Here is a 72,089-nt window from a genome sequence, read left to right as displayed (position 1 = left end):
AAAAAAGCCAAGGTGTCGATTGCCAGCGGTCACTCTTCCAACTTTTAGCGGCAAGCATTCTGAATTTAAAAATTTCATGAGTCTTTTTGAAACTTTTGTTCACAATGATGACACACTGCATGATATTGAAAAATTCAATCACTTAATATCATGTTTGGCTGGTGACGCTTTAGGCACAGTTCGCGCCTTCCAAGTGACGGAAGACAATTATAGCAAAGCCATTGAAAGTCTAAAGCGGGTGTACGATAATGACTGCCTAATATTTTCAAAAAGTCAAAAATGCTAGCAGGATAAATCATTCGTTCGTTGCTGCCAAAAACGAACAGAATATCCTTTGTCAGTTTTGCAATTCAGCTGACCATTCGATTGGCAATTGCCAGGCATATATTGCCTTGTCAGTGCAGCAAAGGTTTGACTTCGCTAAAGGTGCGCCTTTGTGCATAAACTGTCTTCGACGAGGCCACACAGTAGCGAAGTGTAAGGCAAAGAAATGTAGCGTGTGCCAACGTTCTCATCACACACTGCTACATATTTATACTGCTAGCACAAATCTTGCGTTACCACCACCCTCTCAGCCACCCCATCTTCAAGATAGCTCTTCCACTTCGCATGCCATGCATGCGACTGCTTCGGATAGAGTGGTTCTTGCAACAGCAGTCGTGAGCGTTAAAACGAAAAGTGGCGATTTCGTTTTAGCAAGAGCATTGTTAGATTCTGGGTCACAAGTCAACTTTGTGACTGAGGATCTAGCTCAAAAGCTACAGCTCAGACGAGAGGATACGTGTATGGTCTTGCGCGGCATTGGAGACACCAATGCGCGTGCCAAGAAAAGAATGTATACAGTGGTGAAGTCGCGTGTCAATTGTAGCGAGTTTTCCGCAGATTTTTGGATCTTGGGATCGATTTCTGGTTATCATCCCGATCAAGCGGGGAACACCAGCGGGTGGAGGGTCCCCAAAAATATTCAATTGGCTGATCCTCAATTCCATAAACCGCAAAAAATTGATATGCTAATTGGAGCAGAGTCATTCTTCGACTTATTGTCGGTAGGCCAAATAAAGCAATGCCCTGAGTCTCCCACATTACAAAAAACGCTTCTCGGCTGGATAGTGTCAGGCAGATGCTCTACTCAACCTACAAAGAGTATAGAAGGAGCAGTGAATTTAAGTTGCCAAGAAGAACAATTACTTTCGATAGACTCAACGATACAAAAGTTTTGGTCCATTGAGGACTTGCCTAATAATTCGAAAGTTCTCTCACCTGAGCAACAGCTTTGTGAACAACACTTTGTTGATAATACAAAAATCTTGTCGTCTGGTCGATTTCAGGTACGGTTACCTTTTAAATCTGACCCAAAAAATCTTGGCTCGTCGTATGAAATTGCGAAACGTCGTTTTTTGTCGCTTGAAAGGAGGTTGTCAAAAGACCCTCAAATGAAAAGCATGTATCTGGAATTTATGGACGAGTATGTTTCGCTAGGTCACATGTCCTCAACGGACAACAAAATTCCAGATACTCCACACTATTTTATTCCGCATCAGTGTGTCCTGCGGCCTCAAAGCACGTCGACCAAGTTGCGTGTCGTTTTCGATGCCTCTTGCCGCACGTCCACTCAGATTGCGTTGAATGATACCTTAATGGTCGGTCCAACAATTCAGGAGGAGCTTTATTCTACGCTGCTTCGTTTTCGTTTGCGAAAGTTCGCCTTAGCGGCAGACATTAAAAAAATGTACCGTCAGGTGATGGTGCACGAAGCAGATAGAAACTATCAGCTCATAGTGTGGCGAAGAGATCCGTCTGAGTCTTTGAAAATCTTCAGGTTAAACACTGTAACATATGGCACGTCGCCAGCTCCGTTCTTGGCGGTGCGGTGTTTAACAAGGCTGAGTGAAATGGTCCGTTCCTCACATCCAACAGCTGCTGAAGTTATTCGGAGCAACTTTTATGACGACGATATGTTAACTGGTGCTGAAAGCGTTGAACAGCTAAAAAAGCTTCGAGCGGAAGTGTCGCACGTTCTTCAAAGTGCAGGCTTCGAATTGGCAAAGTGGTTTTCGAACTGCTCGGAACTGTCCGCATTTGATAGCACAGTTATTCCAGTAGCCACAGTCGACTCAGACCCAACCAAAACGCTCGGCGTTATGTGGTGCCGAAGGAAGATGTATTTCAGTTCCAGTTGGAAAATTCCTTCCTAGATCTCCGCTCGACAAAACGGAACATATTATCGGTGACTGCTAGGCTTTTCGATCCTCTGGGCCTTCTTTGCCCGCTGATCACCAAAGCAAAAATGTTGCTGCAAGATTTGTGGCTACAAAAACGAGATTGGGACGAATCCATCCCTGAGAATCTTCATACAGTTTGGGACTCATTTAAGCAGAATTTGTTGAACCTCAGCGGTATTCAAGTCCCTAGATTCGTCCATACAGATACGCAGTCACCCATTCAAATACATGCGTTCGCCGATGCCTCAATGCGAGCTTATGGCGCCTGTATTTATGTTCGTGTTTCGACTGTGAATGGTTGGAAAGTGTCACTTTTGACCTCAAAATCCAAAGTAGCTCCACTCAAGACGAAAACTTTGCCTCGTCTTGAGCTGTGTGCAGCTCACCTTCTCGCAGATCTTTTTCGTCAAGTCCGCCCGTTGCTTAATTTTCCAATAGACAAGATAGTTATGTGGACTGACTCGGAAATAACGCTCCACTGGATCAAGTCACATTCGTCGGCATGGTCAGTTTTCGTTTCAAACAGGGTTTCTCAAATCCAACCCAGCAGACATCGTGTCCAGAGGATGTAATGTAGACGAGTTGCGTAGCTCCATTTGGTTTACAGGGCCAGCCTTCCTCATGGAATCGGAAGAAAATTGGCCTGTGAATGCTCACTTCGAGCCGCCTAAAAATTCAGCTGCCCTAGAAATTCGTAAGTCTGCTGTAGTTTTACTCGCAGATCGGCAAGCCAATTATATTCTCGAAGTTATCGAAAGCTACTCGTCACATTCAAAATTGCTGAGGGTGTTCGTTTGGGTTTTTCGATTTATAAAAAGGTGCAGAAAGGTCTCGAAGCCCTTTGATCCTATAGCCAAGCCAAGCGAACTCAATTTGGTATTCAACAAAATTGTTCAAGTCATCCAGGACAATGAGTTCGGTGACGAAATCGACAAGGTTCGAAAAAAGAGAACACTTAACGCTAACTTACAGCGTCTGAGTCCATTTCTACATGAGTTTAGAGAAGACGGTTTCTTGTTTTCCTTGCTGAGAGTGGGGGGAAGATTATTAAATGCTCCTATCCCGTACGAAGCCAAGTTTCCGTTGTTGATTTCTAAAAAGTCGCAATTCATAAGATCGTACGTATCTTATTTGCATGTGTCAAATTGCCATGCTGGCCCTAGATCGCTGGTGAGCCTGCTTCGTGAGCGAGTTTGGCTGGTTAACGCTCAGGAAGTGTGTCGCCGAACAGTACGTTCGTGCATCCTCTGCTTCAAATGGAAGCCTCGGTTGGCCTCCCAAGTAATGGGAAATCTTCCGGCAGACAGGCTCCAGCCGTTCCACCCGTTCGAAGTATGTGGTGTTGATTTTTGTGGCCCTATAAGCACAACGCTTCGCATCCGTGGCAAGCCACCGTACAAGTCGTACGTGACTCTTTTCGTTTGTTTTGCCTCGAAAGCGGTTCACTTAGAGCTTGTGTCAGATCTAACCACTGATGCTTTTCTCTTGGCTTTTGAAAGGTTCGTCGGCAGGAGAGGCGTCCCTCGCAAAGTTTACTGCGACAACGCAACGAACTTCGTGGGAGCCGACAGGAAGCTGCAGGAGAAAAGGATGCGAGTTTGCGTACATACCACCCAGAGCGCCTCACTTCGGCGGTCTATGGGAGGCAGGTGTCAAGTCTGCAAAGCACCTGTTCCTACGGACGGTGGGCAATGCGCTCCTGACCGCAGAAGAGCTCGGAACACTCCTGGCGAGCGTCGAGGCGATGCTGAACTCTCGGCCACTGGGACCACTCAGCGCGGACCCCAGCGACGGCGAGGCGCTAACCCCGGGCCACTTTCTAATCGGGCGGCCTCTTCTGGCGACTCCAGCTCCACCGCTCCCGGACATCGACAGCCAAACCTGCTTAAGGCGATGGCGCAATGCCTCGTGTCTCAAGCACAGGTTTTGGCAGCGATGGTCCCGGGAGTACACTTCGAGCCTCCAGGTGCGAGCGAAGTGGTTCCAGGAGGAACCCAACGTCGTTGTGGGACAACTCGTCGTGGTGGCCGAAGACAACGTGCCGCCACAAAAGTGGGTACTTGGCAGGGTCACCACAACTCACGCCGGAACAGACGGGAAGGTGCGGGTGGCCGACATCGCCACGAGTAGCGGCAATCTCCGAAGGGCGATTCACCGGCTGGCGCCATTGCCCGTTGAAGGACGATGTCCCTCCAAGGGGGCCCGTGTTGGCGCAGATACTGTTTTAGATTAGGATAGTTTAAGAGAAATATTTGAATTTTAATTTAGGGTGAAAAGAGAGCGCGAGAGCGGCCGTTTGACGTCGCCTCGCGCCCTTTTTTCGCCGCCTTAGGCTTAGTTTAGCATGTAAGCCGAATTTTGAAGTTAGTTGTAAAATAGAACTAAATAGAAGCACAATCGCCACCGCATCGTTTCGTACTTTTCTATATTAAAGTTAAAGTTAAAACCAAGCGTCCCATTTTTCTTTGTTTTTAATAATTTATATAAAATAATATAAATTTTCATATACTTTGTGGGGTCTGCTACGCCTCCTTCTGTGTGTTACATACATGAGCACAAAACTAATATAGCCTTTCACCCTTTGGGTACAGGCTATAAAAATGCACTGAAACACACACACAAACTTATTGAAACAAGACGGCAGGCAGAAAAGCAAAATAAAGAAAACACAGCAACAGATGACAAAAATATTAAATTATAGATTTGATACTTAACTCTGCACAAGTTATCACACCAAGCACAACACAGTGTAGATCATATAAAAAACAAGATTTTTATGCAACAATTATAAATTTAAGTTCAAAAAGAACAACCAAAAATAAATACAAAAGCGGAGCACAAAAAAACGCGTCTGATAGAACACAAGAGAAAACTCTCTCTCCAATGGAGGAATCACTAAGACTTTGGAGGGACCATTTCTCTAAGCTATTAGCAGGTGAAGATGACCAAAATTCCATTGGCAGAGAAATAGTCCTAGCACCACCTGACTATGATAAAGTTTATTCAGCCATTTCCAGCCTGAAGAATGTCAAGGCTGCGGGACCGGATGGACTGCCAGCCGAGCTGTTTAAAATTGGCGGCAAAGAGCTGATCGGGTGCATGCATCAGCTCTCATGCAAATATGATGGGAAGAAAGTATGCCCACCGATTGGAGTCTTAGTGTTTTACAAGGGTGTAGGCAGCTTTGTGCAAGGTGGGGGGGAGAGGCAAATTCCTGTTCAACTTTTTTCCAATTAATAAACAATTTTATATACATAGATTTATATACATAAGTAAAATTAAATTATAGTATTAATTTTCTTGGGTTTTTAGAAAACTCATCCACAATTGAATCTTCTAGTTCCGCCTTTTTTCGGCAACTAACTTCCTGTGTACGCTTAACATGCATAATCCTTAAAAAAAAACAGATATAAATATATACATATATATTAATAGGGCTGTTACGTTTAATTTATCTCATTTAAATTACAATTTAAGCGAGATTCGGTCATTGTAGTTCGAAGCCATGTTTTGACTCTTCTCAGCGTTCTCAACGACCGTTCCACCGTGGCCGTTGTGCATGGCATAGCGAGCACAATTGTCAAAGCCTGTCTGATTTTTGGATAAAACTCCGATTTTTCGTAGGCACCCACCAAATCTACATGTGTTACCTTTTGAAAAGCATTAAACCGTAATTCTAGCTCATGCTCTATGCCTTTTATGCCGTAAAAAGCGGTAGCAGAATCTATTTTTACTTTTGTTTCATCTGAAGATATATTTTTAATTTGTTTTGGGTGCAAAGTAGTTAAAAACAAGATAGAACGCTACAGTCGAGCAAGCCCGACAGTAAAATAGCCTGTACTCTCCACAAAAAGGAAAAATTAGAAAAAAAAAATTTTTTTTTTAAATTATATTATTAAAAAAAATGAATGAATGAATTAATTAAAATTAATTAATTAAATTAAATTGTTTATGTTCAGTTTTAATAGCATACATTTACATCACTTACCTATGCGTGTATGTATGCAGCACAAAGTTGAACCAAAGCAGCAACAACAACAACAGCTGCGGACAGCGCTGCCGATAGAGCTGCAGGCAGCGCATGAGCAGCGATTTTACTTATGGCTATAACTTTCTTCAGAATTGACCTATCATGATGATGGCACACGGACACATTAGTACTAACTGGATGTACCTACCAAAATTGATTTTAAAATTCCGAGAATTACGGAAGTTATAAGAAAAAACACGGGGGAGTGGTGGGGTGTATCAGAAAAAATAAATAAACTTGATCTGCCTAGGGCTTATAGGAACCTTGATACCAATTTTAGTTATCCTAGCTCTTGTACTTACTGAGATCCTTTCGCTCATACAGACAGACGGACAGACAGACAGACAGACGGACATGGCTATATCGACTCGTCTTCTCATCCTGATCAAGAATATATATACTTTGTGGGGTCTGCCACGCCTCCTTCTGTGTGTTACATACATGCGCACAAAACTAGTATAGCCTTTCACCCTTTGGGTACAGGCTATAAAAAAAACTGGGCTATTTTCTTCCGAAAATCTTTGCGAAATCGCGGATATTAAGGAATCAAGGTACGGGACAAAAATGGCTCTTTGGTAAAATAGAAGCGCTGATGTAAATGGTGGACTTGGTCTATTTTTTTGTTTTTGGACTATCCTTGGCGTAGTTATTTCAACTGATGCCTTATTGCGTTTTTATAAATATCATTGAAAACTACATCTGCGGTGGATCTGTGCATTTTAAAGCATTCCAATAAATGGCGCATATGTTCGGCGCATTTAAATATATCATTATTTTTTGATTGTATTATATTTACCACCGGTTCAAGAATGCCGTAGTATTTTGATATAATGCATAGGCAGATTATAAAAACACTTTTACACGGAGCAGTATGTAGCAGAAATGCTTGATTTCTTGTAGATCCATTTCCTTCCATGCTCAGTTTTTCGAGTGCAACAATAATTTCGTTAAAATATTTTGTAAAATCGCGTATACTAGCATATTTTTCAGACCAGCGCGTTTCACAAAATGAGTGAACATTGGGTACATATTGGCGACGAATGACCGATTCCTTAAAAAAGTTTATAACGTCCTTAAGTGTTTCCGGAACCGAATTTAAATACCTAATTTAACCTGTGACTGGCGCAGTGAAAATATAGGCTCTTAGTGAACGTTTTCTTTAAAATATTTTGAACACCGCCAATTTTCCCAGCCATTGCAGCGCATCCATCAAAACCTGGTCCCACACATTTCTCAGGTTGAAGATTTATTTCAGTAATGAAATGTTTTATATTGGCAGCTATAGTTTCAGCATTCATAGCCTTAAGCTCCACAAATCCGATGAACTCTTCCCGAATAAGCAGTTTTCCTTCATCAAAAAATCGGATTCCAATAGATAACTGCTCTTTTCCAGACAAATCTGCTGTCTCGTCTGCCAGTATACTATAAGCTGCAGCTTTTCTTATGTCTTCACATATAAATGACTTTAAAACTTTTGAACATATATCAATAAGCTCGTTTTGAATACTTGGAGACATTCATTAGATTTTCAAAATTGTCTATTCTTTTTAATTTCCAGTTTTATTTTATAATTTATCCAGTTTGCATTTTGACATCCACTGCTATCTGTTCCAAAAATAATTTGACAGACTCTGCAGCTTCCTTGTGCACATTTGATTCACTGTGCGACTTGCAGTACTTATGAATATTTTTAAACTTCGTAAACGGTCGTATCACAAAAGAAGAAACCACTCCACGTATTTTGTGTGGTTTAAACAAAACGCAGTATATGCAAAAAACTCCTTTTAGTCTGCCTGAATTGTTGGCGGAGTCGCGCCAATGTAATCAGATATAAAGACATAAGTGAGTATACTAAAGTGAATAATGTTTTATTACTGCGCGATGCGTGTTTGCTTAGGTCGAAGTTTACAGGATGAAGGTGTAAGGCGAACTGGACTTAAGAATAAGGCAACTAGTAGACAAAGAGAGTAAGTTGCCAGATCGCTACTTTGATATAAACATATGGTATGAATGGCCATATTTCAACACGCCCCCTCAAAGTAGCTGTTCTGCAGATTAAATACAAGTGACGCCCAAGGATGAAATGCACTCTCGATGCTTAGTGCTATTGAGACCCTTCGTTAGGACGTCTGCTGCCATCAGTTCCGTCTGCAGGTATTCAACATTGATGTCGCCGCTCTTATGCTTCTCCTGTATGAAGTGGTGGCGAACATCAATATGCTTAGTGCGAGGATGAAAGCCGAACCCGTTGACCAATTTCTGTGCGCTCTGATTGTCGTTTAAGAGCGTCACCTGCTCACATTTTCGGCCGATCCTTTTAAGAAGCGCCTTCAAGTATAAGGCCTCCTTAACTGCGTCAGACATTGCCAAATATTCTGCCTCTGTACTTGACAATGCCACCGTGCGCTGTTTTCGCGCTTCCCAGCTTATAGCTCCACCAGCTAGGATGAATGCCAGACCTGAATAGGAGCGCCTGTCGGTAAGGTTTGCGCCCCAGTCTGCATCTACCATGCCATATAAGTCGTCGCCTGTCTTCTTGTATAACAGGCCGTGCTGTTTTGTACCGTTTAGGTACCGTAGTAATCGTTTCGCTGCCTTCCAATGTTCACCGTTGTAACTTGTATTAAACTGACTCAGGAAGTTCACAGCGTAAGCGATGTCTGGTCGTGTTGTCACTGAAAGAAACATTAAAGCACCGATTAAGTTTTGATAAGGATACTTCCTCATTTCGATCTCGTCAGCCTCTGTAGGTCGCTTTAATGTACATTTCGCTTCAATTGGAGTTAATGCCGGTTTGCATTCTGCCATTTCAAATCTTCTCAAAATTGCTTCAGTGTACTGCTCCTGACTAATAAAGATTTGGTGCTCGTCCAAGTTTTGTTGAAACTCTATGCCAAGACAAGTTTTAACTGGACCGATGTCTTTCATTTCAAATGATCGTCCGAGGGATGCCTTGGTTTGTTGTAGCTATTCCGCATAATTTGATGCCAATAACAAATCATCGACGTAAATCGCGACCAAAAGAATTTTCTTCCCTTGCCGCTTAACAAACATACATGGGTCTTCCTTGGTTGCCTCAAGACCTATTTCTTGTAACTTTTCGGTTAATTTGCAGTACCAACGTAGGCCAGATTGACGTAATCCATACAACGCCTTCTCGAGTAAACAAACTGGATTCTTCATCCCGTTCAATGACTTTCGCCATGCCTTTGCTGCTTCGATGTGTTTATCCTTACATGAAGACTCTACTGCGCCTACTGCTGCCCTCGATTCCAACTTTTTCATGAAATCGGTAAATCCCTCTGGTATGTCCATGTATACATTTTCTTCCAGCTCTCCGTTTAAGTATGCTGTTACTACATCCATTTGGTGGACTTCCATATCAAGCTCTGCTGATAAAGCTGATAACATTCTTATCGATGTGAAACGCACTACTGGTGAGTACGTCTCATGAAAATCTTCGCCAGGTTTTTGCGAGAAGCCTTTCGCAACTAATCGCGGTTTCTTCTTTCCGGTAGTGCTGCCGTCGTCCTTTGTACGGAATACCATTTTGTTCCCAATCACTTTTCGATCTTTAGGACGTTCTACCATTTTCCATGTGTTGCTGCGAACATGTGCCATGAACTCGTCTTCGATTGCTTTGGCCCAATTTTCCGAGTCGTTGGAGCTTTTCGCTTCCTCTATTGAAATTGGATCTCCCACTGCTGCAAATGCCATTTCGCAGTCTTCATACATATCTCCTTGTGATGAGTCTGAATGCATCTCATCATCATTGCCGTCGTTAGCCTTTTCGGTTGCTGGCTGATAGACCTTTCGAGGTCTTCCACGTTGACCACTTCTCACTAGCTTGGGTCGTCCTCTACCATGTCGTTGCTGCACCTCTTCGGAATCTTCTTCGCTGGATGAGCTTTCACTTATTTGCGGCTGGTTAGATAAATTAATGCTGATACCATTCTCTGTGAGTTCTTCAGTGTTATAGAACTCTCTGTATTCGCTATTAAAGCCTGGAATATTCAAAAATTTGACATCATTACTGATTATTACTTTGCGCCTTTTCGGCACGTATAATCTATATGCTTTCGATTCTGATGAGTAGCCAACCAGTATGCATTTCTCTGATTTTGATTCGAATTTTCCACGATTACTTCCTTTGACGAGAGCGTATGCTTTTGTACCAAATATGCGTAAATGTGCCACTGTAGGAATTTTCTTCGTCCAGTATGTGTGTGGTATCTCTCCAGATAGCCCTTTCGTGATACATCGGTTTCGGATATAACACGCCGTATTTACTGCTTCTGCCCAAAACGATGGTGGTGCGCCAGACTGTTTCATCATGCACCTAGCCATTTCAATTAGGGTACGATTCTGCCTTTCTGCTGTTCCATTTTGCTGTGGTGTATGCGGTGCCGAAAGTCTACGCAGAATCCCTTGCTTTCTCATGTACTCGTCGAACTCTTTGTTGCGATACTCAGTGCCATTGTCAGATTGCAAAGCCTTTATCTTTTTACCTGTGAAGTTTTCTACTTTAGTTTTATATGTTTTAAATGCTTCAAATACTTGCGATTTCTGTTTAAGGAAATAAACTTCACAATATCGGGAGTGGTCACCTATAAACGTTACAAAATACTTAGAACCACTCAATGATGTCGTTCTCATTGGTCCGCATACGTCGCTGTGTATAATTTCGAGCAATTCGCTCGTTCGTTTTTCATTTACGCTTTTATAACTCTTTGCAGTCTGCTTTTCGCTTATGCAAATTTCACATTTTGATAATTTCGCATTTTTATCAATTTTCAATCCGTAAGCTTTTCCATCCGATGCCAATTTCTTTAGATCATTTTCATTTACGTGTCCCATACGATAGTGCCACATGTCAATATCATTCGCTTCATCATTCACATTATTCGCCTGATGCTCTTCGCATTCCAAATAATACAAGTTGCCATACCTTTTTGCATGAAGCCAAATATGATTATTTTTCATAATAACCGCATCATATTTACGAAAATGCACCTCGTAGCCGTTGTCTGTAATTTTTGATACTGACAATAAATTGTTGCGTAAATCAGATACATAAAACACATCTTTTAGAGTTATGTTTTCTTTCTCTTTCTTTTTCTTTGCTGTTACATGTATTTCACCAATGCCTTTTATACTCGTTGTGTTGTTGTTCGCCAAATGCAAAGTCTTTTCGACTGTTGCCATTCTACTAAACGCACTTCTGTTAGAACTCAAATGTGCTGAACAACCGCTGTCTAGGCACCATAAGCCGTTATTGGATTCCGCGGCGAAAACATTTTCTATTGCGCTTAGCATGCTGTTTTCTGCACCCGCTTTTCCCGCTTGCTTACCGTTTACTTCATTTGTTGCGTAATTCTTCGCCTTACTTTTACAGTATCGGGCAATGTGTCCCATTTTGCCGCACGCGAAACATTTTCTGTCTCCTTTTGTCACATTGCTGTTTCTCTCCGCTTTGCTATTGTCTTTCCGACGGTTAGCATACATTACATTTTGCTCTTCACGATCATCCTTCGCTTTTCGCGCTTCTGACTCTTCTAGAATTTTCACTCGCAATACATCGGGAAGCGGCAAATCGTCCCGTGTTTCCATAGCACATCTAAACGTTTCATATGAGTCAGGCAAACTATATAATAACAAGATCGCTAGCAAATCGTCACCAATTGCGACGCCAATTTCCTTTAGTTTTTTCACTGCATCGAAAAAATCGTGATAATGCAACTCGTTTCAATAGGCTCGCTTTTCGCACGGGGCCTTTCGATTGAAATGTTTCCATTAATTTCGACCAACATTCACTTGCTGTTCCACAATTTTCTATAATAGCCAACTCTGATGGGCTCACCGACAACAAGATATCTGCACGTGCCTTTTCGTCACGTGTTTCCCACTCGCTCCGTTCGTATTCAGTCGATGGGCAACTTTTCGTTCCATCGACATATTTCCACAGTTCGTTCTTCACAAGAACTGCACGCATTTGTAGTTTCCACGTGTCATAGTTCTCCGCGTTTAACGGTTCTATCTTAATGAAAGCACTAGCCATTTTTCACGGCGGACAGCTTTCGACTTTTCACTTTTAGTAATTCACTTTATGCGTAATCTGGGCCCATAACCTGTTGGCGGAGTCGCGCCAATGTAATCAGATATAAAGACATAAGTGAGTATACTAAAGTGAATAATGTTTTATTACTGCGCGATGCGTGTTTGCTTAGGTCGAAGTTTACAGGATGAAGGTGTAAGGCGAACTGGACTTAAGAATAAGGCAACTAGTAGACAAAGAGAGTAAGTTGCCAGATCGCTACTTTGATATAAACATATGGTATGAATGGCCATATTTCAACATGAATACACCAACCAAGGCTTATACATTTCAAGCCAATTATAATTAAATTTGCGCTTTAGGTGAGTGGCATCAGCAGCGAAATCATAATTGGGCGGTGGCACCCAGCAGTTGGCGAGTAACTCACGCTTTTGTGCGGAAGTAACCTCACTAGGTGTTTTTATCGACATTCATATATCATATAAATGATAGTCATCTTCACAATTGTCAACGGTAGCTATAGTTGGGCCTGAATAATCAGGGTTTTTTTGGCTGCCGTCGGAGTCGCTAGGGCTATGTTTTATTTTTGATGGTACAACGTGTCCAAGCTCTAAGATTTACCATGTTACAATGTAATATATCACGTTTACATGAATTACTAGTAAAAAACTTTCTAATATCCATGTTTTTTTCTTTTCCTTCTATTTAGCACACAATCGAAATTACACTTTTTATGCACCAACAATTTCACAGAAAAAAAGCGTGATTAATAGCGTTCTTCTTCTCTGACTAAGATTGCCAGATCGCATATTATAGACGCCGTTACTATAAAGTACGCGGTATAGCACTGCCAACTCGATTATACTTAACCTTTTATTTCCACATGGGAAGTTATTTTTATACTCTGTACATGAAATGTACAAGAGTATATTAGGTTTGCGGGAGCTGAAAAATGTAACAGGCAGAAGGAGGCGTGGCAGACCCCACAAAGTATATATATTCTTGATCAGGATGAGAAGACGAGTCGATATAGCCATGTCCGTCTGTCCGTCCGTCTGTATGAACACCTGGATCTCAGAGAATATAAAAGATAGAGGCACCAAATTTGGCACAAAGATGCCTTATGTGTGTACGCTGTACAAGTTTGTTTTATTATACTCTGTACATGAAATGTTCAAGAGTATATTAGGTTTGCGGGAGCTGAAAAATGTAACAGGCAGAAGGAGGCGTGGCAGACCCCACAAAGTATATATATTCTTGATCAGCATGACGAGACGAGTCGATCTAGCCCTGTCTGTCTGTCCGTCTGTCCGTATGAACACCTGGATCTCAGAGACTATAAGAGCTAGAGACACCAAATTTTGCACAAAGATGCGTTATGTATGTACGCTGTGCAAGTTTGTTTTATTTTTTTGATTTTCCCCCCTATGGGGTATTCCCGATTTTCCATTCGTATAATCGTCTATATCTAAAAGACTATAAGACCTACGAACACCAAATTTTAGTTCCAGATGCCTTATGAGAATACGCAGAAAATGTGTATTTTGGAATAATTATTCTAAACATATGTACAGAGTATTTCAAAGTCGGGACACCCGACTTTAGCTTTTTTACTTGTTTATTATATATAATATTATAAATATATAATATCATTTTTGTTGTTGGATATAACTAATTATATTTTTATTATAGATAATATTATAAATATATCACGCGGCGTATAGATAGATAGGACTTTCAAGTTGCAGAAGGTTTTGTCTACTTAGTTTGGTAATTTTCTCGCTCTTGTGACTTCGTTCATACAGACGGATATGGCATTATTGACTCGTATTGTTATACTGATCAATAATATATATACTTTTGTGTAGTCTGCCACGCCTCTTTCTGTGTGTTACATACATTCGCACAAAACTAATATAGTCTTTTACCCTTTGGGTACAGGCTATAATAACGGTTCATACGAGGAAGATATAAGAAAAAGAAGTGATGCATATAAGTTCAAAAGTATTTACACACATTTTATTTGCGTCAAAAGTAATTACATAAAACTTCAGTTGAATTTTTTTAATTTTTTTTTTTATATATAACAAGATTACAAATAAATTTATAACCTAGTTTAGTATGGAATAGCCCTGGCTACAGAAGGCCTTTGGCTATGTTTGTGGTATAGGTACCTAGTCTAATTACAATATTTACAGAACTATAACAGTATAATAATTTCTTTTCTTAATTTTATTATTTATTAATTTTATTTTTTTTTTAATTAAATGGTATAAGCTTGCTTCTTTTAGGAACTTTATTAAATTCGTTAGATTGGTATTGGTAGGGTTGGTTAGTGATGAGAGTGGATTGGTATTTTTGAAAAATTATTGACGTAAATTCCTTAGGGTTGGGGATGGACAGTCTAAAAGGGTATGTTGGACAGAGATCGGAGTGCTATTTTGGCAGTGTGTACAGTTGTTACTTTTAGTGTGGTCTAAAAGGTGCTCTTGAGAAAATTTTGTATGGCCTAGTCTAAGTCGAATTATTTTTATTTGATTTTGTCTGGAAATAATATTATGATCAATTAGTTTACTAAATTGCTCGAGGGTAGTTTGGTTTTGGTTTAAAGATTGATACCAGTTGGATGTTTGACTGATTCTCCTCAGTTTTAAGTTTGCCAGATTATTTTTTAATACCCTGTTATGGTCATCCGTATTCAGGTTTTGAGTGTAGGTCAGGACAAATTTAAAAGCCTCTTTGGCTTTCTGATCAGCAAGCTCGTTACCCTTGATACCTTTGTGTCCAGGGACCCATAGTAGTCGTATTTTAGGATATAGTTGCATAAGTTGTGATCTAATCCTAGCTTCGTAATAGTTGTGGTTACTGATATTGTTGATTGCTTTTAAAGAAGACACTGAATCTGAGCAGACTATAAATTTTCCGCGTTTAGTTTTTGCTATTTTAATTGCTTTATAGATTGCTATAATTTCAGTGGAATAAATTGATGCGTCATTTGTTAGTAGTCCAATTTTAAATGGTTCGGTTTCTGATGTAATTGCATGTGTGGTTGCATTATGTGTTTTTAATCCGTCGGTGTATAGGAATGTGTGTTTATTAAATTTGTTTTTTATATTGAGAAAGTGTTGGACAAACATGAATTTATTGGTGTTATGCATGTCTAATTTAGAAAGTTCAGTGTTTATTGTGTCTTGTCGAAATTTCCATGGAGGTTGGTTTGACTTGACTTCAGGGATGGGATGAAGATTAATGTTATGTTGCTGGCATAGTTTTACTGAATTTATAACTGCGGAGGGAATTTTTGTTTTACAGTTAAGTTTTTTATTTGTTGTTTTTGAGATTTTGTTCAAAGGTGAGTCATTTGAAAAGGTAAGGTTTTTTATTAATTTAGCTTGTAGGAAATCCCGTCGTTCTATGATTGTGTTTATATTGGCTTCTGATAATAAATGAAAGGTTTGGGTTGTTCTGAAAGCTCCCAGAGCTGATCTTGTTGCACAGTTTAGAATAGTTTGTATGGGTTTTAAGTGTGTTTTTGGGCAGTTACCATAAAACATTAGACCATAATCCACTTTTGAGATGATGAGTGCTTTAGTTAGTAGTATTAGAGTGTGTGTATTGCAGTTGAATTTAGGGTTTGAGAGGCATTTGATTATACTAAGTTTTTTTGTTAAAGATGAAAGTAAAGTATCAATATGTTTTGTCCATCTATATTTTGAGTCTATTGTGAGACCTAAAATCTTCATATAGCTTACTTTTGGCATTATAAAATTGCTTGTTGATATATTGGATATACATTCGTGCTTTCTACAAATTGGTAGGTGTTTGCATTTGGAAGGAGATAATGATGAGCCGAAAAAAGCACACCATTGGTTGATACTGACGAATAAATTATCAAGATTTTTTGTCTCCTGTCTTTGTTTTTGATTGAATCTTATTATAATGTGGAAGTCGTCAGCATAGGCTACGAATGAAAGGTCTCGTTTTATGGTAATTAAATTGCAAAGCTTGTTGTAGGCGATAAGGAATAATATTACGGAAATGGGTGAGCCTTGTGGGATGCCGTTATGGAGTGGAAAGGTTTCAGATATATTCTTGTGAATACGACACTTAATTTTTCTGTTTTTCATGAAATTAATAATATATTTTACGATCCTGGGTCCTATATTCCATTCTTGTTATTGAGTAATTATTGCATGGATGCCGATTTTGTCAAATGCTTTGCTAAAGTCCAAGGAAAGGATTGAGATATGTTGTTTGTGTGAAAGGGAGTCTGTTATTAGATGATCTAAATATGCTAGATTGTCTACAACTGATTTCCTTTGTTTAAAACCGACTTGGTTGGTATGTATCAGTTTCTTTGTTCGGACAAACCACCATAGTCTTTTGGCAATAATCTTATCCAGAACTTTAGCCAAACAAGAGTTTAGAGATATTGGTCGATAGGAGTCTATTGTTGTTTTACTAGAGTGTGGCTTTAATATAGGAATGGTAAGACTAGTTTTGTAAGTTTGAGGTATAAACTGGTTGAATATATTATTGTAGTGATTAAGTATTCTATTTTTAACTATTGAAGAGAGATTGGAGATCATAGGATAAGTGATACGGTCAATGCCAGGCGTATGTCCCTTTAAGCTAGTGAGTGCTGAGTGTAGTTCTACAGCAGATATGTCGGATTCTATTTGATGTGCCGTCCGAGACGGGCAAGCAATGTACGGAAAAGTATTCGCGTATTTGTTGTTTATAAAAGTGTCGGGAAAGTTGGAATCATTGGATTGATCAGACCAAAATTTTGCAAAGCAATTAGCTATTTCGAAATTATCGGAGGTTGGGATATCAGATATGGGGCTATTTATTATATGGATTTGCTTTGTTGTTGTGAGGCCACAAAAGCGCCTAATATTAGACCAGATTTTGCTTGTGGGAGTAAGGGGTTGAATTTCGGAGCTGAAATTTTAGAGAGATTCTTTTTTAGCTATTTTGAGCTCTCTTCTGAATTTTGCTGCAGCTTTACGAAAATTTATTATGTTATCGTTTGTTATATATTTTTTAAGTTTGTTGGCAGCACTTTTTATACCCTGTGCCCGTAGGGTAAAAAGGGTATATTAGGTTTGTGCAAAGTATGTAACATACAGAAGGAAGCATCTCCGACCCCATAAAGTATATATATTCTTGATCAGCATGACGAGAGAAATCGATCTAGACATGTCCGTCCGTCCGTCCGTCTGTCCGTCTGTCCGTCCGTCCGTCTGTCCGTCCGTCTGGATGAACGCAAGGATCTCAGAAACTATAAAAGCTAGAATAACCAAAGTTAGCATCCAGATTCTCCTAGGTCCGAGAAAGGACGAGTTTAGTTTATTTTTTGGAATTTTCCCCCCCTTCCCCCGCTACAGAATTTCGTCAATAGCGTCCACATTTCAAATGCTACCTAAACCAAACTTTGCACACATAATTTATATATAATTGTCTACTGTTGTTCATAATTTTATTCAATTCGGTCAATTCTAAGAAAAGTAATTAGCAAAACGAATTCTCGCCAGTACAACCCCCACAAACTGCAGCAACAAGTTCGCTCTTCTTCTTCCTCTTTCTGCTGCTGCTATGGGCGCATATAACTCAGTGACGGAAGTTTACCTGGGTACAGGGTATTACACTGTCGGGCTTGCTCGACTGTAGCGTTCTCTCTTGTTTTTATACTCTGTACATGAAATGTACAAGAGTATATTAGGTTTGCGGGAGCTGAAAAATGTAACAGGCAGAAGGAGGCGTGGCAGACCCCACAAAGTATATATATTCTTGATCAGCATGACGAGACGAGTCGATCTAGCCCTGTCTGTCTGTCTGTCCGTCTGTCCGTCCGTATGAACACCTGGATCTCAGAGACTATAAGAGATAGAGACACCAAATTTTGCACAAAGATGCGTTATGTGTGTATTCTATACGAGTTTGTTTTATTTTTTTGATTTTCCCCCCCACTTCCCCCCTATGGGGGTTTTCCCGATTTTCCATTCGTATAATCGCCTATATCTCGGAGACTATAAGACCTAGGAACACCAAATTTTAGTCCCAGATGCCTTATGTGAATTCGCAGAAAATGTATATTTTGGAATTCCCCTCCCTCCCCCCTCTACCCCGCAAATGCGATTTTCTCTAACTCCCGTAATTCTTGGAATTTCGAACTAAAATTTTGGAAATACCCCCAGTTGGTTATTATGTGTCCGTATGCCAAATTTCATTATGATAGACCGATTTAACAAGAAGTTATAGCCATAAATATAATTGCTGCTGCAGCGCTGCCCGCGACTGTTATTGATACTGGTGCTTTGGTTGACTGCACACATGTTTACACAGACACGAATAGATGCGCATAGGCATACATACACTCACACAGACGCAATTGCTATGTAAATGTGCAATTATACACCCTTTACGTGAGTTCGAATACCGAGAGAGGTAAAATCGATCAAATTTCTTTTTTTTATTTTCTTAATTTTTTTATTTTTATACCCTGTACCCGTAGGGTAAAAAGGGTATATTAGGTTTGTGCAAAGTATGTAACATGCAGAAGGAAGCATCTCCGACCCCATAAAGTATATATATTCTGAATCAGCATGACGAGAGAAATCGATCTAGACATGTCCGTCCGTCCGTCTGTCCGTCTGTCCGTCCGTCTGGATGAACGCAAGGATCTCAGAAACTATAAAAGCTAGAATAACCAAAGTTGGCATCCAGATTCTCCTAGGTCCGAGAAAGGACGAGTTGATTTTATTTTTTGGAATTTCCCCCCCCCTTCCCCCGCTACAGAATTTCGTTAATAGCGTCCACATTTCAAATGCTACCTAAACCAAACTTTGCACACATTATTTATATATAATTGTCTACTGTTCTTTAAAGTTTTATTTAATTCGGTCAATTCTAAGAAAAGTTATTAGCAAAACAAATTCTCGCCAGTACAACCCCACCAAACTGCAGCAACAAGTTCGCTCTTCTTCTTCCTCTTTTTGCTGCTGCTATGGGCGCATATAACTCAGTTTACCTGGGTACAGGGTATTACACTGTCGGGCTTGCTCGACTGTAGCGTTCTCTCTTGTTTTATTTTCTATAATTATTGTAAACATATGTACAGAGTATTTCAAAGTCGGGACACCCGACTTTAGCTTTTTTACTTGTTTCATTATTCAGGTTTTGTAGTTTCTGGTTCCACCATGGTACATTTTTGCTCGGTCTGTTTGTAGAGGTCTGTGGGATAGCAAGGTGTGCGCCTTGTAGTATAATTTTATTAAGGTTGGATGCTTCTTTATTTATATTGTTAGAGTAGGGATTGAGAAAATGAAATGAGTCAGTTTTTATTTGATATTTTGACCAGTCAGCCTGATTTAGTTTGAAAATTGGTTTAATTTGTGTAGTAGTCTGTTTATTGTTGTGAAAGAGGGCTATAACTATTGGGTAGTGGTCGCTGCCATGTAGATCATCTAGGATATGCCAATGGGCATCATTAAATAAGTCTGGAGTACAAAAGGAGATATCAATGTGTGTGTATGTGTTATGTGTCGAGAAATGTGTAGCTGATTTATCATTTAATAATATGTAGTTAGTGTTGTTTAAAAAGTTTGTGATAGTTTTGCCTCTTGAGTTGTTTTTTGGAGAGCCCCATAGCGTACCCCAACTGTTAAAGTCCCCCAAAATTAGTGCGCTGGTATTGTTGTTGAAATTCAGTACATTATGTAAGTTGGTTTCATTAAAGGTTTGGTGGGGAGGAATATAGGCTGATATTAGATTGAATTTTTTATTTGATTTAATTTCAATGGCTGTTGCATCAAAGTCCTGGGGAAGTAATATTTCTTTGTTTTGTATTGAATTGTGTATTAAACAAGAAAGGAATGCTAAAGTCGAGAAGGCTCAACTCTTAAATACCCTGTACCACCCCACAAAAAAGTAATTAAATTAATTAAGTAATTTAATTAAATTAATTAACTAAATTAATTTAATTAATTAACTAAATATTAACTAATTAAATATAAAATATTCCATGCATGCATACATACATTTACAATTACATCAGAATCGTGTCTATGCGTGTTTGTGTACTTGTACATATGTATGTATGTGTGCATTGAGCCTGGTTATATGGCTATAACTTTCTTTCCGATCATTCTATCATAATGAGACTTGGTATACGGTTATATAATTACTAACCTAATGTGACTACCAAATTTTAGTTCAAAATTCCAAGAATTACGGGAGTTATAGAAAATCGTTAATAGGGGGGGAGTGGGGGGGTGGATCAGAAAAAATGAACAAACTCGTCCTTTCTCGGTCTCAGGAGAATCTGTATACCAAGTTTGGTTATTCTAGCTCTTATACTTTCGGAGATCCTTCATACAGACAGACAGACGGACAGACAGACGGACAGACAGACGGACAGACAGACGGACAGACGGACATGGCTATATCGACTCGGCTTGTCATGCTGATCAAGAATATATATACTTTGTGGGGTCTACCAAGCCTCCTTCTGTGTGTTCCATGTGCACTCGCACTAAACTAATATACCCTTGTACCCTTTGGGTACAGGGTATAAATAGCGGTACCTCCAAAACTGGGCGAGTAGTTAATAGAATAAAGTGAGTAGTTAGCAGGAATTGGAATGTTATTTGGGTTATGTAGGTGAGTTTCTTGTAATGCTATTATGTGTGGGTGTTCATTTTTATACCCTGTACCCGTAGGGTAAAAAGGGTATATTAGGTTTGTGCAAAGTATGTAACATACAGAAGGAAGCATCTCCGACCCCATAAAGTATATATATTCTTGATCAGCATGACGAGAGAAATCGATCTAGACATGTCCGTCCGTCCGTCCGTCTGTCCGTCTGTCCGTCCGTCTGGATGAACGCGAGGATCTCAGAAACTATAAAAGCTAGAATAACCAAAGTTGGCATCCAGATTCTCCTAGGTCCGAGAAAGGACGAGTTTATTTTATTTTTTGGAATTTTCCCCCCCTTCCCCCGCTACAGAATTTCGTCAATAGCGTCCACATTTCAAATGCTACCTAAACCAAACTTTACACACATAATTTATATATAATTGTCTACTGTTGTTCAAAATTTTATTCAATTCGGTCAATTCTAAGAAAAGTTATTAGCGAAACAAATTCTCGCCAGTACAACCCCCACAAACTGCAGCAACAAGTTCGCTCTTCTTCTTCCTCCTCTTTTTGCTGCTGCTTTGGGCGCATATAACTCAGTGACGGAAGTTTACCTGGGTACAGGGTATTACACTGTCGGGCTTGCTCGACTGTAGCGTTCTCTCTTGTTTATAATTATTTGTAGTTCACTGTAGTTGTTAATGTTCGCGTATATTCCATTGTAAAATAATAATGGTCATGGGGAATACAAAAGGATTTTATTTTCTTAATATTAAAGTATTAATTGATATTTGCTACAGTGATAAGCGGTGCTGTATGGGGTATTAAGATTCCATTGCATCAGAGTTGTCGTCAGTTTCGGGGTGTGGCTTGGATTTATTAGTAGACTTGCATTTTAGTTTTTGAAGTGCTCGTTTTGATGTTGAGCGTGGTATGATTGATGATGATTCTATGATTCTTTTTTTATTGGAAAGGATGTACTTCAAGGGTACTTTGATAAAAGTTTGGTTAGGTTCTGCAAACGAGGACGTTCTCAATTCGACTGTATTGTTCATTGTTACCTCAGAACTTTAGACAGTGTAAACCGATTTAAATGATTCCTTTTGTATTTAAAAGCTGATGATTTCCATGTGGTCCCATTGCAATTTGGTCGAGCTCTGACAATGGCATCCATGAGAAAACAGCATAAGTCTTAAATTTGTATTAAGTATGTGCAAGGCAAATGAACGAATAACTTTATATCACGATAACCGATTTCTATGATTCTTTTTTTATTGGAAAGGATGTACTTCAAGGGTACTTTGATAAAAGTTTGGTTAGGTTCTGCAAACGAGGACGTTCTCAATTCGACTGTATTTTTCATTGCTACCTCAGAACTTTCGACTGTGTAAACCGATTTTGATGATTCCTTTTGAAAGCTGATGATTCCCATGTGGTCCCATTTCAATTTAGTCCAATTCTGACAATGGCATCCATGAGAAATCCATATAATTCTTAAAACATACAAAATGTTCATGGGTTTTAGATATCATGCGAAGGCACCCGGTAGATGAGTGTCAAATTTAAATGAGATATCATGTGAAATAGTATTTCGATTTCAGTATAATGCCGTCGAAAAAATCTAACCGTAACAATGCGTGTAGCAAAAATACACGACCCCAGCGTTCTAAAAGCTCAAAAGTCAGAAGAACAAACTGCAACAAGAGCCGTAACTCAACAAATCAGAACAGAAGATATTCGCAGACGACAGACAGGCAGTGTGATGAACGTTTTCGACAAATTATATTGAGAACAAGAGTGCTCGATTCAGTCTTTGTATATCCACGACGAATTCCTTAGAACATGAAAAGTTCGCAAGACTCCTCTGTTGAAAGAGGAGTTTCTCCATGACTTCTTTTGCTTCATTTAAGCGGCGCTGTCTCATATGAGAAACACGTTTATTAGGTCTACCCATATTCATACACATTAGTTAGTGTACTTCACATTCACTAAAAATCCAAAAACAAACAACAATTTAAACAAAAAAAAAACCGATTTCGAACTATTAACAGGCACTAAAAAGTAAAAAATAATTGCGTATTCTTCTACAACTTAATATTCAATATATAATGTATATACAATTATGTTATTTTTGGAGTCGGTGTCAGCCAAGGAAACACAATATATCAATCAATCTACCAGTAATAAGAGAATACTTTAAGAAATACTTTTTTTACAAATTAACTTTTATACGAACGACAACATTAAACACAAGTAATTACCGTAAGAATGACGTAGTAGATATAGAAAGAGAAAATAATCTGAAATGGTTCGTAATGAAGTGGCTCTTTCTCTTGACTGGCGCGGCGCGCGACCGCTGACACCGACTCCAAAAAGAACAATTAACAGTCGATGATCGTTACACGGGAATACACAAGCGTTGTCCAGCGAAGCCCTAACCAGTCTGCGTGGTTAGTGAGGCTCTGGTATTTAACAGTCCAGATCGTTACAGTCGATGATCGCTACATGGGAATATACAAGTGTACATTCATTTCTGCTACAGCTGTACAAAAAGCTATGAAATGGACGAACTCCTAGGGGTGCTTATGAGTAATTAATAATGTGGCCAGAAAGTTCACATTTTTAACGGCCAATGTAAAACTTAAATTAAAACTAAATGTTTAAGCTAATATGTTCGATTCTCCTCCAACAATATGTATTTGGTGATTTGGTTCCTATTGAGGACACTAAATGAGCATGCTTTTACTTCGGGCAAACCTTTTTTCCAACCAAATTATACAACAAGACAATGCTTCATATCAATAAACATCAATTTAAACAAAAAAAAAAAACCGATTTCGAACTATTAACAGGCACTAAAAAGTAAAAAATAATTGCGTATTCTTCTACAACTTAATATTCAATATATAATGTATATACAATTATGTTATTTTTGGAGTCGCTGTCAGCCAAGGAAACACAATATATCAATCAATCTACCAGTAATAAGAGAATACTTTAAGAAATACTTTTTTTACAAATTAACTTTTATACGAACGACAACATTAAACACAAGTAATTACCGTAAGAATGACGTAGTAGATATAGAAAGAGAAAAGAATCTGAAATGGTTCGTAATGAAGTGGCTCTTTCTCTTGACTGGCGCGGCGCGCGACCGCTGACACCGACTCCAAAAAGAACAATTAACTGTCGATGATCGTTACACGGGAATACACAAGCGTTGTCCAGCGAAGCCCTAACCAGTCTGCGTGGTTAGTGAGGCTCTGGTATTTAACAGTCCAGATCGTTACAGTCGATGATCGCTACATGGGAATATACAAGTGTACATTCATTTCTGCTACAGCTGTACAAAAAGCTATGAAATGGACGAACTCCTAGGGGTGCTTATGAGTAATTAATAATGTGGCCAGAAAGTTCACATTTTTAACGGCCAATGTAAAAATTAAATTAAAACTAAATGTTTAAGCTAATATGTTCGATTCTCCTCCAACAATATGTATTTGGTGATTTGGTTCCTATTGAGGACACTAAATGAGCAAATTCTACAACAAGACAATGCTTCATATCAATAAACAACAATTTAAACAAAAAAAAAAAACCGATTTCAAACTATTAACAGGCACTAAAAAGTAAAAAATAATTGCGTATTCTTCTACAACTTAATATTCAATATATAATGTATATACAATTATTGTTTGGAGTCGGTGTCAGCGGTCGCGCGCCGCGCCAGTCAAGAGAAAGAGCCACTTCATTACGAACCATTTCAGATTCTTTTCTCTTTCTATATCTACTACGTCATTCTTACGGTAATTACTTGTGTTTAATGTTGTCGTTCGTATAAAAGTTAATTTGTAAAAAAAGTATTTCTTAAAGTATTCTCTTATTACTGGTAGATTGATTGATATATTGTGTTTCCTTGGCTGACAGCGACTCCAAAAATAACATAATTGTATATACATTATATATTGAATATTAAGTTGTAGAAGAATACGCAATTATTTTTTACTTTTTAGTGCCTGTTAATAGTTCGAAATCGGTTTTTTTTTTGTTTAAATTGTTGTTTATTGATATGAAGCATTGTCTTGTTGTATAATTTGGTTGGAAAAAAGGTTTGCCCGAAGTAAAAGCATGCTCATTTAGTGTCCTCAATAGGAACCAAATCACCAAATACATATTGTTGGAGGAGAATCGAACATATTAGCTTAAACATTTAGTTTTAATTTAAGTTTTACATTGGCCGTTAAAAATGTGAACTTTCTGGCCACATTATTAATTACTCATAAGCACCCCTAGGAGTTCGTCCATTTCATAGCTTTTTGTACAGCTGTAGCAGAAATGAATGTACACTTGTATATTCCCATGTAGCGATCATCGACTGTAACGATCTGGACTGTTAAATACCAGAGCCTCACTAACCACGCAGACTGGTTAGGGCTTCGCTGGACAACGCTTGTGTATTCCCGTGTAACGATCATCGACAGTTAATTGTTCTTTTTGGAGTCGGTGTCAGCGGTCGCGCGCCGCGCCAGTCAAGAGAAAGAGCCACTTCATTACGAACCATTTCAGATTCTTTTCTCTTTCTATATCTACTACGTCATTCTTACGGTAATTACTTGTGTTTAATGTTGTCGTTCGTATAAAAGTTAATTTGTAAAAAAAGTATTTCTTAAAGTATTCTCTTATTACTGGTAGATTGATTGATATATTGTGTTTCCTTGGCTGACAGCGACTCCAAAAATAACATAATTGTATATACATTATATATTGAATATTAAGTTGTAGAAGAATACGCAATTATTTTTTACTTTTTAGTGCCTGTTAATAGTTCGAAATCGGTTTTTTTTTTGTTTAAATTGTTGTTTATTGATATGAAGCATTGTCTTGTTGTATAATTTGGTTGGAAAAAAGGTTTGCCCGAAGTAAAAGCATGCTCATTTAGTGTCCTCAATAGGAACCAAATCACCAAATACATATTGTTGGAGGAGAATCGAACATATTAGCTTAAACATTTAGTTTTAATTTAAGTTTTACATTGGCCGTTAAAAATGTGAACTTTCTGGCCACATTATTAATTACTCATAAGCCCCCCTAGGAGTTCGTTCATTTCATAGCTTTTTGTACAGCTGTAGCAGAAATGAATGTACACTTGTATATTCCCATGTAGCGATCATCGACTGTAACGATCTGGACTGTTAAATACCAGAGCCTCACTAACCACGCAGACTGGTTAGGGCTTCGCTGGACAACGCTTGTGTATTCCCGTGTAACGATCATCGACTGTTAAATGCCGGAGCCTCGCTAACCATGCAGACTGGTTAGGGCTTTGCTGGACAACGCTTGTGTGTTTCCGTGTAACGATGTCGACTATTAAGTGCCGGAGCCTTGCTTCGCCGGAGAACGCCATTTCCAGAGCAACGCTGCCGCCAGAACTTCGCTAGCCACGTACAAATCGGCTAGGTCTTCGCTGGGACACATATTGAGCTTCGGTAGTCACACACTGACTAGAGCTCATTTATTTATATACATACATACAACATCTACTCAATAATGGTTCATATTATTTCATCAAAGGTGGATGATGATACCAAGCTACAGTATGATGAAAGGCAACTTTTTGAGACTCTTCCATCTTAGGAAGACTACGGCAAGTTTATTATGCATCCATGCCAATTCTTGCAGAGTCGTGCAAAAGGCGCAACATTCGGAAAACTACAGGAAACTAGACTCTAGTTAGACTAGTTAGACTCTTGCTCTGAAGTCAATCTATTCACAGAGGAGACGGCCAAGCGCTTACCGTGAGCGGTATCTCAAATGATGTTCAGCGTATACACTATCACGTGTCAACGACGATAAGGAAGCTGAAGGAAGCTGAAGGAAGCTGAAGGAAGCTGTACATGCTGATCCACTGTTTTATGAATCAAACAAGATAAATATTCTTATAAACACCGACGGATTTTTTGACGCTATCCGAATTGGAAAAATCTCTTTAGGGCTAGGCAACCCGTGTCTGTTAAATACCGCATTTGGTTGGATAGTGGGAGGAAATACAGCTGCGTCTTCACCATTAAACCAGCATTACCAACGTCTGCTAGTACAGGAGTCTCCTACACTCGCTAGGATAATGGAACGATTTTGGAAACTTGAAGAGTTCCGCACACCAGCATCCAAACTTACCACAGAGGAACAACTCTGCTAGGATCACTATAGTAACACTATAGTAACTACTTGTATAGTATCTATTTTCAACGATGGTCGTATGCAAGTGCGCTTACTATTCAAAGAAGCACGAACGAATTTGGGAAATTCTTACGATACCGCCTACCAACGCTTTATGGCGCTCGAGCGACGATTTAACAGAAACGATGAGTTGAAGAGTGCATATGCAAGCTTCATAAATGAGTATTTAACTTTAGGGCATATGTCACTACTTCAGAATCGAGATGAAAGTCAACCGCATTTTTATACTCTGTACATAAAATGTACAGAAGTATATTAGGTTTGCGGGAGCTGAAAATGTAACAGGCAGAAGAAGGCGTGGCAGACCCCACAAAGTATATATATTCTTGATCAGCATGACGAGACGAGTCGATCTAGCCCTGTCTGTCCGTCCGTATGTACACCTGGATCTCAGAGACTATAAGAAACAGAGACACAAAATTTTGCACAAAGATGCCTTATGAGTGTATTCTATACGAGTTTTTTTTTATTTTTTTGATTTTCCCCCCACTTCCCCCCTATTGGGGTTTTCCCGATTTTCCATTCGTATAATCGCCTACAAGTATATATCGGAGACTATAAGACCTAGGAACACCAAATTTTAGTCCAAGGTGCCTTGTGTGAATACGCAGAAAATGTATATTTTGGAATTTCCCTCTGTCTCCCTTCTCCACCGAAAATTGCGATTTTCTCTAACTCCCGTAATTCTTGGAATTTCAAACTAAAATTTTGAAAATACCCCCAGTTGGTTATTATGTGGCCGTATGCTAAGTTTTACTATGATAGACCAATTTAACAAGAAGTTATAGCCATAAATATATTTGCTGCTGCAGCGCTGCCTTTTACGTGAGTTCGAATACCGAGAAAGGTAAAATCGATCAAAAATTTTTTGTTTTAATTTTCTGAATTTTTATAGCCTGTACCCAAAGGGTGAAAGGCTATACTAGTTTTGTGCGCATGTATGTAACACACAGAAGGAGGCGTGGCAGACCCCACAAAGTATATATATTCTTGATCAGGATGAGAAGACGAGTCGATATAGCCATGTCCGTCTGTCTGTATGAGCGCAAGGTTCTCAGTAAGTACAAAAGCTAGGATAACCAAAATTGGTATCAAGGTTCCTATAAGCCCTAGGCAGAACGAGTTTGTTTATTTTTTCTGATACACCCCCCACTCCCCCGCAATTCGTGTTTTTTCTTATAACTTCCGTAATTCTCGGAATTTTGAAATCAATTTTGGTAGGTACATCCAGTTAGTACTAATGTGTCCGTGTGCCAAATTTCATCATGATAGGTCAATTCTGAAGAAAGTTATAGCCATAAGTAAAATCGCTGCTCATGCGCTGGCTGCAGCTCTGTCGGCAGCGCTGCCCGCAGCTGTTGTTGTTGTTGCTGCTTTTGTTCAACTTTGTGCTGCATACATACACGCATATAAACACGCATAGGTACGTGATGTAAATGTATGCTGTTTAAACTGAACATAAACATGTATTCTAATTTAATTTAATTAATTAATTCATTCATTTTTTTTAATAATTTAATTTTTTTTTACATTTTTTTTTTTTTACATTTTTTCTTTTTGTGGAGAGTACAGGCTATTTTACTGTCGGGCTTGCTCGACTGTAGCGTTCTATCTTGTTTTTATTATCTATAATTATTGTAAACATATGTACAGAGTATTTCAAAGTCGGGACACCCGACCTTAGCTTTTTTGCTTGTTTTATACTCCAAAGCTTGACTACGAAATTACGTGTCTTTTTTTACGGTTGACCCAAATCATTCTCCGGCTAATCTTTGAATGATATATTAATGGTGGGCCCAACAATACAACAGGATCTAGTTACAACTCGGTTAAAGTTCCGGTTAAATGAGTTTGTTCTTACTGGTGACATTACGAAGATGGTGGACCAGCTTATACTTTGGAGGGGTTACTTCTCCAGACAGACAAAATTCAAATGTACCAATTAAGGACAAGAACATACGATCTATCATCAGAACCATTCTTAGCGATTTGAAGTCTGCATCATCTCGCAAGTATATTCGAATCAGAATTTCCTGTTGGCGCATCGGTTCTTCGCACAGATTTATACGTTGACGATCAAATTACAGGTGCAGACACCGTGAAGGAACTACAAGAGAAGAAAGATCAGATCACGGCATTATTGGGTAAAGCATATTTACCGATAACAGCAACACAAAGCAGTTCATTAATCCATCCACGAATGAAATTCCTATTAAGGTTGAGGAAATAGATACAGCAAAGACTCTTGGCATATCTGAAGGCCAAAGCAAAACTGCATTGTTTATCTGTACAATCTGCAACCTAAACAACAAATGTTTGACGCTCTTGGCTTGATCCAATCACAATAAGATGCAAAATACTCTTGCAGGATCTATACATTTTAGGGCGAAGTACACGGCTTTGCTGATGCCTCAGCGCGCGCTTATGGCTGTTGTATTTACATTCGAGTGCAAATTGACTCTCAAGTACACACAAATTTGTTGATAGCAAAATTTAGAGTCACGTCCATTAAGGTCCAGTCTCTACCGAGGATAGATTTATGTGCAGCTGTACTACTTAGCAAAACATTTCGAAAATTTCATCACATAATTCTTCCCTATATAAGCGATATCTCCTTTTGGAAAGACTTAAGGACAATGGTTGACAATGCATTCCTCTAAGTTAAAGTGCTTCGTTGCCAATCGAATTTCTGAATTACAAGAACACGTAGGCAATATACAGTGGCGACACGTCCCATCCGCTAAGAATCCTGCTGACATGTATCAAGATGATGCCACACATTTGAATTGGAAACCAATATGTGGCAAAGAATCAGAATCGATCATTGACAATATTATCGACAACATTATCTTCACACATGCGCACTCTACGTATTTTATCATTTATTTACAGAGCATTTAATAAAATTCAACCAAATCATATACTCAAAGCTAGCGATGTCGTAAACGTACAAGTTACTGAGCTAAAAGTTACATTTTGGCGTCTAATAGGGCATATACAGCAGTCAGCATATTGTGACGAGATTAACGTATTAAGCACAGCATGCAGAGCAGAATAGAAATACCTTGTGTTGGAGGGTGGCTAGCCAGATCAGAGTTACCATTCGATGCCAAGTTTCTAGCCAATATACCCTCATCTCATCGTTTTACTCGTACCTACATAAAGTTTTTACATCATCAGCACTTACATGCCCACCCCAAGGTTCTCATTTCCATGCTAAGGGAGAAATTATGGGTCATAAATGCAAGAACAGTCGTTCGCCAGGTCGTTCGCTCTTGTATTCACTGTTTCCATTACAAACCTCTTTTAATGGGGCAGTTGATGGGAGATCTACCGGCAAACCACCTTTGAGGTGAACGTCCATTTTTGATAACAGTCATCGATTTTTGTGGTCTCTTGACAACTCATCGACTACGTGGACGATCAACGTATAAAACATACCCAGCTATTTTTGTATGTTTCGCAACAAAGTCGATTCATATTCATATAAGAGAGTTTTCAGGGAAGGCTAGCGAATTCAGCTCATAGGGTCAGTAGATAGAATTCTAAAAATGTACGAAGGTCAGAAAAATTTACCAAAATATTTTGCTATTTTACATACAATTAGTCATAAAATCGTCGGCGATACTGCGCTGGAGTCATATCGTACACCTCATAACTGGGTGAGAACTAGGCGTTGTCTGATGCAACATTGCGCAGATAAGAGAGATATTGGTACTCTAGAATACCAATTAATCACATTAGTTCAAGGCAGAGATAACATAACATGCTATTATCAAAATATCTATGAAATTATTTCACTGTTTGATACTCTAATTGATTGTTTAGAGTATCAGGAAGAAGCGTTGTTGGCAAACTCTTATAGAGATAAGGCATTAGACACGTTTATAAGAGGATTAAACGGTAACGTGCCAAGTTCGTTGAGTGTTAAAAGCCATACAAGCTTGCAAGAGGCCTTGCATATTTGCCTTAAGCTAAAAAATTTGAATTACTGTTCGAGTCAGGCTAAAACCATGCAACTTGTCGGAGTATGCTAGACGTGCTCAGCTTAACTATTTTAATGGTGGAGGTAGACAATTATTGGACTAGTTCGTAACTTTTTTCCACAAATAGCACATTTTGGTCAGGGTAATCCTACGTTTGCACAACAGCAACCACAATTTCCACCCGCACTACCGCCAAGACGGCAACCTCCACCTACACCAATGAAGGTAGATAATTCAATCCAAATGCGTCAAGTAAATTATCAGAACAGACCACAACAGAATTGTTCAAATTCAGCAAGGCCACATCATTTTTTCAGTCAACAAGCACCACAACATTCACACAGATGGAAACCTGGCCAATAATGAAGCTCAAATAGAGAGATGGTGTCAACACTTCATGGAGATCAGCAACACTGCCACACTAAGCAGTAATGATGACTACAGAGGTATTGCACCGACAAATGGGAGAATCTCGTCCACACCACTATCAACCAGAGAAATCGGTAACGCAATAATGAAACTGAAGAACAATAGGGCAGCTGGAGAAGACGGCATACCAGCCGAACTCCTCCAAGCTGACACCCAGCTGATGGCGGAAATATAATATATACCACACTTCGGTGGTATATGGGAGAGCCAACAGATTCCAACTACCTGGAATAGCGGAACCATTGTAAAACAAGAAGAAAAGCTAAAGTCGGGTTTCCCTACTTTGAAATGCTCTGTACATATGTTTACAATAATTATATAAATTAAAAAAATTACGAGAGTTAAAAAAAAATTTTAATGCATTTTACCTCTCTAGGTATTCAAACTCACGTGAAGGGTGTATAATTGCACATTTACTTAGCAATTGCGTCTATGAATGTCTATACGCGCCTCTTCGTGTCTGTGTGAACATGTTTGCAGTCAATCAAAGCACCAGCATCAACAACATCTGCGCTTGAGCAGCATATATATTTATGGCTATAACTTCTTGTTAAATCGGTCTATAATAATGAAACTTGTCATACGGAGTTCGATGGATAAACACGTGCACATTTCCAGACAAACACTGGCTCTTCAACGTTGTGGTAGACGAGCTCATGAGGGAAATATGCAAATCCAAGCGTGGCACCACGTGGAGCTTCAACAGACATCTTGAAGACCTGGACTATGCGGACGACATCTGTATGATCTCTCACAGACGATGTGATATTCAATCCAAAGCTGATGACCTCGTGGACTCAGCCAGTCGAGTCGGGCTAGAAATAAACACGGCTAAAACAAAAGCGATGCGCTTCAATCACGCCAGCCAAGGAAACATCATCATATGTGGGAACCCAATCGAGTTTGTCGATAACTTCCCATACCTCGGCACCATTATCTCCAACAATGGTTGCGTGAACAAATATGTATCGAGGCGTCTTACCAAAGCCCGATCAGCATTCGAAAGACTGTATCGCATATGGAGAAGCGGACAGTTAGCAGAAAAACTAAACGGCGAATTTCAGGAATCAGGAATCAGGAATTATCCCATAAGAACATCACATGGGACACAGCTTGACAGACGGCCAGAAATAAAGTTAGATGGAAAATAATTGTAGAAGCCCTAAGCTTATCTGTGCAAAGCAGTAACAACAACAGCGGCGGGCACTGCTTGGTCATATATACATTAATGGCTATAACTTCCTGTTAAATCGGCCTATCATTATGAAACTTAGCATACGGACTCATAATCGCTAACTGGTCAGATTTTCAGAGTTTCAATAAAAAATTCCAAGAAATGCAGGAGTTATGGACAATCAGTGATTTTGGTGGAGAGGGGGGAGGGATATACAAGTGTATACATTTTCTGCGTATTCACATAAGGCATGTGGGACTAAAATTTGGTGTCCCTAGGTCTTATAGTCTCCGAGATATATGTGATTATACAAACGGAAATTCCCCCATAGGTGGGAAGTGGTGGGGAAAATAAAAAAAAAAAAAACAAGTAAAAAAGCTAAAGTCGGGTGTCCCGACTTTGAAATACTCTGTACATATGTTTACAATAATTATAGAAAATAAAAAAATTACGAAAATAAAAAAAAATTCAATGATCGATTTTACCTTTCTCGGTATTCGAACTCACGTAAAGGGTTTATAATTGCACATTTACATAGCAATTGCGTCTGTGTGAGTGTATGTATGCCTATGCGCATCTACACGAATAGATGCGTAAGCATTTTCGCAGTCAACCAACCAGCAACATCAACAACAGCCGCGGGCAGCGCTTGAGCAGCGCTGCAGCAGCAAATATATTTATGGCTATAACTTCTCGTTAAATCGGTCTATCATAGTGAAACTTGGCATACGGACACATAATAACAAACTGGGGGTATTTTCAAAATTTTAGTTCAAAATTCCAAGAATTACGGGAGTTAGAGAAAATCGCATTTTCGGGGTAGAGGGGGGAGGGAGAGAAATTCCAAAATATACATTTTCTGCGTATTCACACAAAGCATCTTGGACTAAAATTTGGTGTGCCTAGGTCTTATAGTCTCCGAGATATAGGCGATTATACGAATGGAAAATCGGGAAAACCCCCATAGGGGGGAAGTGGGGAGGGAAATCAAAAAAATAAAACAAACTCGTATAGAATACACACATAACGCATCTTTGTGCAAAATTTGGTGTCTCTATCTCTTATAGTCTCTGAGATCCAGGTGTTCATACGGACGGACAGACGGACAGACAGACAGACAGGGCTAGATCGACTCGTCTTGTCATGCTGATCAAGAATATATATACTTTGTGGGGTCTGCCACGCCTCCTTCTGCCTGTTACATTTTTCAGCTCCCGCAAACCTAATATACAAACTTGTACAGCGTACACACATAAGGCATATTTGTGCCAAATTTGGTGCCTCTATCTTTTATATTCTCTGAGATCCAGGTGTTCATACGGACAAACAGACAGGCATAGATCAACTCGTCTTGTCACGCTGGTGGAGAATATATGTACTTTGTTGGGTCCGCCAATTTTTGATTCAAATTTAGCAAATACCTCCAGTTTATGATTATGTATCCGTATGCCAAGTTTCATCATGATAGGTCAAACCCGAAGAAAGTTATAGCCATAAATAAAAAAAAGCTGCCCATGCTCTGCTTGCAACTCTGGCCGCAGCGCTGCCCACAGCTGTTGCTGCTTTGGTTCAACTTTGTGCTGCATATCAAATGAAAACAAGAAAGGATCGCTAAAGTCGAGCAGGCTGAACTCTTAAATACCCTGTACCACCCCACAAAAAAATAAATTAATTTAATTTTATTAATTTAATTAAATTAATTTAATTAATTAATTAAATTAAATTAATTTAATTAATTAACTAAATTATATATAAAATATTCCATACATGCATACATACATTTAATTAAATTAATTTAATTAATTAACTAAATTAAATATAAAATATTCCATACATGCATACATACATTTACATTTACATCAGAATCGTGTCTATGCGTGTTTGTGTACTTGTACATATGTATGTATGTGTGCATTGGGCATGGTTATATGGCTATAACTTTCTTTCTGATCAACCTATCATAACGCAACTTGGTATTCGGATATATAATTACTAACTGGATGTGTCTACCAAATTAGGAGGCGTGGCAGACCCCACAAAGTATATATATTCTTGATCAGGATGAGAAGACGAGTCGATATAGCCATGTCCGTCTGTCCGTCCGTCTGTATGAACACCTGGATCTCAGAGAATATAAAAGATAGAGGCACCAAATTTGGCACAAAGATGCCTTATGTGTGTACGCTGTACAAGTTTGTTTTATTATACTCTGTACATGAAATGTTCAAGAGTATATTAGGTTTGCGGGAGCTGAAAAATGTAACAGACAGAAGGAGGCGTGGCAGACCCCACAAAGTATATATATTCTTGATCGGCGTGACAAGACGAGTCCATCTAGCCCTGTCTGTCTGTCTGTCCGTCCGTATGAACATCTGGATCTTAGAGACTATAAGAGGTAGAGACACCAAACTTAACACACACATGCCATTCGTATAATCGCCTATATCTCGGAAACTATAAGACCTAGGAACCCCAGGATCGCATTTGCGGGGTAGAGGGGGGAGGGAGGGAAATTCCAAAATATACATTTTCTGCGTATTCACATAAGGCATCTTGGACTAAAATTTGGTGTGCCTAGGTCTTATAGTCTCCGAGATATAGGCGATTATACGAATGGAAAATCGGGAAAACCCCCATAGGGGGGAAGTGGGGAGGGAAATCAAAAAAATAAAACAAACTCGTATAGAATACACACATAACGCATCTTTGTGCAAAATTTGGTGTCTCTATCTCTTATAGTCTCTGAGATCCAGGTGTTCATACGGACGGACAGACGGACAGACAGACAGACAGGGCTAGATCGACTCGTCTTGTCACGCTGATCAAGAATATATATACTTTGTGGGGTCTGCCACGCCTCCTTCTGCCTGTTACATTTTTCAGCTCCCGCAAACCTAATATACTCTTGTACATTTCATGTACAGAGTATAATAAAACAAACTTGTACAGCGTACACACATAAGGCATCTTTGTGCCAAATTTGGTGCCTCTATCTTTTATATTCTCTGAGATCCAGGTGTTCATACAGACGGACGGACAGACGGACATGGCTATATCGACTCGTCTTCTCATCCTGATCAAGAATATATATACTTTGTGGGGTCTGCCACGCCTCCTTCTGCCTGTTACATTTTTCAGCTCCCGCAAACCTAATATACTCTTGTACATTTCATGTACAGAGTATAATAAAACAAACTTGTACAGCGTACACACATAAGGCATCTTTGTGCCAAATTTGGTGCCTCTATCTTTTATATTCTCTGAGATCCAGGTGTTCATACAGACGGACATGGCTATATCGACTCGTCTTGTCACGCTGATCAAGAATATATATACTTTGTGGGGTCTGCCACGCCTCCTTCTGCCTGTTACATTTTTCAGCTCCCGCAAACCTAATATACTCTTGTACATTTCATGTACAGAGTATAATAAAACAAACTTGTACAGCGTACACACATAAGGCATATTTGTGCCAAATTTGGTGCCTCTATCTTTTATATTCTCTGAGATCCAGGTGTTCATACGGACAGACAGACAGGCATAGATCAACTCGTCTTGTCACGCTGGTGGAGAATATATGTACTTTGTTGGGTCCGCCAATTTTTGATTCAAATTTAGCAAATACCTCCAGTTTATGATTATGTATCCGTATGCCAAGTTTCATCATGATAGGTCAAACCCGAAGAAAGTTATAGCCATAAATAAAAAAAAGCTGCCCATGCTCTGCTTGCAACTCTGGCCGCAGCGCTGCCCACAGCTGTTGCTGCTTTGGTTCAACTTTGTGCTGCATATCAAATGAAAACAAGAAAGGATCGCTAAAGTCGAGCAGGCTGAACTCTTAAATACCCTGTACCACCCCACAAAAAAATAAATTAATTTAATTTAATTAATTTAATTAAATTAATTTAATTAATTAACTAAATTAAATATAAAATATTCCATACATGCATACATACATTTAATTAAATTAATTTAATTAATTAACTAAATTAAATTTAAAATATTCCATACATGCATACATACATTTACATTTACATCAGAATCGTGTCTATGCGTGTTTGTGTACTTGTACATATGTATGTATGTGTGCATTGGGCATGGTTATATGGCTATAACTTTCTTTCTGATCAACCTATCATAACGCAACTTGGTATTCGGATATATAATTACTAACTGGATGTGTCTACCAAATTAGGAGGCGTGGCAGACCCCACAAAGTATATATATTCTTGATCAGGATGAGAAGACGAGTCGATATAGCCATGTCCGTCTGTCCGTCCGTCTGTATGAACGCAAGGTTCTCAGGAATTATAAGAGCTAGAACAACCAAACTTGGTATTCAGATTCTCCTAAGACCGAGAAAGTACGAGTTTATGTTTTTTTTTTCGAGCCCCCCCACTCCGCAATTCGTGTTTTTTCCCATAGCTTCCGTAATTTTGGAATTTTGTACTCAAATTTCGTAAATACCTCCAGTTAGTGAATATATATGCATGTGTTGAATATTTTATATTTAATTTAATTAATTAATTAAATTAATAAAAAACAAGTAAAAAGCTAAAGTCGGGTGTCCCGACTTTAAAATACTCTGTACATATGTTTACAATAATTATAGAAATTAAACAAGAAAGGAATGCTAAAGTCGAGCAGGCTCAACTCTTAAATACCCTGTACCACCCCACAAAAAACAAATTAAATTAATTAAATTAAATTAATTATTTAAATTAAATTTAAAATGTTCCAAACATACATTTACATTTACAGCAGAATCCTGCCTATGCCATAATTATGTCAAAGCAGCCTTGGGCATTGTTATATGGCTATAACTTTCTTTCTAATCAACCTATCATAATGAAACTTGGTATACGGATATATAATCACTAACTGGATGTGACTACCAAATTGTAGTTCAAATTACGGGAGTTATAGAATATCACGAATAAGGGGGAGTGGGAGGTGCATCAGAAAAAAAGAACAAACTCGTCCTTTCTCGGGCTCAGGAGAATCTGGATACCAAGTTTGGTTATTCCAGCTCTTATACTTTCTGAGATCCTTGCATTCATACAGACAGACAGACGGACAAACGGATATGGCTATATCGACTCTACTTGTCATCCTGATCAAGAATATATATACTTTATGGGGTCTGCCACGCCTCCTTCCGTGTGTTCCATGTACACTTGCACAAGACTACTATACCCTTTTACCCTTTCGGTACAGGGTACAAAAATAAAGAAAATTAAAAAAAACAAGAGAGAACGCTACCGTCGAGCAAGCCCGACAGTGTAATACCCTGTACCCAGGTAAAATTGCGTCACTGAGTTATATGCGCCCATAGCAGCAAAAAGAGGAAGAAGAAGAGCGAACTTGTTGCTGCAGTTTGTGGGGGTTGTACTGGCGAGAATTTGTTTCGCTAATAACTTTTCTTAGAATTTACCGAATTGAATAAAATTTTGAACAACAGTAGACAATTATATATATATATACCCTTTTTATACCCTGTACCCGTAGGGTAAAAAGGGTATATTAGGTTTGTGCAAAGTATGTAACATACAGAAGGAAGCATCTCCGACCCCATAAAGTATATATATTCTGAATCAGCATGACGAGAGAAATCGATCTAGACATGTCCGTCCGTCTGTCCGTCTGGATGAACGCGAGGATCTCAGAAACTATAAAAGCTAGAATAACCAAAGTTGGCATCCAGATTCTCCTAGATCCGAGTAAGGACGAGTTTATTTATTTTTTTTAATTTTCCCCCCCTTCCCCCGCTACAGAATTTCGTCAATAGCGTCCACATTTCAAATGCTACCTAAACCAAACTTTGCACACATAATTTATAAATAAATATCTACTGTTGTTTAAAATTTTATTTAATTCTGTCAATTCTAAGAAAAGTTATTAGCGAAACAAATTCTCGCCAGTACAACCCCCACAAACTGCAGCAACAAGATCGCTCTTCTTCTTCCTCTTTTTGTTGCTGCTTTGGGCGCATATAACTCAGTGACGGAAGTTTACCTGGGTACAGGGTATTACACTGTCGGGCTTGCTCGACTGTAGCGTTCTCTCTTGTTACCCTACGGGTACAGGGTATAAAATTGTGGATCGATTTTACTTCTCTCGTTATTCGAACTCACGTAAAAGGTTTATAATTGCATGTCTATTCGTGTCGTTGTAAACATGTTTGCAGTCAACCAAAGCACTAGCATCAACAACAGCCGCGGGCAGCGCTTGAGCAGCGCTGCAGCAGCAAATATATTTATGGCTATGACTTCTTGTTAAATCGGTCTATCATAGTGAAACTTAGTATACGGCCACATAATAACCAACTGGGGGTATTTTCAAAATTATAGAATTTCCGAGAATTACGTGAGTTAGAGAAAATCGCAATTTGCGGTGGAGAGGGGAGAGGGAGGGAAATTCCAAAATATACATATTCTGCGTGTTCACACAAGGCATCCTGGACTAAAATTTGGGGTTCCTAGGTCTTATAGTTTCCGAAATATAGGCGATTATACGAATGGCATGTGTGTGTTAAGTTTGGTGTCTCTACCTCTTATAGTCTCTAAGATCCAGATGTTCATACGGACGGACAGACAGACAGACAGGGCTAGATGGACTCGTCTTGTCACGCCGATCAAGAATATATATACTTTGTGGGGTCTGCCACGCCTCCTTCTGTCTGTTACATTTTTCAGCTCCCGCAAACCTAATATACTCTTGTACATTTCATGTACGTATGCATTTTGTTTAATGGAATTCATGTGCTAAAATTGCATCAATTTGAAAAGAATTAGAAGATCGTGTTCTGAGAAAAGTCAATTTGTAGCGAATACGAAATTCAAACAAGTAAAAAAGCTAAAGTCGGGTGTCCCGACTGTAACGTTGTTACTCTGCCGCGGGTATGCTCGCCGGCCAGAGTATGCTGAAATAAATTAGGCACCCCAAAGTGCCGAGGTGTCCAACCAATAAAAGAGGGCGGTGTGCCAAAACTTCTCCACGTGTTTTATTCCAAAAGAATCAAAAATGCAGCCAGCGCTTCAGTGCGTGTTGGGCATGAGCCAGGAGAGAACTAACTTAAAACGAATTTACAATTACTTGCCTTCATGGCTTACTCTTCTTATAATTACTTGTACTTATAACTACTCGTTATGACGCGCGGCTGGTTGCTGCGCAACGCGTCGTTACACCTCCCCCTTTCCCCAAGGGGTCGAACGGCCCGATCGGTGATGTGTTTCGAATTTTCCTTCACCGCGCCATAATCGAACGGCAGATGTGTAGCAGCTGGGTGGCAGCGCTGCCAGCCCTCGCGTTTGGCCACCTGTCAACGCCACCTGTACCTTCACCGTCAGCTGTTCGCTCTGTCATTCGGTCGCATTGTTGTTTTCTGCATTTCCGCCGCGTGGTGCTGACATGTCGTCATCCTCTGGATTCTGTAATGGGTGCTGTAGTGGCTGCTGTGGGACTGGCTGCTGTTGCCGTAGCTGTTTAGGGATCGCCAATGGAATTATCATACCGCCCATCTGTCTCTGGTATATTCGGCGCTGTGTGTGTATCTCAGGCGGTGCGGTAATCTACATCGCTTCACATGGCCTGAAACGTAACAACAAACTTCGTTTAATTATGTTTGTAGGCTTACATGGGCATCTTCTTCGGCTAGAACGGCAGCTTTGCTGTTCCCGCTTTGGTGGACGCCGGTGGTGTTGCCGTTGCTGTTGTCGGTGTGGCTGCTACGAATTAAATTAAATTAAATTAATTTAATTAATTAACTAAATTATATATAAAATATTCCATACATGCATACATACATTTAATTAAATTAATTTAATTAATTAACTAAATTAAATATAAAATATTCCATACATGCATACATACATTTACATTTACATCAGAATCGTGTCTATGCGTGTTTGTGTACTTGTACATATGTATGTATGTGTGCATTGGGCATGGTTATATGGCTATAACTTTCTTTCTGATCAACCTATCATAACGCAACTTGGTATTCGGATATATAATTACTAACTGGATGTGTCTACCAAATTAGGAGGCGTGGCAGACCCCACAAAGTATATATATTCTTGATCAGGATGAGAAGACGAGTCGATATAGCCATGTCCGTCTGTCCGTCCGTCTGTATGAACACCTGGATCTCAGAGAATATAAAAGATAGAGGCACCAAATTTGGCACAAAGATGCCTTATGTGTGTACGCTGTACAAGTTTGTTTTATTATACTCTGTACATGAAATGTTCAAGAGTATATTAGGTTTGCGGGAGCTGAAAAATGTAACAGACAGAAGGAGGCGTGGCAGACCCCACAAAGTATATATATTCTTGATCGGCGTGACAAGACGAGTCCATCTAGCCCTGTCTGTCTGTCTGTCCGTCCGTATGAACATCTGGATCTTAGAGACTATAAGAGGTAGAGACACCAAACTTAACACACACATGCCATTCGTATAATCGCCTATATCTCGGAAACTATAAGACCTAGGAACCCCAGGATCGCATTTGCGGGGTAGAGGGGGGAGGGAGGGAAATTCCAAAATATACATTTTCTGCGTATTCACATAAGGCATCTTGGACTAAAATTTGGTGTGCCTAGGTCTTATAGTCTCCGAGATATAGGCGATTATACGAATGGAAAATCGGGAAAACCCCCATAGGGGGGAAGTGGGGAGGGAAATCAAAAAAATAAAACAAACTCGTATAGAATACACACATAACGCATCTTTGTGCAAAATTTGGTGTCTCTATCTCTTATAGTCTCTGAGATCCAGGTGTTCATACGGACGGACAGACGGACAGACAGACAGACAGGGCTAGATCGACTCGTCTTGTCACGCTGATCAAGAATATATATACTTTGTGGGGTCTGCCACGCCTCCTTCTGCCTGTTACATTTTTCAGCTCCCGCAAACCTAATATACTCTTGTACATTTCATGTACAGAGTATAATAAAACAAACTTGTACAGCGTACACACATAAGGCATCTTTGTGCCAAATTTGGTGCCTCTATCTTTTATATTCTCTGAGATCCAGGTGTTCATACAGACGGACATGGCTATATCGACTCGTCTTGTCACGCTGATCAAGAATATATATACTTTGTGGGGTCTGCCACGCCTCCTTCTGCCTGTTACATTTTTCAGCTCCCGCAAACCTAATATACTCTTGTACATTTCATGTACAGAGTATAATAAAACAAACTTGTACAGCGTACACACATAAGGCATATTTGTGCCAAATTTGGTGCCTCTATCTTTTATATTCTCTGAGATCCAGGTGTTCATACGGACAGACAGACAGGCATAGATCAACTCGTCTTGTCACGCTGGTGGAGAATATATGTACTTTGTTGGGTCCGCCAATTTTTGATTCAAATTTAGCAAATACCTCCAGTTTATGATTATGTATCCGTATGCCAAGTTTCATCATGATAGGTCAAACCCGAAGAAAGTTATAGCCATAAATAAAAAAAAGCTGCCCATGCTCTGCTTGCAACTCTGGCCGCAGCGCTGCCCACAGCTGTTGCTGCTTTGGTTCAACTTTGTGCTGCATATCAAATGAAAACAAGAAAGGATCGCTAAAGTCGAGCAGGCTGAACTCTTAAATACCCTGTACCACCCCACAAAAAAATAAATTAATTTAATTTAATTAATTTAATTAAATTAATTTAATTAATTAACTAAATTAAATATAAAATATTCCATACATGCATACATACATTTAATTAAATTAATTTAATTAATTAACTAAATTAGATATAAAATATTCCATACATGCATACATACATTTACATTTACATCAGAATCGTGTCTATGCGTGTTTGTGTACTTGTACATATGTATGTATGTGTGCATTGGGCATGGTTATATGGCTATAACTTTCTTTCTGATCAACCTATCATAACGCAACTTGGTATTCGGATATATAATTACTAACTGGATGTGTCTACCAAATTAGGAGGCGTGGCAGACCCCACAAAGTATATATATTCTTGATCAGGATGAGAAGACGAGTCGATATAGCCATGTCCGTCTGTCCGTCCGTCTGTATGAACGCAAGGTTCTCAGGAATTATAAGAGCTAGAACAACCAAACTTGGTATTCAGATTCTCCTAAGACCGAGAAAGTACGAGTTTATGTTTTTTTTTTCGAGCCCCCCCACTCCGCAATTCGTGTTTTTTCCCATAGCTTCCGTAATTTTGGAATTTTGTACTCAAATTTCGTAAATACCTCCAGTTAGTGAATATATATGCATGTGTTGAATATTTTATATTTAATTTAATTAATTAATTAAATTAATAAAAAACAAGTAAAAAGCTAAAGTCGGGTGTCCCGACTTTAAAATACTCTGTACATATGTTTACAATAATTATAGAAATTAAACAAGAAAGGAATGCTAAAGTCGAGCAGGCTCAACTCTTAAATACCCTGTACCACCCCACAAAAAACAAATTAAATTAATTAAATTAAATTAATTATTTAAATTAAATTTAAAATGTTCCAAACATACATTTACATTTACAGCAGAATCCTGCCTATGCCATAATTATGTCAAAGCAGCCTTGGGCATTGTTATATGGCTATAACTTTCTTTCTAATCAACCTATCATAATGAAACTTGGTATACGGATATATAATCACTAACTGGATGTGACTACCAAATTGTAGTTCAAATTACGGGAGTTATAGAATATCACGAATAAGGGGGAGTGGGAGGTGCATCAGAAAAAAAGAACAAACTCGTCCTTTCTCGGGCTCAGGAGAATCTGGATACCAAGTTTGGTTATTCCAGCTCTTATACTTTCTGAGATCCTTGCATTCATACAGACAGACAGACGGACAAACGGATATGGCTATATCGACTCTACTTGTCATCCTGATCAAGAATATATATACTTTATGGGGTCTGCCACGCCTCCTTCCGTGTGTTCCATGTACACTTGCACAAGACTACTATACCCTTTTACCCTTTCGGTACAGGGTACAAAAATAAAGAAAATTAAAAAAAACAAGAGAGAACGCTACCGTCGAGCAAGCCCGACAGTGTAATACCCTGTACCCAGGTAAAATTGCGTCACTGAGTTATATGCGCCCATAGCAGCAAAAAGAGGAAGAAGAAGAGCGAACTTGTTGCTGCAGTTTGTGGGGGTTGTACTGGCGAGAATTTGTTTCGCTAATAACTTTTCTTAGAATTGACCGAATTGAATAAAATTTTGAACAACAGTAGACAATTATATATATATATACCCTTTTTATACCCTGTACCCGTAGGGTAAAAAGGGTATATTAGGTTTGTGCAAAGTATGTAACATACAGAAGGAAGCATCTCCGACCCCATAAAGTATATATATTCTGAATCAGCATGACGAGAGAAATCGATCTAGACATGTCCGTCCGTCTGTCCGTCTGGATGAACGCGAGGATCTCAGAAACTATAAAAGCTAGAATAACCAAAGTTGGCATCCAGATTCTCCTAGATCCGAGTAAGGACGAGTTTATTTATTTTTTTTAATTTTCCCCCCCTTCCCCCGCTACAGAATTTCGTCAATAGCGTCCACATTTCAAATGCTACCTAAACCAAACTTTGCACACATAATTTATAAATAAATATCTACTGTTGTTTAAAATTTTATTTAATTCTGTCAATTCTAAGAAAAGTTATTAGCGAAACAAATTCTCGCCAGTACAACCCCCACAAACTGCAGCAACAAGATCGCTCTTCTTCTTCCTCTTTTTGTTGCTGCTTTGGGCGCATATAACTCAGTGACGGAAGTTTACCTGGGTACAGGGTATTACACTGTCGGGCTTGCTCGACTGTAGCGTTCTCTCTTGTTACCCTACGGGTACAGGGTATAAAATTGTGGATCGATTTTACTTCTCTCGTTATTCGAACTCACGTAAAAGGTTTATAATTGCATGTCTATTCGTGTCGTTGTAAACATGTTTGCAGTCAACCAAAGCACTAGCATCAACAACAGCCGCGGGCAGCGCTTGAGCAGCGCTGCAGCAGCAAATATATTTATGGCTATGACTTCTTGTTAAATCGGTCTATCATAGTGAAACTTAGTATACGGCCACATAATAACCAACTGGGGGTATTTTCAAAATTATAGAATTTCCGAGAATTACGTGAGTTAGAGAAAATCGCAATTTGCGGTGGAGAGGGGAGAGGGAGGGAAATTCCAAAATATACATATTCTGCGTGTTCACACAAGGCATCCTGGACTAAAATTTGGGGTTCCTAGGTCTTATAGTTTCCGAGATATAGGCGATTATACGAATGGCATGTGTGTGTTAAGTTTGGTGTCTCTACCTCTTATAGTCTCTAAGATCCAGATGTTCATACGGACGGACAGACAGACAGACAGGGCTAGATGGACTCATCTTGTCACGCCGATCAAGAATATATATACTTTGTGGGGTCTGCCACGCCTCCTTCTGTCTGTTACATTTTTCAGCTCCCGCAAACCTAATATACTCTTGTACATTTCATGTACGTATGCATTTTGTTTAATGGAATTCATGTGCTAAAATTGCATCAATTTGAAAAGAATTAGAAGATCGTGTTCTGAGAAAAGTCAATTTGTAGCGAATACGAAATTCAAACAAGTAAAAAAGCTAAAGTCGGGTGTCCCGACTGTAACGTTGTTACTCTGCCGCGGGTATGCTCGCCGGCCAGAGTATGCTGAAATAAATTAGGCACCCCAAAGTGCCGAGGTGTCCAACCAATAAAAGAGGGCGGTGTGCCAAAACTTCTCCACGTGTTTTATTCCAAAAGAATCAAAAATGCAGCCAGCGCTTCAGTGCGTGTTGGGCATGAGCCAGGAGAGAACTAACTTAAAACGAATTTACAATTACTTGCCTTCATGGCTTACTCTTCTTATAATTACTTGTACTTATAACTACTCGTAATGACGCGCGGCTGGTTGCTGCGCAACGCGTCGTTACACCTCCCCCTTTCCCCAAGGGGTCGAACGGCCCGATCGGTGATGTGTTTCGAATTTTCCTTCACCGCGCCATAATCGAACGGCAGATGTGTAGCAGCTGGGTGGCAGCGCTGCCAGCCCTCGCGTTTGGCCACCTGTCAACGCCACCTGTACCTTCACCGTCAGCTGTTCGCTCTGTCATTCGGTCGCATTGTTGTTTTCTGCATTTCCGCCGCGTGGTGCTGACATGTCGTCATCCTCTGGATTCTGTAATGGGTGCTGTAGTGGCTGCTGTGGGACTGGCTGCTGTTGCCGTAGCTGTTTAGGGATCGCCAATGGAATTATCATACCGCCCATCTGTCTCTGGTATATTCGGCGCTGTGTGTGTATCTCAGGCGGTGCGGTAATCTACATCGCTTCACATGGCCTGAAACGTAACAACAAACTTCGTTTAATTATGTTTGTAGGCTTACATGGGCATCTTCTTCGGCTAGAACGGCAGCTTTGCTGTTCCCGCTTTGGTGGACGCCGGTGGTGTTGCCGTTGCTGTTGTCGGTGTGGCTGCTACGAATTAAATTAAATTAAATTAATTTAATTAATTAACTAAATTATATATAAAATATTCCATACATGCATACATACATTTAATTAAATTAATTTAATTAATTAACTAAATTAAATATAAAATATTCCATACATGCATACATACATTTACATTTACATCAGAATCGTGTCTATGCGTGTTTGTGTACTTGTACATATGTATGTATGTGTGCATTGGGCATGGTTATATGGCTATAACTTTCTTTCTGATCAACCTATCATAACGCAACTTGGTATTCGGATATATAATTACTAACTGGATGTGTCTACCAAATTAGGAGGCGTGGCAGACCCCACAAAGTATATATATTCTTGATCAGGATGAGAAGACGAGTCGATATAGCCATGTCCGTCTGTCCGTCCGTCTGTATGAACACCTGGATCTCAGAGAATATAAAAGATAGAGGCACCAAATTTGGCACAAAGATGCCTTATGTGTGTACGCTGTACAAGTTTGTTTTATTATACTCTGTACATGAAATGTTCAAGAGTATATTAGGTTTGCGGGAGCTGAAAAATGTAACAGACAGAAGGAGGCGTGGCAGACCCCACAAAGTATATATATTCTTGATCGGCGTGACAAGACGAGTCCATCTAGCCCTGTCTGTCTGTCTGTCCGTCCGTATGAACATCTGGATCTTAGAGACTATAAGAGGTAGAGACACCAAACTTAACACACACATGCCATTCGTATAATCGCCTATATCTCGGAAACTATAAGACCTAGGAACCCCAGGATCGCATTTGCGGGGTAGAGGGGGGAGGGAGGGAAATTCCAAAATATACATTTTCTGCGTATTCACATAAGGCATCTTGGACTAAAATTTGGTGTGCCTAGGTCTTATAGTCTCCGAGATATAGGCGATTATACGAATGGAAAATCGGGAAAACCCCCATAGGGGGGAAGTGGGGAGGGAAATCAAAAAAATAAAACAAACTCGTATAGAATACACACATAACGCATCTTTGTGCAAAATTTGGTGTCTCTATCTCTTATAGTCTCTGAGATCCAGGTGTTCATACGGACGGACAGACGGACAGACAGACAGACAGGGCTAGATCGACTCGTCTTGTCACGCTGATCAAGAATATATATACTTTGTGGGGTCTGCCACGCCTCCTTCTGCCTGTTACATTTTTCAGCTCCCGCAAACCTAATATACTCTTGTACATTTCATGTACAGAGTATAATAAAACAAACTTGTACAGCGTACACACATAAGGCATCTTTGTGCCAAATTTGGTGCCTCTATCTTTTATATTCTCTGAGATCCAGGTGTTCATACAGACGGACGGACAGACGGACATGGCTATATCGACTCGTCTTCTCATCCTGATCAAGAATATATATACTTTGTGGGGTCTGCCACGCCTCCTTCTGCCTGTTACATTTTTCAGCTCCCGCAAACCTAATATACTCTTGTACATTTCATGTACAGAGTATAATAAAACAAACTTGTACAGCGTACACACATAAGGCATCTTTGTGCCAAATTTGGTGCCTCTATCTTTTATATTCTCTGAGATCCAGGTGTTCATACAGACGGACGGACAGACGGACATGGCTATATCGACTCGTCTTGTCACGCTGATCAAGAATATATATACTTTGTGGGGTCTGCCACGCCTCCTTCTGCCTGTTACATTTTTCAGCTCCCGCAAACCTAATATACTCTTGTACATTTCATGTACAGAGTATAATAAAACAAACTTGTACAGCGTACACACATAAGGCATATTTGTGCCAAATTTGGTGCCTCTATCTTTTATATTCTCTGAGATCCAGGTGTTCATACGGACAGACAGACAGGCATAGATCAACTCGTCTTGTCACGCTGGTGGAGAATATATGTACTTTGTTGGGTCCGCCAATTTTTGATTCAAATTTAGCAAATACCTCCAGTTTATGATTATGTATCCGTATGCCAAGTTTCATCATGATAGGTCAAACCCGAAGAAAGTTATAGCCATAAATAAAAAAAAGCTGCCCATGCTCTGCTTGCAACTCTGGCCGCAGCGCTGCCCACAGCTGTTGCTGCTTTGGTTAAACTTTGTGCTGCATATCAAATGAAAACAAGAAAGGATCGCTAAAGTCGAGCAGGCTGAACTCTTAAATACCCTGTACCACCCCACAAAAAAATAAATTAATTTAATTTAATTAATTTAATTAAATTAATTTAATTAATTAACTAAATTAAATATAAAATATTCCATACATGCATACATACATTTAATTAAATTAATTTAATTAATTAACTAAATTAAATATAAAATATTCCATACATGCATACATACATTTACATTTACATCAGAATCGTGTCTATGCGTGTTTGTGTACTTGTACATATGTATGTATGTGTGCATTGGGCATGGTTATATGGCTATAACTTTCTTTCTGATCAACCTATCATAACGCAACTTGGTATTCGGATATATAATTACTAACTGGATGTGTCTACCAAATTAGGAGGCGTGGCAGACCCCACAAAGTATATATATTCTTGATCAGGATGAGAAGACGAGTCGATATAGCCATGTCCGTCTGTCCGTCCGTCTGTATGAACGCAAGGTTCTCAGGAATTATAAGAGCTAGAACAACCAAACTTGGTATTCAGATTCTCCTAAGACCGAGAAAGTACGAGTTTATGTTTTTTTTTCGAGCCCCCCCACTCCGCAATTCGTGTTTTTTCCCATAGCTTCCGTAATTTTGGAATTTTGTACTCAAATTTCGTAAATACCTCCAGTTAGTGAATATATATGCATGTGTTGAATATTTTATATTTAATTTAATTAATTAATTAAATTAATAAAAAACAAGTAAAAAGCTAAAGTCGGGTGTCCCGACTTTAAAATACTCTGTACATATGTTTACAATAATTATAGAAATTAAACAAGAAAGGAATGCTAAAGTCGAGCAGGCTCAACTCTTAAATACCCTGTACCACCCCACAAAAAACAAATTAAATTAATTAAATTAAATTAATTATTTAAATTAAATTTAAAATGTTCCAAACATACATTTACATTTACAGCAGAATCCTGCCTATGCCATAATTATGTCAAAGCAGCCTTGGGCATTGTTATATGGCTATAACTTTCTTTCTAATCAACCTATCATAATGAAACTTGGTATACGGATATATAATCACTAACTGGATGTGACTACCAAATTGTAGTTCAAATTACGGGAGTTATAGAATATCACGAATAAGGGGGAGTGGGAGGTGCATCAGAAAAAAAGAACAAACTCGTCCTTTCTCGGGCTCAGGAGAATCTGGATACCAAGTTTGGTTATTCCAGCTCTTATACTTTCTGAGATCCTTGCATTCATACAGACAGACAGACGGACAAACGGATATGGCTATATCGACTCTACTTGTCATCCTGATCAAGAATATATATACTTTATGGGGTCTGCCACGCCTCCTTCCGTGTGTTCCATGTACACTTGCACAAGACTACTATACCCTTTTACCCTTTCGGTACAGGGTACAAAAATAAAGAAAATTAAAAAAAACAAGAGAGAACGCTACCGTCGAGCAAGCCCGACAGTGTAATACCCTGTACCCAGGTAAAATTGCGTCACTGAGTTATATGCGCCCATAGCAGCAAAAAGAGGAAGAAGAAGAGCGAACTTGTTGCTGCAGTTTGTGGGGGTTGTACTGGCGAGAATTTGTTTCGCTAATAACTTTTCTTAGAATTGACCGAATTGAATAAAATTTTGAACAACAGTAGACAATTATATATATATATACCCTTTTTATACCCTGTACCCGTAGGGTAAAAAGGGTATATTAGGTTTGTGCAAAGTATGTAACATACAGAAGGAAGCATCTCCGACCCCATAAAGTATATATATTCTGAATCAGCATGACGAGAGAAATCGATCTAGACATGTCCGTCCGTCTGTCCGTCTGGATGAACGCGAGGATCTCAGAAACTATAAAAGCTAGAATAACCAAAGTTGGCATCCAGATTCTCCTAGATCCGAGTAAGGACGAGTTTATTTATTTTTTTTAATTTTCCCCCCCTTCCCCCGCTACAGAATTTCGTCAATAGCGTCCACATTTCAAATGCTACCTAAACCAAACTTTGCACACATAATTTATAAATAAATATCTACTGTTGTTTAAAATTTTATTTAATTCTGTCAATTCTAAGAAAAGTTATTAGCGAAACAAATTCTCGCCAGTACAACCCCCACAAACTGCAGCAACAAGATCGCTCTTCTTCTTCCTCTTTTTGTTGCTGCTTTGGGCGCATATAACTCAGTGACGGAAGTTTACCTGGGTACAGGGTATTACACTGTCGGGCTTGCTCGACTGTAGCGTTCTCTCTTGTTACCCTACGGGTACAGGGTATAAAATTGTGGATCGATTTTACTTCTCTCGTTATTCGAACTCACGTAAAAGGTTTATAATTGCATGTCTATTCGTGTCGTTGTAAACATGTTTGCAGTCAACCAAAGCACTAGCATCAACAACAGCCGCGGGCAGCGCTTGAGCAGCGCTGCAGCAGCAAATATATTTATGGCTATGACTTCTTGTTAAATCGGTCTATCATAGTGAAACTTAGTATACGGCCACATAATAACCAACTGGGGGTATTTTCAAAATTATAGAATTTCCGAGAATTACGTGAGTTAGAGAAAATCGCAATTTGCGGTGGAGAGGGGAGAGGGAGGGAAATTCCAAAATATACATATTCTGCGTGTTCACACAAGGCATCCTGGACTAAAATTTGGGGTTCCTAGGTCTTATAGTTTCCGAGATATAGGCGATTATACGAATGGCATGTGTGTGTTAAGTTTGGTGTCTCTACCTCTTATAGTCTCTAAGATCCAGATGTTCATACGGACGGACAGACAGACAGACAGGGCTAGATGGACTCGTCTTGTCACGCCGATCAAGAATATATATACTTTGTGGGGTCTGCCACGCCTCCTTCTGTCTGTTACATTTTTCAGCTCCCGCAAACCTAATATACTCTTGTACATTTCATGTACGTATGCATTTTGTTTAATGGAATTCATGTGCTAAAATTGCATCAATTTGAAAAGAATTAGAAGATCGTGTTCTGAGAAAAGTCAATTTGTAGCGAATACGAAATTCAAACAAGTAAAAAAGCTAAAGTCGGGTGTCCCGACTGTAACGTTGTTACTCTGCCGCGGGTATGCTCGCCGGCCAGAGTATGCTGAAATAAATTAGGCACCCCAAAGTGCCGAGGTGTCCAACCAATAAAAGAGGGCGGTGTGCCAAAACTTCTCCACGTGTTTTATTCCAAAAGAATCAAAAATGCAGCCAGCGCTTCAGTGCGTGTTGGGCATGAGCCAGGAGAGAACTAACTTAAAACGAATTTACAATTACTTGCCTTCATGGCTTACTCTTCTTATAATTACTTGTACTTATAACTACTCGTAATGACGCGCGGCTGGTTGCTGCGCAACGCGTCGTTACACCTCCCCCTTTCCCCAAGGGGTCGAACGGCCCGATCGGTGATGTGTTTCGAATTTTCCTTCACCGCGCCATAATCGAACGGCAGATGTGTAGCAGCTGGGTGGCAGCGCTGCCAGCCCTCGCGTTTGGCCACCTGTCAACGCCACCTGTACCTTCACCGTCAGCTGTTCGCTCTGTCATTCGGTCGCATTGTTGTTTTCTGCATTTCCGCCGCGTGGTGCTGACATGTCGTCATCCTCTGGATTCTGTAATGGGTGCTGTAGTGGCTGCTGTGGGACTGGCTGCTGTTGCCGTAGCTGTTTAGGGATCGCCAATGGAATTATCATACCGCCCATCTGTCTCTGGTATATTCGGCGCTGTGTGTGTATCTCAGGCGGTGCGGTAATCTACATCGCTTCACATGGCCTGAAACGTAACAACAAACTTCGTTTAATTATGTTTGTAGGCTTACATGGGCATCTTCTTCGGCTAGAACGGCAGCTTTGCTGTTCCCGCTTTGGTGGACGCCGGTGGTGTTGCCGTTGCTGTTGTCGGTGTGGCTGCTACGAAGCCCTGGTTGCTGTTGCTGCTGTCGTGGCTGTCGTGACCGTGGCTGCTGTCGTCGTGCTCGTTGATATGGCCGATGTTGTGGCCCGGACTGACGTTGTGGCTGCGGAGATTGGTGTTGCGGCTGCTGTTGTGGTCGCTGAGCAATGGACTGCTGTGGCTGCTGTGAAGCTGTCGGTGGCGTGGCCCTGGTGACCATACTAATGCTGCCTCTGTCGTCGCTGCCTTCGTCGGCTTCGCTGTCTTCTGCGTTCACCGCTTTTAGATCTCGCACATGTGCCGTTCTACCTCTGCCGCCCGCTACTGGTCGCACACGCACTATAACTGGGGATATGAATGCTCGCACTGTGAATGGTCCATCGAAGCGAGGCGCCAGCTTGGCCGCAAACTGCTCGGCTGCGTTGGACAAGTGATGTTGTCGCACGAGCACCTCGTCGCCCAGTTTGGGTCGCCACTCGCGTCTCCGCAGATTGTACTGGCGTGCCTGATCCTCGCTGGCCACCCCTTGGTTTCTTCTTGCTATGCGGGCAACAAACTGTAGCAACGTCGCGTGTGTTTCTGGGCTACCTGATGCTGCCTCAGGGGCATCAGGATCCCTGCCGTACAGTGTGTGTGGATGCCGTGGTTCTCTCCCAAATAGGATGAAAGCCGGTGAGTAGCCCGTTGCGTCTGAAATTGCTGTATTAATGGCCAATTGTGCTTCCGGCAGTTGTTCGTCCCACGTGTTGTGCTGCCCGTTCGCCAGCTGAGCAATCAATGTTTTGACCGTTCTATTGGTCCGCTCAGTGGGATTCTCCTGAGGTGTGTATGGTGCCGTCAGTTGTTGCCGTATGCCTGCCTCAGCGAGGAACTGCTTCAGCGCGCGGCTCGTAAACTGGGCTCCATTGTCTGTAATGAGTTTCCTTGGTGTGCCAAACCGTGCCAGAATCCGCTCCCGCAAGGCCAGCTTCACTGCCGCTGCCGTCGCCTTGCGGATGGGGACCAGTTCTGCCCATTTACTGAACTTATCGACCAGGACCAGTAGATACGTGTTGCCTCGTTTGGACCGCGGCAGCGGCCCCACAAAATCGGCGCAGACGACGTCCCACGCTGCCTCCGCTGGTTTGAAGTGCATCTTGCCTGCCGTCAGCTGTTGCTGGGCCTTATAGCGTTGGCACAACAGGCACTGGTGCACATACTTCGCTACGTCGCGATACAGACCAGGCCAGTGGTATCGGTCTGCAACGCGTGCACAGGTTCGGCGTACTCCCATATGGCCCGCTGTTGCATCGTCGTGGCATTCTCTCAATACCTCCAGTCGTAGAGGCGCGGTCACGCATAGCCTCCATGGTGACACCTCATCTTCTCCTAGCACGTGAGGGATGCGGCGGTACAGCCTGTCGTTCTGTATGGCGTAATCTGGGTACTTGCTGGGACTCTCCAACACCGCTGCCGTCAGCCGCTGTAACCATTTACAAGTTGGTGCTGCCTCTGACTCCACGTGTGCACGGCCGATCACCTCGCGTGGTTGTCGTGACAGTGCGTCGGCCACCACATTCAAGGCTCCTTTCCGGTACTGAACATCGAAGGTGTACTGCTGCAGCTCCAAAGCCCAGCGTGCGATGCGGCCGGTGGGGCTCTCAATTGAGTTAAGCCATCGCAAAGCTAAGTGGTCGGTCACGACGGTAAAGCGATAGCCCTCCAGATAGTGTCGCAGCTTTCGGATTCCCCAAACAATGGCCAGGCACTCCTTCTCCGTGGCGCTGTAGTTGACCTCTGCTTTCTGCAGTTTCCTACTGGCGTAGGAAATCACGTGCTCCTGGCCGTCTACGTTCTGTGTCAAAACCGCGCCCAGCCCATACTCGCTGGCGTCAGTCTGTAGGCAGAAGCGTTGTGTGAAATCGGGGCACGCTAACACCGGTGCTTCCATGAGCTGTCTTTGGATACAATCAAATGCCTCCTGCTGCGGTGTTTCCCAACTCCACTTGTGGCCTTTCTTTAACAGCTCGGTGAGTGGACCTACCGTTGTGGCGAAATTGGGTACAAAGCGTCGGTACCACGAGGCCATCCCGATGTACTGCCGCAGCTGTTTTAGGTTGGCCGGGGGCTTCAGTTCACGTATGGCTGCCACCTTTTCTGGATCCGTCTGTATCCCGTCTTCTGTCACCAGGTGCCCCAGGTAGCGTATGGACCTGCGAAAAAACTCACACTTATCTTGATTTACCCGCAGGTTTGCCGCTCTCAGTCTTCGAAACACCTCCCTCAGGTTACATAGGTGTTCTTCGAATGTCTTCCCAACCACAACTATGTCGTCCAGGTAGGCAAACGCGTGTGGAGCCATATCCGGGCCGATGACGCTATCTAGCGCCCGCTGGAAGGTGGCTGGGGCGGAGTGCAGGCCAAAGGGCATCACTCGCCATTGGAAAAGGCCCCGTCCGGGCACTGTGAAGGCGGTGTATTTACGGCTGTCGGGCTCCATGGGGATCTGCCAATAACCGTTTCGCAAGTCGATGCTGCTGATGTACTTCGCCTGTCGTAGCTGTTCGAGAATATGTTGGATCCTCGGAATGGGGTATGCGTCTGGCTCCGAGCGCTCGTTCAGCTGGCGGTAGTCGATGCACATTCGCCACGCCCCATTCTTCTTGCGCACCAGGACTATGGGCGCGCTGTACGCGCTATCGGACCGCTCAATGCAGCCCTTCGCCTCGTCAACCTCGTTGTCAATTACCGCTTGCATCGCCGGATTCCTCGGATAGTAGCGCTGTTTAATGGGCCTGTCGTCTTTCACGCGGATCGTGTGTGTCGCCACCGACGATACGCCCACAATGTTCTCAAAGCGTGGTAATTCCTCCTGAAGGAACGTGGCAGCCTGAGCAGCCTGTTCATCTGTCAGCGTAGCCGCCGATGGAGCAATTGGCTCTGTGGTCACCAATGCCGCACATCGTACTCTGCGGCGCGCCTGACGCCTTCTCCGCCGTCGTCGCTCACGCACATCTCGCATCTCCAGCTTGTGCCTGCCGGCGGTGAGCGTACCATAGGCCTTGCTGATGAAATCCAGCCCTAGTGAGAGCTCGTCCTCGCAGCCCGGCAGTGTTAACAGTGGTATCGAGATGCATTTGTCGTCCACTGTTATCGCCGTCATCGTCTCCTCGCCAACAGTTTGTCGCGAGCCGTTGGCCATCGACATCGACACCTCTACACTCCGTACATTCTCCCCACCTGGCTTTCTCAAGCGTCGTGCTAGCGCCGGGCTCACGAAGCTGCGAGTGGCTCCCGTATCCACCACCGCGTCGAGGGCAAGACCACCGCAATCCACCCTCAACACCATCACTCGCGAGCGTTCTGCCACTAGTTTTCCTGCGTGGGCTCGCCTATTGGCGGTATGTGGCGAGCCCCCCTGGCGTTTCCCGCTCTGCGGCGACAGCATTCGTTCACTCGCACGCCCAGCCTACCGCAATCCCAGCAGTATCGTTGTTGTTGGTTTGGGCAGCATTCGTTGTCGTGCCCCGCCATACCACAGCGTTTGCAAGACCGCCCCTGGTGTACCGACGAGCTCTGCATCTCGGGCCCGGTTGCTGTTGTTCGCGCGGGTGTCGTCTGTAAAGGGACAAAGTCTCGCCTGCTTAACTCACCACCAGATGTGGGCTGCATATCCGTTGGATCGGAAGCCCCCGTGGGCCCATGAACGCTGGCTGGGATGGCCCTGCCCCAATGGTACAGGCCGGAACCAGGCCCAACTCCTCCAGCTCTGCTGCTTGCCGTTTGAATTCGGCCACAGTATGGACATCCTGATGCCGTATCCTGATGTTGATCGCTGGTCGGCTGTTGCGGTAGATGAGACTCAGCTGCTCCTCTCCGGGCATGTCTGCATCGAGCATCAGTTCCAGCATCGCCTGGACGTAGGTCGCAGTGGACTCCGACTCGCCCTGAAAGCGTCGTTGCGCATTCTGTCGCCACCGCTCAATGTGAGGAGCGGCCGGGTACGCTTCTAGCAGTTCCGCGCGGAACTCTGCCCACGACTGCGTCGAGCTTCGCCTTGTGCGGTCCTACGTCAGTGCCGCGCGCTCCAGAATGTTTGGTAACATCGGCACCAAATTATCTACCGGCTCCCCACTCACTTCCGCTTTCTCTTCTAGCCTGCGCAAGAATGCCCGTGGGTCCCCGCTGCCGTCGAAACGTACTCCCCACTGTGCCACCTCCGTGCTCAGGGCTCTCCGCTCCGCTCGTGACATTGTCGAGTGGGCCGAACCAGCCGCGGATGCGGTTGACACGGCTGATGTTGGCGCCTGTGGTTCTGCCACCGCCTGCGCGCTTGCGAGCGGTGACGCTGGAGTCGGTGCTGTTGGGTCATCTTCGTCAGGCGCATTACCAGCAGGCGCGGTGGAAGCGCAGACCTGGCTCGACAGTTTCTGGAACCCATCCTCCATAGCCTGGGCCAACCGGTGGGTGTACTGAGCCAACGCAACTGTTACCGAATCGGCAATCGCTTGTGTCAGGTCCGCCGTTGAGAGCACTGGAGCCACTATTGGCGTCGCTGAAGCTGCCGTGGGCTCCGTTGTGGTAGCTCCCGGCGAGGCCGCGACCGCTACCGAAATGGTCGGCACTGTCGCAGGAGTTCGCGGTGTCGTGTTTGCCTCTGTCACGACGAGCAGCCCCTCCGGTACGTCCTCTTGTTTCGGGACTCCCAGCCGTCCGCCGGGCACCGGGCTCAACTGACCTGTCGCCGCGGTACGCGACGACATGTTCTCGTAATACGCCGCTAGTTCTTCCAGGCGGGGTCGGTACTCTTCTTGGGCCGACTTCACGAACGTTGCCAGCCGCACCCGCAAAGCCTCCACGGTGCCGGTCTCCTCGATGTCGAACTCGCGCAGCACCGTGCTGAGCTCGTCCTTCCGCAGCACACGTATCCAGCTCGTTCGTAGCATCGTGGGTCCACGCTCTCTTCCCTACTTGGTCGGATCAAACCTCAAACTTCTTTAGGGTCCCTGCTCGGGCGCCACTTGTAACGTTGTTACTCTGCCGCGGGTATGCTCGCCGGCCAGAGTATGCTGAAATAAATTAGGCACCCCAAAGTGCCGAGGTGTCCAACCAATAAAAGAGGGCGGTGTGCCAAAACTTCTCCACGTGTTTTATTCCAAAAGAATCAAAAATGCAGCCAGCGCTTCAGTGCGTGTTGGGCATGAGCCAGGAGAGAACTAACTTAAAACGAATTTACAATTACTTGCCTTCATGGCTTACTCTTCTTATAATTACTTGTACTTATAACTACTCGTAATGACGCGCGGCTGGTTGCTGCGCAACGCGTCGTTACACGACTTTGAAATACTCTGTACATATATGTGGAATAATTATAGAAATTAAAAAAGTAAGAGAATAAAAAAACAAGTAAAAAAGCTAAAGTCGGGTGTCCCGACTTTGAAATATTCTGTACATATGTTTACAATAATTATAGAAAATAAAAGAAATTAAGAAAATAAAAAAAAATGTTGATCGATTTTACCTCTCTCGGTATTCGAACTCACGTAAAGGGTTTATAATTGCACATTTACATAGCAATTGCGTCTGTGTGAGTGTATGTATGCCTATGCGCATCTATTCGTGTCTGTGTAAGCATTTTCGCAGTCAACCAACCAGCAACATCAACAACAGCCGCGGGCAGCGCTTGAGCAGCGCTGCAGCAGCAAATATATTTATGGCTATAACTTCTCGTTAAATCGGTCTATCATAGTGAAACTTGGCATACGGACACATAATAACCAACTGGGGGTATTTTCAAAATTTTAGTTCGAAATTCCAAGAATTACGGGAGTTAGAGAAAATCGCATTTGCGGGGTAGAGGGGGGAGGGAGGGAAATTCCAAAATATACATTTTCTGCGTATTCACATAAGGCATCTGGAACTAAAATTTGGTGTTCCTAGGTCTTATAGTCTCCGAGATATAGGCGATTATACGAATGGAAAATCGGGAAAACCCCCATAGGGGGGAAGTGGGGGGGAAAATCAAAAAATGAAACAAACTTGCACAGCGTACACATACAAGTATAATGCATCTTTGTGCAAAATTTGGTGTCTCTAGCTCTTATAGTCTCTGAGATCCAGGTGTTATACGGACAGACGGACAGACAGACAGGGCTAGATCGACTTGTCTCGTCATGCTGATCAAGAATATATATACTTTGTGGGGTTTAGAATAATTATAGAAATTAAACAAGAGAGAACGCTACAGTCGAGCAAGCCCGACAGTGTAATATCCTGTACCCAGGTAAACTTCCGTCACTGAGTTATATGCGCCCATAGCAGCAGCAAAAAGAGGCAGAAGAAGAGCGAACTTGTTGCAGCTTGGTGGGGTTGTACTGGCGAGAATTTGTTTCGCTAATTCGGTCGAATTCCAAAAAATAAAATAAACTCGTCCTTTCTCGGACCTAGGATGCCAACTTTGGTTATTCTATCTTTTATAGTTTCTGAGATCCTTGCGTTCATCCAGACGGACGGACAGACGGACGGACGGACGGACGGACGGACATGTCTAGATCGATTTCTCTCGTCATGCTGATTCAGAATATATACACTTTATGGGGTCGGAGATGCTTCCTTCTGCATGTTACATACTTTGCACAAGCCTATTATACCCTTTTTACCCTACGGGTACAGGGTATAAAAAGTAAGAGAATAAAAAAAAATTTGTAAAAGCTAGGATGCTGAAATTTGGGCTCAAGTATCCTATCATGGTGTAGATGCGCACTAAGAAGGGATTTTGGAAAATTCGAGCTCCAAAGGGGGGAAAACGAGCTCCAAAGTTTGTTTGAAAAATCCGCATTTTTTAGCCGATCAACATAAAACTTGGTTTCTGAAATCAATAAAAGAATACAAAGAAAACCGCATACTTAGATTTTCGAAATTTGTGTTGGAGCTTGAATTATTGGGGTTTTAATATTTATTCACTATTTCAAATGAAAAGTTTGTGTTATAAATTTAGTCCGATCGATTTAAAATTTGGGTAATGTAATCTACGTAACTAAATCTACAACTTTGCATTCAAGGATTTTCAAAATATGCATTTTACAAATGCAGGCAGAACAAACAATACAAAATATCAAACAGTTGGGGACAACTAAGTACACACAAACATACATACAAGCAGCTGTTCGTGTAGTTGCGTGCAAACGATTGAAATAGCCAAAGAAAAATGTGAGACACTAATGTGTGAATGTCCATACATCTATGTATATACATACATATGTATCTACATATGTATGTATGTACATTCGTCTTGCACTGACAGAGCAAGAAATGTTAAAGCAAGAAATTTAACTAATTTGGCATTAGGGTTTTCATTAATAACTTTATGCAGCAACAACATATATCAAATAGTTGGGGACATCACATACACACACTCACACACACAACAAGCAACAGTTCGTGTCTATGTGTGCGGTTCTCTACGTACGGTTGAAAAAGTAAAGAGAAACATACATATGTATGTATGTGTGTATGCCTGTGTATGAATATAGCATGTATGTACATTGGTATTAATGTATACATTGGGCAATCGAACACAGTTGTTTGATTGTAAAAAAAATAATGCTCTAAAAACAACAACAACTGCAAGTCATGGCTCGCCCTTCTTCTTTCGTTTTTACCATTTAATGTTAATTGCAAAGGCAAAACGCCAAAAGTTTACAGTTACCGTCGCTAGGCAACGACTGCGTAAGAGATAGTAAAGCAGAAACCGAATAACGGAGCTACGCATATTCTGCTTCGATTTGTTCTTATTGATCTCAATAAATAATTAGATTTTATTATTTAAATATTCTGCTTATTACATTCAAACTTCGATATTTTGATGGTATCGGTGGCTTCAACTATCGAAAGTTTTTCTCTAGCAAATTGAGATGAGAATTGTCAGTGCTTTTTGATCGTGGGTCATCGCTGCACGGAATTGACACGAGTGCCGTGTTTCATATTCCGAGTTTGTGCGTGACCGTATTGACTCAATATGGCACGAAAAGACTCAAATGTGAATTTAAAATTAGGATATACCCTTATAATTATTCCCCTTTTTTGCACATAGTCTATCTTAAAACGTTGCGTTATATACATAAAACAGTTCGTTCTGACTAATTGGTGATCAACGCACAGCCCAAACGGTAAAAGAAGAAATTTGGACTCAAGTATCCTTTCATAGTATCCATCATAGTGTAGGAGCACACTAAGAAAGGCTTTTGGAAAATTCTACCTCCAAAGGGGGGAAAACGAGCTTTAAAAAATATTAGTTATAGTGGTCATGTTCGTTTAACGAAATAGTTTGGCAAGAACAAAAATGTAACGAACTACTGAACAATTTTTTGTCAAGAACAGAAAATGTTCATTTAAATACCTTAAATGCCTTCCTACTGGTAACTTATAAGGTGAAAACATATGGGTAGGTTATGCACACACAAAATAAATACAATTGGAAACATTACATTGAGCCGGGTTAAGACGGGCAATACCTGCTAGTAAATGATATTTCAATAAGCGACTACAGCGCTGAGCAATTGCGTAATTGGACGCCGCTGCGTCAGCTACGAACAGAAAGAGATTACGATGATTTTTTTTAAACTCTACGAATGCAACTCTCGCGGCCACATGGCCGCAGAATGCCGAAAACCCCAAACGCCACTACGGTGCATGTTATAGTTGTGGCAGTATACTACACAAGGTCGTCGAGTGCCCTAATAGAAAGAAACTGTCCAAAAGAAATAAGAGTCTAAATAAATCCGTAACATGCTTAATGGATTCTGGCAGCCCGATAAGTTTTTTGAAGCGCTCTTTTCTACCGTCTGAAATTACATATGAAGTTGAAAATGATAGTAATGAAAACTGTATTGAAATAAATAAAAGCAAATTAAACGTTCTTGGGAGAGTTGATTGTTTTGTCATTTTGTCACGCGTGCAATTTAGATTACTTGTCGTGGCTGATTGTACCATGAACTACAATGTTGTGTTAGGCAGAGATTTCCTAAGTGCAAGTAATATTGAACTAAGATGCAAAAATAATTATGTAGGTGGTAATTTGATAGATATTGAAAATGAGAATGATATTTTTAAAATTGATTTAACTAATGACTGCCAAGAGCCAGAATACAATGTTGATAACAGAGTCGGCGTAGAAAACAGCGATTTGAAAGCCTTATTAGAAATTGTTATATAAAGCCCAACAGACCTTAAACACCTGTTATAAAGTGAGAAATGAAATGAAATTAAACCGTTCCATTGCCCTCCAAGAAACTTAGCATTTACAGAAAAGAATAAACTCCCAGAACTGATCGATGAGTATATAAGCAATAAGTATATTAGGGCAAGTGAATCCGAATTTGTTTCTCCAATAGTTTTAGTTAAGAAAAAGGCCGGGGATATAAGAATGTGTGTAGACTACAGAACAATAAACAAGGTTACTCTAAAAGATAACTATCCTATTCCACTGATCGATGACTTGATAGATAGGTTGGCAGATAAACATATATTTACCAAATTAGATTTGAAAAATGTTTTTTTTCTTGTTTTCATACATGATGAATCTGTAAAATATACATCGTTTATAAAGCCCCGTCGATTTTTCAAAGATTTGTCCACAAAGTTTTTCAAGATATGATTAAAATTGTTGAGGTAATTATATATTTAGACAATATAATGATAGCGACTGACAATATAGAATATCATTTTCGAATTTTAACAAAAGTACTCAAAAGATTGGTGGATAATAGATTGGAACTAAGACTAGACAAGTGTGAGTTTTTAAAATCGGTCGTAAATTATTTAGGTTATATTATAAGTGGAGATGGCATCAGACCAGGTGAAGAAGACTTACAAGGTGTACGCGATTTTCCAGGTGCCCAAGAAGGTACATGAAGTCGAAAGTTTGCTAGGACTGTGCTCCCACTTTCGCAGATTCGTGAAAGGTTTTTCTACTTTGGCAAAGCCTTTACATCTAACTAAGAAAGACAAAAAGTTCGAGTTTGCAGAAAAAGATTTGGAAAGTTTTAATATCCTAACAAGAAAGGAATGCTAAAGTCGAGCAGGCTCAACTCTTAAATACCCTATACCACCCCACAAAAAAGTAATTAAATGAATTAATTAATTTAATTAATTAACTAAATTAATTTAATTAATTAACTAAATTTAATATAAAATATTCCATGAATGCATACATACATTTACATTTAGATCAGAATCGTATCTATGCGTGTTTGTGTACTTGTACATATGTATGTATGTGTGCATTGGGCCTGGTTATATGGCTATAACTTTCTTTCCGATCATTCTATCATAATGAAACTTGGTATACGGATATATAATCACTAACCTAATGTGACTACCAAATTTTAGTTCAAAATTCCAAGAATTACTGGAGTTATAGAAGAAAAAAAACACGAATTGCGGGGGAGTGGGGAGTATATCAGAATAAAAAAATAAATTGGACCTGCCTAGGGCTTATGGGAATCTGGATACCGAGTTTGGTTATTCTAGCTCTTGTACCTTCTGAGATCCTTGCGCTCATACAGACGGACGGACGGACGGACATGGCTATATCGACTAGTCTTGTCACCCTGATCAAGAATATATATACTTTGTGGGATCTGCCACGCCTCTTTCTGTGTGTTACATACATTCGCACAAGACTAGTATAGCCTTTTACCCTTTGTAGTAGTATAAGTATGAGTATATACGTAAGCATGTGTGATATCGAATGATCGAATGAATGAATGAATGATGCAAACCGCAGCACAAATTCAGAAGTGGGATAATACTCAACAAAGCCTAAAATTTTTCAGTCCAATGTGTGAGAATTTGCTTAATGCATATAAAAGTACATTTTAAACGACAAGAGTGACATATTAAATGGCGACTGCAGCGCAAAGCAATTGCGTCCAGTCGTTTAAGTTCGTCCAAAAGCGGTGCCTTTAAATGCACAACTAAGGAATGCCGCCGAATCGTCGCCAACAGTAAACGATTCGCGCGAAAACCCAAACGAGTGCGAAAGAGATAACGATGATGTCGCTGACGTTGGTGTGTATGTGTCACAGAAGGTACAGTTCGAGAGCAACAACAACAATAATGATCGCGAAAATTCTACGACAGACACCAACGGCCAAGCTGACAACATAACAACCGTTGCAGCTCTGTACAAAAAGATTGACCTTCTAGGAAAAGAAAATGAAGCATTGAAAAAGCAAGCAGTTCGCCAAACAAGCAGATCACCAACACGTCAGGCAGTTATTTGGTTTATCCAATATAAGCCAAGAATTAGTTAATTAAACTAGTTATTAAATCAATTAATATGTATTTTATTGTAACAATGGTAAGCTTGACGCCATTTATTTCAATCGAAGCCACTCTAAACAATCGTTGATAATCGTCATCGTTTTTCCACCAGAGGGCTGCCAGATCTGCCACAGTACTCCCCCCAAGTGACCATGTCACGATTTCCTAGGAAGGACTCGGCGATTTCTTTCATAGGTTTGAAGAGGCCTCTTTGTCGTTCGCATAGCCTCCTTCTCCAGTGCTTTATTGTCTCTAACCAAAAAGGCTGGTTTTAACCGGTCGACGGAAATGGCTACATCCTTGCCATCTACTCTTACCAGAAAAACACGATCGCTTACACGGTCTGTAATTTCTTACGGACCAGTATATGGGGCTTCCAGAGGTTCCTTGACTGCATCTGTTCTTATAAAAACGTGCGAACAATCCTCCATACCTTTTAAACGAAACATCTTCTGCTTCATATGATGTGCAGATGGAGTGGGGCGTATCTGACGTACGTGTGTTCGGAACTTTGTGATAAATGCTTGCGGATCTGCTGCAGTGTCGATATCATAAAAAATTCGTTGGGAAGACGTAGATTGGTACCATACAACATTTCTGCTGCTGAGGATTGCAAATCTTCCTTAAAACAACTGCGTAACCCCAAAAGCACGGTTGGCAAGAGTTCAGTCCAAGGAGTACCAACATTGCACTTAAGGGCTGCCTTAAAGGATCTGTGCCATCGCTCTATGAGACCATTGGATTGGGGATGGTACGCTGTTGTATGAATATGCTGAGCTCCAACAAAAGCGGCGAGATTCTTGAACAGAGCTGATTCAAACTGTGAGCCCTGATCAGTTGTGATAGTTTTCGGAGTACCAAAACGAGCAATCCAATTTCGCCAGAAGGCGTCTGCAACTGTTTCAGCAGTCATATCACATAATGGTATTGCTTCTGGCCAACGGGCGAAACGATCTATCATTGTTAAACAGTATCGATACCCATTATGCAGCGGCATAACAACAATATCCAAATGGACGTGATCAAATCTGTTATCTGGAACCGAAATCTTCTGCGGCGTGAGTTTATTGTGCTTATATATCTTGGACCTTTGACATGACAGACAGCTCCTGCACCATTGAACAATGTCCTTACACATAGATGGCCAAACGTATTTTTTACGGATTTGATTTAGTGTAGCTCTGCCGCTTGGATGTGACAAGCCGTGGATTGATGCAAAAATTTTGTGCCGAAGGCTTTCTGGAATGTATACGCGCAAAATTCCAAAAGACGTATCGCAGTAAAGAGCGATATCGTTTTCGAGATTTTGGGACTGAAGATTGAGTGATGTTCCACCTTCAAGCAATTCTTGTAATTCCGTGCATTGTTATTTAGCACAATCTTGAAAATGCGTCTGCTACACAATTCTCTCTGCCTTTAACATATACAATTGTTGTTGAAAACTGCGATATGTAATTAAGGTGACGTATCTGCCTAGGCGATGCCTTTTCCAGACGTTGACTGAAGGCATAAATGAGCGGCTTTTGGTCGGTTTTAATAACGAAAATGCGAGCTTCCAATAAATGCTTAAAGTGCTTAACCGCTTCGTAAATAGCAAAAAGCTCGCGGTCGTAAGTGCTGTAATTTTTTTCGGCATTTTTTAATTTTTTAGAGAAAAATCCCAAAGGTTCCCAAGAACCATTCATCTTCTGCTCAAGAGCTGCACCAATCGCAACATCCGAGGCGTCGCATACCAATGAAAGCTCGGCATTGGGGAAAGGAAACGATAACATAGTTGCGGCCATAATACTGCGTTTACATTCCTCAAAAGCCTCACACAAGTCCGGCGACCAGTCTATTTTGCACTTGTCGTTCTTTTTAATATCTCTTGTTAGCTCCGTCAGCGGTGCTTGTATGTGAGAGCAGTTTGGCAAACAACGCCTGTAATAATTTACAATTCCCAGAAAACGTCCAAGTTCGCTTATTGTTGACGGTTGTGTGTAATTTGTAATGGCATCTATGCGATCTGTGGGTGGCTTTATGCCCTCTTTATTAATCACATAGCTCAAAAAACGAACTTCTTCTTGAGCAATTTGACACTTGCTAGTATTGATGCACAACCCATGTTGGCGTAAAATGTTAAATACAATACGTAGATGCTTTTCATGCTCGTCTGCACTTGTAGATGTTATTAGAATGTCATCAATATAACAGAATACAAAATCAAGACCTCGAAATATATTGTCCATAAATCTCTGAAACGTTTGAGTTGCGTTTTTTAGCCCAAAAGGCATGAAAAGAAATTCGATGAGTCCAAATGGTGTAGAAATTGCTGTCTTTTTCACATCACATTCAGCCATAGGTATCTGATAATACGCCTTGACCAAGTCCAATGTCGTAAAAATTGTTTTCCCAAATAGCTGTTCTGCAAAATCATGTATATGAGCAATTGGATATCGATCTGGTACCGTAATTGCATTAAGCTTTCGGTAGTCTCCACACGCTCGCCATGTGCCATCTTTCTTAGTCACCAAATGTAGGGGCTTGCCCATGAGCTTCTCGATGGCCGATAAATGCCGTTTTCAATTAGAAAATTAACCTCAGCCTTAGCTGCTGCCAATTTCTCACCTGCTAAACGACGCTCTGCTACTGGAGAACCGGTTGTCTCAATGTTATGACAAACATCGGATTTGTTGATATTAGGATCCATTTTAAAAGTTGGTTTTGTAATATCCACAAATTCCTGCAATAGGTCGCGGAAATTGTTGGTTCCTCGAACTGTAGAAATAGGGAATTGTTTTGAACTTGCAAGGCATCCATTCGTAGAGAGGCCTGTGCCGGAATCGATAAGGCGTTTGTTTGTAAGGTCTATGACCAGTTTATAATTAGATAAAAAATCAGCTCCTATAATAGCTGTCTCCACGTCAGCTATAATAAACGGCCAGCTGAATTTACGACGTAGTCCTATGTCTATTTCATATATATAGTTCCCGTATGTGTTAATTAATGTTTGGTTTGCAGCGTTAAGTACCATATTATTCTGATGAGTTTTTTGTTTAACCACTGTGCGTGGTATCACTGAGACCACGGATCCAGAGTCGATTAAAAACCGAATATGTGTGTTCAGATCATCAGTGTGTAAGCGGCTCTCCTTTCTTGGAATAGGAGAGTCGTGTGCGACGCTGGAACTTAATTTGCTATCGTCCTCCAGCGTGTTTGACGACAGCCCTACAAGTTTAACGCTTGAAATGATTGGTAACGCGAGCAGCTTGGCAAGCACTTTCGTGCCATATCGCCGAATTTTCCATGATAAAAACAAAGCAAGTCTGCCTGTTGATTCTGGTTTGTAGAACTGCGTGAGCGTGGCTGCGAAGCGGCCCGAGAACGGCTTGCTGTTTGTAAGCGTTTTACTTGGCTTTGCAAATCCTCGAATTTCTCATTAAGTTTGTGGATATTTAGGGTTAGCTCTTTAAGAGTACTTGATGGCGAAATGGCGCTGATATCATCCTCACACGGCTTAATAATCGACGGCTGCTGGGCTTCTACGGAAAATATTTGCGAAGATCCGACAGCTTCCAACATAGAATCAGCTATTTGCGCCAGTTTACTCAGATCTGTCTCTTGCCAAACCGTGAGCACCGGACGAATTGATTGCGGCATTTCTGCAAGAAATAAAGAATGAATTAGTTGTTCATTTTCTGGCCCTGGAGCCAGACGACGCATATGGGCCAGGGTTTCATTAGGCTTTAAGCCTGACGTTTCGCCCCCATGCAGCAAACGGCGTAACTTTGATGCTGGCGACTCTGCATACTTATGTATTAGGCGCGTTTTAAGAATATCAAATTTGTTGTGTACTGAGGGATTTGTAACCAACTCTTCGAAATCCAAGATTACATCTTCTTCCAGTTGCACTATTACAAGGTCAAATTTGTCAACATCATGGTGTATCTCATGCAACCGAAACAGTCTCTCAATTTGAGCAAACCATAGGTTTGGGTTGTTGCGCGTGAATTTTGGCAATTGTATATTAGTGCGTCCCTTAAATGCACTAGTTTCGTTGTAGTTACTAGCTTGAAGAATGTGTTGTTGCTGTGAATTAGCGCTCAATGTTTCTAGTTGTTGCTGGAGATCGAGTATTTGAATTTTATAATCCTCTTCCATTTTCGTAGCTGTGCTCGTGCTTGGCTTATCGTTCTCCATGAAAATTAATTTGCGTCTCGTGAGCGATCGTAAGTTATAACGAGTGTTGTTCATTCAATGCCAAATTGCGCAGAAATAAAAGAAACGCCAATATATGTGAACTGACGCTGATCAAAACTTTTAAATTGTCGGGGTCACCACTTTGGTTTATCCAATATAAGCCAAGAATTAGTTAATTAAACTAGTTATTAAATCAATTAATATGTATTTTATTGTAACAATGGTAAGCTTGACGCCATTTATTTCAATCGAAGCCACTCTAAACAATCGTTGATAATCGTCATCGTTTTTCCACCAGAGGGCTGCCAGATCTGCCACAGTTAGTACCGTACAGCGCCCTCTTGCGCCAACTACTGGACACATTTTTGACTACCCAACAGAGCGCGCCACCGATCGCGACGAAACACTAAATGACTGATTGACTGATTGGCGATGAACGCACAGCCCAAACGGTAAGAGCTAGGAAGCTGAAATTTGGACACAAGATCCCTCTTATAGTGAAAGTGAGCACTAAGAAGGGGTTTCGGAAAATTCGAGCTCCAAAGGGGGGGAAATGAGCTCCAACGTTTGTATGAAAAATCTACAATTTTTATCCGATTAACTTCAAACTTAGTTTGTATACTCTCAAAAAGAATACAAAAAAACTGTATAGTTGGATTTGAAATATTTTTCCTGCGGCCTGAATAATAATGATTTTCCGGTGGAAAATTCGGTAAACGAAAAGCTATTTGCAATCAACGCACAGCCCAAACGGTAAGAGCTAGGAGGCTGAAAATTGGACACATGTTGTCTTCAGTGGTGTAGGTGAGCACTAAGAAGCGGTTTTGGAAAATTCGAACGCCAAAGGGGGGAAAACGGGCACCAACGTTTGTATTAAAAATCTACAATTTTCATCCAATTAACTTCAAACTTAGTTTGTATGCTCTCAAAAAAATACAAAAAAAAAGCTGTATACTTGGTTCACCATTTTTCCTGGGGCATGAAAAAGGGGGGGTTTTCCGTGGAAAAATTGAAACACCATCAACACCCCACAGCCCAAACGGTAAAAGCTAGGATGCTGAAATGTGGGCTCAAGTATCCTATCATGGTGTAGATGTGCACTAAAAAGGGATTTTGGAAAATTCGAGCTCCAAAGGGGGAAAAGTAGATTCAAAGTTTGTTTGAAAAATCCGCAATTTTCAACCGATCGACTTAATTAGATTTTCGAAATTTGTGTTGGAGCTTAAATTATTGGGGTTTTAATATTTATTCACTATTTCAAATGAAAGCTACTAATGTAAGCTACGTAACTAAATCTACAACTTTGCATTCAAAGATTTTCAAAATATGCATTTTACAAAAGCAGGCAGAACAAACAATACAAAATATCAAACAGTTGGGGACAACTAAGTATACATACACACACATACAAACAGCTGTTCGTGTAGTTGCGTGCAAACGATTGAAATAGCCAAAGCAACATGTGAGACACTAATGTGTGAATGTCCATACATATGTGCACATCTATGTATGTACATATGTATCTACATATGTATGTATGTACATTCGTCTTGCACTGACAGAGCAAGAAATGTTAATTAATTGAAAATTATATAATATAACATTTTTAAAAGTAATTTTGTCTTTGTTTAGTGCATTTGGCATTAGGGTTTTCATTAATAGCAGCAACAACAAATATCAAATAGTTGGGGACATCACATACACACACTCACACACACAACAAGCAACAGTTCGTGTCTATGTGTGCGGTTCTCTAAGTACGGTTGAAAAAGTAAAGAGAAACATACATATGTATGTATGTGTGTATGCCTGTGTATGAATATAGCATGTATGTACATTGGTATTAATGTATACATTGGGCAATCGAACACAGTTGTTTGATTGTAAAAAAAATAATGCTCTAAAAACAACAACAACTGCAAGTCATGGCTCGCCCTTCTTCTTTCGTTTTTACCATTTAATGTTAATTGCAAAATCAAAACGCCAAAAGTTTACAGTTACCGTCGCTAGGCAACGACTGCGTAAGCGATAGTAAAGCAGAAACCGAATAACGGAGCTACGCATATTCTGCTTCGCATTGCGGGCAGATGTATGTATGTATGTATATGATTTGTTCTTATTGATCTCAATAATAAAATCTAATTATTTAATTAGATTTTATTATTTAAATATTCTGCTTGTTGCATTCAAACTTCGATATTTTGATGGTATCGGTGGCTTCAACTATCGAAAGTTTTACTCTAGCAAATTGAGATGAGAATTGACAGTTCTTTTGATCGTGGCTCATCGCTGCACGGCATTGACACGAGTGCCGTGTTTCATATTCCGAATTTGTGCGTGACCGTATTGACTCAATATGGCACGAAAAGACTCAAATGTGAATTTAAAATTAGGATATACCCTTATAATTATTCCCCTTTTTTGCACATAGTTTATCTTAAAACGTTGCGTTATCTCTATTTATAAAACAGTTTGTCCTGACTAATTGGTGATCAACGCACAGCCCAAACGGTAAAAGAAGAAATTTGGACTCAAGTATCCGTTCATAGTATCCATCATAGTGTAGGAGCACACTAAGAAAGGCTTTTGGAAAATTCTACCTCCAAAGGGGGGAAAACGAGCTTTAAAAAATATTAGTTATAGTGGTCATGTTCGTTTAACGAAATAGTTTGGCAAGAACAAAAATGTAACGAACTACTGAACAATTTTTTGTCAAGAACAGAAAATGTTCATTTAAATACCTTAAATGCCTTCCTACTGGTAACTTATAAGGTGAAAACATATGGGTAGGTTATGCACACACAAAATAAATACAATTGGAAACATTATATTGAGCCGGGTTAAGACGGGCAATACCTGCTAGTGTACTATATAAGTACAACGATGAGATGACGCATATAGGAATAGAAAAAATGACAAATGTAATTTGCAAAAGTTACTGGTTTCCCAACATTAAGTTAGTTTTAATTGCTCTGAAAGACTACTTTAGGGCCTATAGTCGACCAAAGAGTGTTATATTGATCGTGGCAAAAATAGTCGAGTGTCCTAACAGGAAAGACTTATCTAAAAGCAACAAAAGTTTTAATGAAAACAAATTCATTCAATGCAATTTTTCAAATTGATTTAGCTAATGATTGTAATTAATTGTAAAATAATTTTAAATATTGTAAATACTGTATACAGTATATCTAAAGAAAAAAGAAGAAGAAGGAAACCAAAAGATCGGGAGATCTTCACCGGCCAGGATGGCCGAGTTGTAGTAGTATAAGTATGAGTATATAGTAAATATATAGTATATAGTATATGATATGTAACATCGAATGATTGTGAATACCAAAGGACAGTATTAAACAGATTGGCAAACGGAGCGGACGTGTGTTTTACTTGTGGTGCAAACCCCACCACACCTTTGGGTACAGGCTATAAAAATAAAACAGTGTTGCACACAGCTGTAACAAAGTAAATATTTTTCAGAACGTGAGACGACACGAAAAAAAAGGAACGTAAAATCCATGATGCATGATCCAGATATGATCTTTATTGACTACAGCAGTCCAGAGGCCTCAACCGAGAAGCTGCAGATAGATTTGGGGCACGACGAAACCTCAACATTAAGAAATATTGCGAAGGAGGCGTATAAATCGTCTACAGAGGCGCATAAATCGTCCACAGAGGCGATTGTGGGGCTGCTGTTAGAAAAATTGGTTCAACAAAATTCCCTGTTCTAAAAACTGTTACAAATAAATGTATAAAAAGGAACATAAGTGGAATTCTTTATTTCGCCAAAGTGGCTTTTTTGGTTTTTGTTTTTTGTGCAAAGCCACTTAGTGCACCCTTATGTTTTTTGGTTGCCGCGTGGACACGCAGGTCGCCAAGCTTTGCAGTTAATCCGCACATGCAGTAGCTGCAGTAAGCCCTTGTGAAATTCGTAATATCTTTGCGGAGTCACTCTTTACACTCGGCGCTCTGCAGCCACACCTCGCGAACATTTTGTTTGTACAATTTAGACATTTCTTAATTCAATGAAGACAAATTTGCACACAAACAGTTGAGATTCGAGCATCAAGGTGATTTTGATCGAGTTTATTATCGAAAGTAGCTTATCGCTACTTATATTCATGATTTTCAGTGTTGACAAAGATAAAGGGACAAAATATATGGTGAGAAATAAAGTAAAGCTAGAAAAAGGCTAAATAATTTTTTTTAAAGCTAGAATTCCCGCAACCTGCAATTTTTGAATTTTTCCCGCACTGGCATTAAAAATAAAGCCAGATCTAGCGGGAAACAAGCTAAAATGGCAGCACTGGTCTGCAAC

This window comes from Scaptodrosophila lebanonensis, unplaced genomic scaffold (genome assembly GCF_003285725.1).
Source record: "Scaptodrosophila lebanonensis strain 11010-0011.00,11010-0021.00 unplaced genomic scaffold, SlebRS2 tig00000145-arrow-arrow-pilon, whole genome shotgun sequence".
NCBI lineage: Eukaryota > Metazoa > Arthropoda > Insecta > Diptera > Drosophilidae > Scaptodrosophila > Scaptodrosophila lebanonensis.
The sequence above is the reverse complement of the archived record's forward strand: the minus strand, read 5'-3'. Positions refer to the sequence as shown.